Source organism: Lontra canadensis, unplaced genomic scaffold (genome assembly GCF_010015895.1).
Source record: "Lontra canadensis isolate GAN:19392208 unplaced genomic scaffold, GSC_riverotter_1.0 scaffold31, whole genome shotgun sequence".
NCBI classification, from domain to species: Eukaryota; Metazoa; Chordata; class Mammalia; order Carnivora; family Mustelidae; genus Lontra; species Lontra canadensis.
The window spans coordinates 17,779,378-17,851,044 of record NW_022631025.1 but is presented as its reverse complement, the minus strand read 5'-3'; the positions used below and the strand labels follow the sequence as shown (position 1 = coordinate 17,851,044).

General features: G+C 46.7%; 1 protein-coding gene and 1 pseudogene across 1 annotated transcript; both read right to left on the bottom strand.

The window, feature by feature from the left end:
• LOC116873078 overlaps window positions 1–384 on the bottom strand; it is a 440-nt pseudogene extending 56 nt beyond the window's left edge.
• Window positions 385–42,862: 42,478 nt separating this feature from the next.
• Window positions 42,863–70,150, bottom strand: PSAT1 (phosphoserine aminotransferase 1). Its single transcript, XM_032866688.1, has 9 exons — window positions 70,052–70,150; window positions 65,811–65,871; window positions 64,391–64,460; window positions 61,343–61,548; window positions 60,373–60,545; window positions 58,387–58,556; window positions 51,046–51,174; window positions 44,285–44,422; window positions 42,863–43,053 (listed from the first exon to the last, which is right to left on the bottom strand). The coding sequence occupies exons 1-9, from the start codon at window positions 70,109–70,111 to the stop codon at window positions 42,948–42,950; spliced, it is 1,113 nt and encodes a 370-aa protein (XP_032722579.1). The 5' UTR covers window positions 70,112–70,150; the 3' UTR covers window positions 42,863–42,947.
• Between the last annotated feature and the right edge of the window lie 1,517 nt (window positions 70,151–71,667).

Genomic DNA, 71,667 nt, shown 5'->3' with positions numbered 1-71,667 from the left:
CCAAGAGGGGAAAGCCCAGAATAGCGCTGGGGAAGAGGTGCTGCTTCAGAGAGGGATTCCTGAAATAACCCATGATGAGGCTCCCAGAGGCTCCCAATCCCAGCCCCAGAGCCCCTACCACGGCAGTCCCAGCCCCAATGAACTTGGCTGCTGTGTTGATGTCCTTGCGACAGCACTGGTTCAGAATCTGTGGCTGGGAATGAGTGAGATCAGGGGAAGTGAAGCTGCCAGGCTGCTGAGGCTCTTGTAAGGTACCTCACCCATCAGCGTGTCTGATGGTTCTAGCACCCGTGCAGACAGTGATCGGCTCAACATACTGACCAAGAAGGGGGTCAAGACGAACTTAGCACAGGGGGCCATTTTCAGGGGTTGAGGGGCTGGAGCAGGAGTGCTTGTACCCATGCAGAGAACTTCCCTGAACAATCCTGTGTCAAGCCATGGGTTTGGAAGTCTTCTGGTTATTGGATGTTGACCTTAAGGTAAAAGAAGGTCACCTCTGAAATCCCTCTGTCTCTGCCACCAGCGAACATTCTGTATGAAAACTCTGATGGGGCCACTCTGCAGAGGCTGCACCCCATGCAAAATCTGGTTATCTTTGTCAAGACTAAAGGAAAAGACACTGGCCTGGGTTTTTACCCTGGTTAGGGAGAGGGGCCAGGGAGTCAAATGTGGTTTGACTTTTTCCTGCACCAAAGGAAGGAACACAGAGGCTAGAAAGCAAGTCAACTTGCCTACCTATGGGGCAGAAGGGAAGACAAAGGCTTAGAAGCTGCCAGCAAACATCAAAAATATGAAGTCAGATTTTTTGCTGCAGGCCGAGAAGAATAAGAATTTTGAAATTCATCAATCTAGTAAAGCAAATTGATCTATTTGGCTCCTGTTTCCACTTAAATTACTTAGCGCTTATCTGTGTACGTGATAGAGTTTGTGTCAGACCTTCTTTCCTTATAACCAAGAAGCAAGGTTCTTGAGTAGTCAAGCCTACCAATCTTAAACCTCTTGGTGGTTATAATAACTAGACAAAACCATGTAAGGGCGTGTCCATCAATAGATGAATGGATAAAGATGTATGCACGCACACACGCTGGAATATCAGCCATAACAAAGAATGAAATCACGGGGCGCCTGGGTAGCTCAGTCGTTAAGCATCTGCCTTTGGCTCAGGTCATGATCCCAAGGTCCTGGGATCGAGCCCCGCATCGGGCTCCCTACTCAATGGGAAGCCTGCTTCTCCCTCTCCCACTCCCCCTGCTTGTGTTCTCTTGCTCCCTGTGACAATCTCTATCAAATACATAAGTAATCTTAAAAAAAATAAAGAATGAAATCTTGTCATTGACAACAATGTGGGTGAATCTAGAGGGTACTACACTAAGGGAAATAAGTCAGAGAAAAAGGCCATAGGATTTCATTTCTATGTGGAATCTAAAAAACTAAACAAACAAACAAATCAACAAAAGCAGAAACAAACTCATAAATACAGAGAACAAACTGATGGTTGCCTGGGGGCGGGCAGATGTGCAAAATGGGTGAAGGGAAGTGGGAGATGCAGGCTCCGAGTTATGGAATGAGTAAATCCTGGGGTGTCAAAGGTACAGCATGGAGACTATTGTCCAGGATACTGTGATAGCATCATATGGTGACCGCACTTGTGGTGTGAGCCGTACCTTGTGCAGGTTGTGAAATCACTATGTTGCACACCTGAAGCTAATGTAACCTCGTGTGTCCACTATCCTTCAGCTTTAAAAATGAAAACCTATCTCAGGGTTTTACATGATAGGTAGGTTTACGAGACCTCTGTTTCCTATCCACTCGAACAGATCCTCTCCGAGTTGTGACAAAGAGATCAGCACACTTGTCCCCAGCGACCCTAACCAGGGGACAGGCCTCTGTTCTGTGAATTCAGGAATGAGTGGGTCACAGGTCTCCACTAGACCCACACCTCTGATGGACCAAGCCTGGTTCCCCTCCCCTGGCCTGAGGACCAGGTTCCTCCACTGAAACCTCATGGCCCCCGAGGGAGGCGCAGGCATGTAAAAACAGACACCCATCCATCTCACGCCCTTCCCCGGGCCACAGGTAAGACGAGTCCTCTCCTCTTTTCACCACCCTTTCCCAAACTGCAAGTGCAAGGTACAGCCAACAGCAGAATACTGTCCAGCCATAAAAACGAAGGCAGTCCTGGCACATGCTGTAACATGCATAAACCTTGCCAACATGTCACTGGTTGAAAGAAGCCAGGCATTAAAAACTCACATACTTTGTGATTCCTTTTATAGGCAATATCTTAGAATCTGCACATCCAGAGACAGGAAGCAGATTGGTGGTTGCCTGGCAGTGGGGGATGGGGGAGTGGCCACTCATGGGCATTGTGTTACTTTTTGGGGTGATGAAATGTTCTGGAATTAGCGTGATGGTTATACTTCCAATTAGCCTTACACTAACCTATGAATAGACTAAAATCACTGAATTGTATAGAAGGTGAATTTTACGGTATGTGAACTCTAGCTCAACCTAAAATAAAAATAGTCTGCATGTTTAAAAGAAAGAAAGTAACCTTATAGGTAGAATTGATTCTAGTAGAGGGGGCGCCTGGGTGGCTCAGATGGTTAAGCGTCTGCCTTCAGCTCAGGTCATGATCCCGGAGTCTTGGAATCAAGCCCCGAATTGGGCTCCCTGCTCAGCGGGGAGTCTGCTTCTGCCTCTGCCTCCAGCTCCCCCCGCTTGTGTTCTCTCTCCCTCTTTCTCTCCATCCCTCTTGCTCTCTGTTAAATAAATAAAATCTTTTTAAAAAATTCTGGTAGAGAGGACTTTGGGCCACATGGCGTTAGTCCCTTCTCCTTGACATCCGGAAAGAAACTCTGGAGGCCACAAATGAATTGATCCTTTAATTATGCGATGGCAGGTCACCCATATGCTGGCTGCACCTGAGGCTTTCTTCCTTCAAATCACAATTTCCCACACTGGTCTTTGGCTGATGACCATTCCTCAGGAAGTCTGGAAATACTGGATGTATTTAACAAGTTAAAAACCTTCCTTCTGGGGCACCTGGGGGGCTGGGTGAGTTGAGCATCCACTCTTGATTTAGGCTCAGGTCATGATCTCAGGGTTGTGAGATCGAGCCCTGAGTCAGGAGTGGAGTTGGCTTCTCTCACTCTCCCTCTGCCCCTCCGCCACTGACTGTGGAACTTTGTCTCTCAAATAAATAAATCTTAAAACAAACAAACAAACAAACAAGCGTTCTTTCTGGAGTGCCTAGGTGGTATAGTTGCTTAAGCATTTGACTCTGTTTCAGCTCTGGTTGTGATCTCAGGTTCATGAGATCCAGCCCTGTGCCAGGTTCACTGCTCAACACTTGACACTCTCCCTCTGCAACCCCCTCCATACACTCTTTCTCGCTCTCTCAAATAAATGAAACACACACACATACATACACAAACACACACACCTTCCTTCTGCAGGATTTTTGAGGGCTAATGAGCATTGTGAACCACTAAGGAAAATCGGTATGGTACTTCTCACATTTATTTGACTACAGAACGACTTGGGTTTTCTCCCCCCTCCCTAAGGAAACATCTTCTGGAATTTAATTCTATGGAAAGTACCTTGAAAAACCATCTCCAGAGCTATCAAACTCCTCATTTCTTTGGATTCTCTGTGCCCCATACATAAGCAGGTCTCATTATAAAGGACGTTTAGTTGATGTCAGGGTTGGACTCCCAGCCTCATTTTATTGGCTATGTGACCTTAAACAGGTTCCTTTGCTGAGAGGAGTTTTCCATCAACCCGAATGGGAACAGTACCTACTTCCCAAGGATGTTAGAAGAACCCAGTGAGAATGGATGTAAAATGCCAAGCACTCTCCTTGGTACGTAGCTGGTACTTTAAAAATGTGCATCCTCTCTCTTTACGAAGTAGATCAGAAACCCTAGATAAAGAGGCAGGCATAGATCTCTGCAAGCCCCCACAACACTGGCAAGGGGCTGTGTCCACCACTGACTTTCAGTATTTGCTAAGTGCGTGAAGGCATGTTCGATGCCCTGTTGGCTCTACATGCCAGAACCACACAAATCCAGGCTAGACAGTCCATGACAATGTGGTGATCACAGGAGGGTAGAATTTTCACCAAACCGCCCCCCAAAATCTCTCTCTCTCCACCTTGCTCTTGACAGATCTATGTGTTTCGAGTCTTTGCTTAAGGACACGGACGGATGACACAATATTGTTTTTCTACTGCGGACAGACGGACGTTCCTACTGCAAACAGCTTTAAAGCAGAGAAAACCATCAGTCCAGAAGGCCAAAAACAACAACAACAAAACAAAAACACACACACAAAAAAACAAACAAACAAACAAAAACCCCCAGCACCTGGACTTTGGAACCAGACTACCTGGGTTTGAATCCAACTCAGTCGCACGTGACCATAAACAGGTACTTAGCCACCTCAGGCCTCAGTGTCTTGTCTGAGCCCTTACCCGGAGAGCGGCGGAGAGGATTAAAATTGGTAAACGAGAAGTACTTAGAGCAGGGCTTGGATCCTAGTGAGTACTCCATAAATCCTGACAGCTCTTTATTAGTAATTGACCTATTATGAATTCTTCCTTGTAAACCCTTTCCAGTCCTGTTCAGCCCTTGTCTCATTTAACCAACCTCTGATATCATGGCTGAAACCTAAGAGACTTCACAATATAGAAGGAATTACTGAAGAAACTGGATTCATTGAACAAGTGTGGAAATTTCTTTTTATTGGTATTAAGAGGGAATTTTCAGGCTGTAATACTGCCTCTTTATTCCTCAAAGGGAAGTAGTTATTGTAATGATGTACTTTGAGCCCACGGCTAGTTAGCACCTTCTCTCTTCATTGGAGAACCATGAAATCTATTATGTTCCCTGAGGAGGCCAGTATTCAGTGAGAAATTGCTACATTTGTAAAGAACATATTGACCATGATGGAAAGATTTTATCCAGATCTACACAGTGATGACAAAAATTGGATGTGACTAAAAGGTTTGGAACAGCCCAGTTCTCAGGGACAAAACCTAGAAACAAATGTCATGATACCCAAGAAAATGCCTCGATGTGTCACACCAAGCGAAGCCTTTGTTCACATTCTGGAATAGACGGCCTCCAGGGTGTTTCAGACGAGCAGTTTTCAAATGTGTTTGAACCCCTTCTCAAACAAAATATTTGACAGAACTCAAATATGTAAACGAGAACAAAATAGGGCTGAGTCCCTCTGGGTTGAAAACCATAGGATGGGAGTTCCTTCCACCACCCAGCAGTAACCCCTGAGCTCTGCAAAGAATTTTCCAGATTCCAGAAGTTCCCAGGGAGTTCTCAGGAGCCCCTTCCTCCAATAAACTCAGACACGAACTTGAAGATCAGGACAAGTAGGGGAGGAGAGTGTTTTGTAGTATAAGAGACTGGAATTACCCCCTGAAGACTGATCACTCTCTAAAGGGACTTGCTAAAATTCTCAGATCATGCCAAGTTCTAAAGTGCATCAGAGTAAGTAACGTTCATTTTTTCCTTCTAACTCCATGTGGGGCCCTTAAAGAATAGCAGATCCACTCCAGGCAAGCTTAAGAAACTAGGCTTTCTCTACGCATGTCAGTTGCAGTTGAAATTGGCAACACTGTGTGTATTCTAATGACCTTCTCATTCTAACTGGGGCTTTCCTCAAACTCCGCACAGTCAGCAGGTGGGCCTGGATTACTTTTGCAAGGGACAGGGGTGGAGTGCGGCCGGAACAGAGAAGGCGACATCTTGCATGTCCTGAGACAGGCAGCAGCATCCCTGGTCTGTGTACTCGAGGTGCTGGCAGCAAGCCCCACATAACAACCTAAAGTGCCTCCAGATATTTGAGATGTCCCTTGGGAGAAAAACTGCGCAACACTCAGTTAAATGCCCTGTTCTAGCCTCACCCCATCCAGACCACTTTCCATAGCTGCAGGAGAAATCTAACTTAGTTAGATCCAGACCCGATCTAACTAAGGGCCTGCCTGGCCATGTGATAAGTCTGATGAGCCCCTGCTGCATGCAGGAACTTCAGAACTCCCACAGCCTTCAGAGAGCACCCGCTGACCACAGGACTCTGGGACCTAAGTCTGCCTCCACTTGCATTTTGACCTCCTGTAGCCTCTATCTCCCCCAACCATCATGCAAGACCTAAAGACATGTGCCCACACTTGGCATTTGGTGCTTGTGTTCTCCTGTGTCTAGAACCCCCTTTCTCAACACACCCATCTCCCTGAGAGCCTTGCCCTCTTTTAAACCCCTGGACAAAACTCCCTCTGTGTGCCAGGTGTTTAGGAGCACCATTAGAGGACAGAACACGGTTCCTGCTGAGACTTTGTGCATATCGCAATTACTGGTTTACTCATCTGCCTGTCCCTGGAGATCGAAACTCCTTAAGGACCTCATACAAGTTCAGCAACCACCACATCTGTTAGAATTTAGTAGACTAGCATTTTGCCGCACTTACTCAAATTCAAAATTTTGAGGCCTACAGTACTAGGGTTAAATGCCACTAGAGTGGGGGGTGGGGGTGTGGGGGGTGGAGCAGGGACACATAACCCACAAAGGAATATTCCGTAGGAAAAAAAGATACTAGAACGTCTCTTATCTTGAAGGACATCAAGAGAGTAACGACTTTACCTAGGAGAAAGTGCTAGTTGATAATTAGTTGATAAGTAATCAACTAATTTCAGTTCTAGGGATCCTAAGATTGCTAGAGAAAAATAAGCCTCGTTGAATGTAATTTTGAGCTTCTCTCCAAAAGCTTTGTACCAACCAAAAGCTATGTATTAGGTTAAATCTCCGCCGGCTTCTCTAAATTTGTGTCCAGACAAATTGCAAACATCACACCAACCAGTGGTCACTGAGTCTGCTCTTAACAGGCTGATTGATTTTTATAATGTTCCAGGCAATTTCAAGTTGTCAGTAAGAACTAATTCTGTCTCGTTACCGCCCTCACTCTTGGCAGCTCTGTGACCACTTACTGGTTTTTTGTCTTCATGTTCATTTTCTTCTGCTAATCCTAAAGTCTTTTTTCCCCTCTCCAGCCCCATTCAAAGGTCTGAAGCTATAACCGTAGGAAGCCCCCAGCACAATTATAGGTGAACTCCTCTGCTCTTCTCATGGGCTCCCAAGCTGAACCCCAAAGCCCCACATCCCATGAAACCTTCTGCCAAACCCAAACCCATTAGAGCCTGGGATGCTGTATTACTTCATCAATCTGGTGACTCTGTTGCTGATGCCTTCTTTCAAGTTGATATTAAACCAACTTGTCAATTCATAATTGTGGAATTCCACACTCTTTTCTCAGGCAGCTTGGGAATAGAATTGGACTGGCACATACCTGACCTTTCTGAATGTATTTCCATACAGTCTAAAATAGAAATAATTTACAGACCACTTTATTCAGAGTCCATATGGCGGGTAAGGCCTCATTGTCATGAGATCTCAACAAGAGCATTTTACAGAAGTCGGACTGATAAAAAAGATTCCTAATAGGCCTCACATATTCAGGATGAAATTCTCACCATTAGGCAGAAACATAGGCATTTATTCCCTTTATATCATACATACTTCTTCGGCAGTGGAAGGCACTGTAAGACCCAGACTCCAAAGCACACAAGTGGCATAGCACACCCAATAATATAAATAAAATGCTCTATGCCTTCTCCCTAGTTGATGAGGTCTAGGTATTAGGAGGAAAACCATGACAGCTCCTCCAACAACGATGTATACATGGTATCTGACCCCCACGTGACGACAGAGAAGCAGCATTCTTCAGGTAGAACCATGAGGTAAATAAAATATGCCCTTGAGGAACTCAAAAATCAACCCTTAAAACAGACACTATCATAAAAGTAGTAGAGACTATAGAGGTCCACAGAGGAGAGAAGCACTGAAACCAACGCCCCACCACCACCACCACCACCACCACCACCACCACTCCCCTTGACCTGGAACTGAGCATCAGGGTGAATTCCACAGAGAAGAGGAGGAAAGCTGTGCCGGGAAAGGAGGAGGAGGGATCAGCCAGCACAAGGTAAGGCTGCAGATCTCTTTGTTAGAATGGTCTAAGCACAGCCAAAAAAGCCGGGTGGTGAGGGGGCAGGCAGTATCAGTAGGCTTCAGAAAAAGTCACGACTGCTACACATGAGGCTCTAGAGACAGACTTTGGGAAAAGTCTGGGTTATCCCATACACCTCAGAAGTTTTAAACACCTGATGTACCTGTTTTAGAACTCAAACAAGATGGCCTCAAAACTTCCCTCAGCTTGACTAAACTCCTTCCTCAGCACTGAACCTTGCTTTTCTTAGAGCACTTTCTTAAAACTTGTAAATTCTTTCTCTGCCCCCTTTAAAGTGTACATAAATCTTGTTAAAAACCTCTTGGGAGTTTACAGGCCCAGGTCAGTCTTTCTCAAGGGACTGGGTACCAGCTCTTGAAATGCAATCAAAGGGCGCCTGGGTGGCTCAGTGGGTTAAGATTCTGCCTTCGGCTCAAGTCATGATCTCAGGGTCCTGGGATCGAGCTCCGTATCGGGCTCTCTGCTCAGCAGGGAACCTGCTTCCCCCTCTCTCTCTGCCTACTTGTGATCTCTGCCAAATAAATAAATAAATAAAATCTTTAAAAAAATGCAATCAAAGTCGATACTACCTGAACCACCCGGTTTCTAGAGGAGCGTAGGAGCCCAACCACTGTGGGCTCCTTGCTGCAAGTCCCAAAACTACTTCCTCTCATAAAAATATGTGAAGTTAAACATTCCTTTGAGTAAAGTCAATTAGCAAATGGTTGGTCTTTATCTTTTTCACCACAGCCCTCAAAAGCCCTACCACCCCCTGCTTCAGGCCATCGGCATGGACCACAAATCGCGCATCTTTCCTCTAGTGCAATAATCTTGAATAAAATCGTCCTTGTCTATTTAACTTTGTCGAGGATAGTTTTCGGCTTGACAAAATATTCTTTCGTCCTTCAGCGAGCGACCCCTCCCCCCATTTCTCTTCCCCTCTTACAGCAAAACTCCTTCTTAGACTTGAAGTATATTCTGTCTCTCTTCCTCCCGATCCCACTCTGACTTTCACACCCACCGCTCCACCAAAACTACCCTGTCACCCTTGCTGAGGACCTCCTGTTAGGACTTCTTTAAATTACCATTTGTTAAGTGGAACCCAAGGGTGCCCCTTGGTGAAGTGTGGTTCAACAGACCAGAAGAGAAATTTAGATCAGGTTTATTACTCACAGATTCTGGAGGAGGTGTATGGTACACTGCGAGGGGCCACACTGGAAGTCAAGGCAGAGTGTGAACCGAGAGGCAGGACTTAGGGCATGTGCCTTTATTAGGGTCTCTGGGTGGAATGCTTTGGGGTTCCTGGGCTCTGACTGGATTGCTCAATTCAAACCACAAGAGTTGAGTTCAGGTACGCTCCCCAGGAAGGGGTCTTATCTAAGGGGAACACAAGGGGAAGGCCCTGGGAGGCAAGAAAGGCTACTGATCACAAAAGCTATTGGGGGGTTCCTATCAGGAACTTCTAGGTTCTCGTAATTCCACAGGCTGCTATCCAGGCCCTGTGTTTGCTTGAGGGGCTGGTGTCCATTTCAGGTCCTATAAGCCATTCAGCTAAACGAAATGGACACAGAGGTAAGGCTGCTATGGAGTAGCTAAATTCTGAGCACCTCCATTGCTAAATCCAAGGGTCACTTCTTAGTCTTCATCTTGCTTGAAGAAACAGCTCAGGCACTGATCTCAGTGTTGTGAGATCAAGCCCCACATCGGGCTCTATACTCAGCATGGAATCTGCTTGAGTTTCTCTCTCCTTCTCGTGCTCTCTCTTGTGCTCTCTCAAATAAGTCTTAAAAAAAGTGTGGGGGGTGGTGGTGTTGTGCCTGGGTGGCTCAGTCAGTTAAGCCGCTGCTTTCAGCTCAGGTCATGATCCCAGGGTCCTGGGATTGAGTCCCGCATTGGGCTCCTTGCTCAGTGGGAAGCCTGCTTCTCTCTGCCTCTGCCTGCCACTCTGCCTGCTTGTGCTCTCTCTCTCTCTCTGACAAATAAGTAAAATTAAAAAAAATAAGAGCATAGAGGATTCAGTGCACTTAGGCCATGTGAACTCTTGCTACCTAACAGTCACAATCACACAAACCCATATGCAATGTGGACGTCTGGTCTCAAAGACGAGGACTAAAACTGCTCTATCAGCTGAAATCCTTCCAGTCTCCAGCAACAGCCCGCCAGACTGACATAGGCCCATGTGACAGACACTTCCTCTTCTCCCAACAGGGGATCTAGGAACAGGCAGTCCAGTTTTGGTGACAGCCTTCCAATAGCTAGGCTTCAGCTAATTTCTGATTTTCTTTTTTCCTCTTTCTTAAATGTTTACCTCAGAGTTGTCAATCAGCTCCTACTGTTCCAGACATTGTGTCATCACAGCAGTGCTCCATACTGGAAAGAAGAGGTAGGAAGGGAAGTTTTCTCCCCATAAGACTTTTTATTTGGGAACTTTACAAAAAAAAAAAAAAATCTCCTAGAAACCGCCACCATTGGCCAGGGCCACGTGTAACCAGTTAGAGTTGCAAGGAAAGTTGGCAAAAAGAATGGATTACAACTGGCTTAGACCTCCAGGTCCCTTCTCTCAGGATGGGAGGAGAGATCTCTGGTTCCCTAACATCACGGGATCTCCAGCCTACCAGAAGGGAGAGAGGATAATGGCAGTTGCTTAGGCAACAAACAGTTAGCCATGGCTGCCAGTGATTATGGCTTTAAGGCCACTATACTAGTCCCAGAAGTCCCTGGTACATAAAATGGCTATGACCCACCAAACCTGACTGCCTGCCAAGGGCAGCCCACCAGTGCTGTGTTGTTGGTAAGCGCCTACAAACAGAGCACTTAGGATCCCACGAAAGAAGTGCTGGGAAGGGGGCACCTGAGTGTCTGCCTTCAGCTGGAGTTGGGATCTCAGGGTCCTGGGATAATGCATCTCCTTAGTCGGGCAATCTCCGGTCCTGCGATCAGCCGGGTTGGGCTCCCTGCTCAACAGGGAGTGTGCTTTTGCTTCTCCCTCTGCCCTTCCCCACTCCCTCCCCATGCTCTCTTGAATAAAATCTTAAAGAAAAAGAAATGCTACGAAGAATGAAATCTTGCCATTTGCAACAACGTCAATGTAGCTAGAAATCATTATGCTAAGTGAAATAAGTCAGAGAAAGACAAATACCATATGATTTTACTCATATGTGGAATTGAGAAACAAATGATCATAGGAGGGGGAAAAAAAAAAAAGGAACCAAGAAATAGAGTCTTACTGATAGAGCACAAACTGGTGGTTTACAGTGGGGTGGGGGAGGGAGGGGGAATAGATGATGGGATTAAGGAGGGGACTTGTTGTATTGAGCATGGGGTATGGTACCTAAGTGATGAATCACTAAATTGTTCACCTGAAATTAACACTTCCACTGAAGGAGCTGGAATTGTGTAAAAAAAAAAAAAAATGCTGTCTGGTTGACCCTTGCATACCACAAATTTGAACTGCTAGGGTCCACTCTATGCAGATTTTTGACAAATATAGTGCCATACTGTAAATGTCTTTTCTCTCCTGATTCTCAACATTGTTCTCTAGCTTACTTTAAGAACACAATGTATTATACACGTAATATACTAGACAGGTTAACTGTTTAGGTTCTTGGAAGACTCCTGATCAACAGTGGGTTATTTATTAGTTGTTAAGTTTTTGGAGAGTCAAAAGTTATATGCTGAGGCACCTGGAGGCGGTGGGGGCTCAGTCAGCTGAGTATCTGAATCTCGGTGTCTGCTCAGGTCAGGATTTCAGGGTCCTGGGATCAGGCTGGGCATTGGGCTCCCAACTCAGCAGAGAGTCTGCCTGTGGATTCTTTCTTCTCCCTCTCCCCGACCCCTGCTCACACATGTGCTGCTGAAGACTTTCTCTCCCTTTCCCTGCCCATCCCCCACTCCTCCTCACTCTTTCTCTCTCTCAAATAAATAATCTTAAAAAAAACAAGTTATATACAGATTTCCAAATGTGCAGGGGGTCAGGAGTTAGTACCCCTAGCCTCCCCACCCCCAACAGTTCAAGGGTCAACTGTACTTTCTGTCAGAAGTTGTGAGGCCCATGGCTGGGGGCAAGTAGCCAGCAACCCGAGTGTCCACATTATAAGTCTTTTCTCCTAACTAGACAGTCCCCAGCCTATGACAAGTGAGCCTCAACGTGCCCTACTCTGACGGCAATTCTTATTTTCTTCCCCAACAAGACTAGGCTCAACCCCAGTCACTACTTCCACTTCCTTGGTGTCTGAATGTCAGGGGCTCACCCTGAGGAAGAAAGGAGAAAGCCCCGGAGAGGCGCAGGCAGATGGAACTCCCCATTCGTCCTGACATCTGATCGAAGCACGAGGGCAATGAGCCTTATGCTGTCCTCACCACGTTCTAAGTATGACGGACTAGCACAACCCTTGCGTAAGAGCTTGAGATCAATTGATCTGGAAACTTTCTGAAAAATCGTCTCAACCTGAGAATGCCAGTCTTTCTGCACCATTTGGAGGACTTATTTCTACCAGCCGTTTTTCAAAAGTCACCACTAGCCAGAAGTTTAGAGCATTCATTTCCCACCTCGAGCACTTTTATGCAAACTTTTCCTCTTCTTAGGCTTGAGAAGCCCAAGGAAAACACTGATGGCGTGGGCTGCGTGGTAAAGGCCTGCCCCACCAGAACACAACATCCATGAAAGCAGGGATTTCCGCCTGGTTGGCTCATTCGGTGGCCCCCAGTGTGGGGGACACCTAACCCAGTGTGTCCACATCCGAAGCGTGGGTTGAACTGATGTCACAAGATGATGGTCCTTGTGCTGTAGGTTATGTCCTGCATCCCTCTCCCCTGGATGATTAAGGTATTAATGGAGCTTCCTTCAAAATCAATGGCATGCCCTGATGAGAAATAGGAATGTGGAAGGGAGGAAAGCATGTGAGCCAAAGCTATCTATTTAGTCTTAAATGGAAACTCTCAAGAGACACGTACCGAAGATGCTGGTGGGAGGCTCCAAGTCACAGCTCTCTTCAGGAGGAGCTGTATCGTGCTAGGAAGTCTCTTAACATTAATAATAGCAAATACTTACACAAATGCCAGGCTTTATTCAGGTGCTTTGTGTAAATCACCTCACTTCATCTTCAAAACAGGTTGTAAAGCAGACACTATTACTATCACGTCCCTTCAACAGACTGGAAAACTGAGGCAGTGAGTTCAATCAACTGTCCAATTTCACATATCCAGTTTGGGTCAGAATCAGAATTTGAACCAGGCAATCTGGCTTAAGTATCTGGGCTCCTGGCTTCATCACTGTGCCCACATCAGCCTCCCAGAACCTCTAGAATCCCCTTTTCCTGTCAGGGGGAGGCCCGGGTGGGGTAGAGTGAGGAAAAAGGGATCAGTAGCCTCCCAACCTCCTCAGGTACCCCACTATGTTCTTAAAAGAACTCCTCCCGGGCTAGCCAAATCCACAGAAACAGGAAGTGGAGGGGTGGCTCCTCAGGGCCTGAGGGAGTGCGGAGGAAGGGAGGATTGTCTTCGAAAGGGGTTACAGTTCCAGTTTTGCAAGAGGAGAAAGTTCTAGAGATATGTTTCATAACCACATCAACATCTGCTCACCCACCAGCCCAGCAGGGAAGGCTCCTTCTACCCTCACCTTAGTGGCAAGTGGGGCTCTACCTCTGGGCCACAGACACTCCTGCAGGTGCTCAGTTTCCCCCAGCCTCTACCCGTGCTGAGGTCGTTACAAGAGCCCAGGACTCCCAGATGGACCAGTAGAGGGACCAGCTCAGAAGAGACTCCGGCCCAGAGAAGCGTTAATGACACCCCATCCTTCCCTATCCCCCGGGCCCCTGCACAGCATGGTTCTGAGCCTAAGGATCAGGGAAGGAGTGTATGGGGGCAAGGCAGCCTCGGCCATAAGCTCAGAGCAATGAAAACCAAAGAAATCCAGCACCAAAGCAAGAGAGGGAATTGGCACATCTTTTTCATTAAAAAAACAAACAAACAAAAAACACAAAAAACAAACAAACAAAAACCACCTAACTAAAAGAACAATTATCATCTTTGTGAAGTTCTTTGCATCTTCCTTAGGTCCTCAGGTGACCTACTTCTTTCTAGCACACGTATGTCGCATCTGTACCTGAAACCTAGCTCAGCTCTCAGGTTATATTCTGATCCAGATTACATAGAGCTGACCAGAAGGAGGCACAGATCAGGAAAGTAAGGCCCCTGAAAGGAAAATCCAAGCTTCCTCCTTTAGATCTGCACCAACTCTCTGGCCCACCACGGAAAGTTATTTGGTTACTCATCCAGAGTAACCCATTTCTCTTTGTTTGGGAACATGGCGATTATACTCACAAGAGGGAATAAATAAGATAAAGGACATAACGAGCACTGGATTTCTCATTTGGTGAGCAGAATGAAAATCATTTGAACATATCCCTGTGGAAAAAAATAATCAATTTTTCATAGGCTTGTTATAGGTTTCATAAAATATATCGCACACATATTTTTAAAAGAAGATGGCTTTTTAATGATATTTAAAATATATGGCACACCAAGAATTATTTAAAGTGCATTTCTGAGGCCCGAAGTTTGGTACTCCCTGCTAAAATATAGACGATCTGGAAAAGTCTGTCTTCTTGGGATAAATGTGAAACCTGACTCATCCTTCTATAAAGCTCCTATGACGGAACTCGATTGGGGCAGTTATATAATTGGGATAAATCCTCCCAAGATATTAGACCCCCTGAACCTCTCCCAGTGAGCAGTTGCCCATTGGCTTGTGCGACACTGAACTCTCTTACCCTAGAGGACAGCAAGCCATGCACACCCAGAAAAAGTCAACACAGAACAGAGCAAGAGGAAGCAGAGATGAATCCAAACGAAGTATGAACACCGCTCATCTGAGAAGTGTTTCCTGAGTGCGCAGCAGGCCCAGGAATGCTGGGATACAGGATGGAGATGGTCTGGGGTTTCAATCCCTGATCCAAGGAGATTAACTTCATTTTCAGGAGCAAATGGCTTGATTTCCCACATTGGTAAGCACGCTTTCAACAGGCATACATGTCCAATCTAGTGGAAGACGATGCCTCGTAAGCATTTCATGTCGGTCTACAAAAGGGCAGGTAAGAATCAGAGAACCACGTTATCCCCACAACTGCAGAAACAGGCATCTTCAGAGGCATGGTAGTAAGTCACGAGGGTCTTGTCCCTAGAGCATGGGTGGCCCCATTTATCACCGTTCCAGAAAATCAAAGTGTTTTCTCCACTCTCTGCCGAAGAGGGATTGCCAGACATGTATCTGGCTCTATGTGTTCATGCACATGACGGAACGGATGGATGCATGGATATTTAAAATCTATCTGAAGCAGATCCAATATACAAAAACAAGTTTGGGGAAAAAAAAACAACTTGGCTTTTTTTTCTATCATGTAACAGGCTACTTAAACATTACACTATTTTTGTGTCTATCATCTTCAAGAAGCTATAAGACATTCAACACCAGAACTGATGATCTAGCTAAGAGGAAGGGACATGCCCGAAACGAAGGTCACATCAAATATAGGACCCCAGCTTTAAAGCTTCAAGAGTTTACAGAAGAGAAAGACACTCTAGGACCAGGCTGACGGAGAGGACAAGAAGCAGGGTGCATTGAGGACATGGCACGATGGTAGACTGGAGATTACTAAGGACGTGGAGGTAGAAGAACACAAGCAAAGCTTTAGCAGCAGAAACAAGCATCCTGTTTTGCTGAGAGCTAGGACAGCCCTTGCCCTGACCACAGCTGCAGGGAAACAGGCTCATTATAGGGGAACAGCTTGTAATAGAGGAAAGGGTTAACAGGCTGCCTGAGAAGTTGATTTGTTACATTAGGGAATCATTTTAGGATCTTAGAGGAGGAGTAACAGGGTGTTCCAACAGTAAGGAGAGAACTCACCCCAAGATTGCCTTAAAGAACACGTGCCCCTTGACACAGAGTTGGGGATCTCATTTGCACTCAGCTTTTCAATATCCCGTCTCAGTGGTTCCCAACTTACACGCCACAGAGTTATGGCAGAGGTCCCCGAAGTCCAATAAGCATTGCCTAGAAAATGACTTGCTCCCGGAACATTGCCACTATCTGGTTCTAATAAACGTAGCTACAAGGGGAGATATAAAATGCAAATTCACTCAAAAGCAACAGTAACCAGAATTGGCCCCAGGAACCAACCTGTGGCTGCACGTGGAGTCACTTTGACAACAACCCCAATGTCAATGGCACCAATCTTCCTGCTCGTGCAGTACCTCAGCCTCCATTAAAATGCCCCTCAAGGGGCGCCTGGGTGGCTCAGTGGGTTAAGCCGCTGCCTTCGGCTCAGGTCATGATCTCAGGGTCCTGGGATCGAGCCCCGCATCGGGCTCTCTGCTCAGCAGGGAGCCTGCTTCCTCCTCTCTGCCTGCCTCTCTGCCTGCTTGTGATCTCTCTCTGTCAAATAAATAAAATCTTTAAAAAAAATAAAATAAAAATAAAATAAAATAAAATGCCCCTCAAAACGTAAAATAAAACGCCTCTCACTTTTCTAGTAGTTTCCACGGGTTTTGCTCCTGTGCCTGCAAACAGGTTCATTCTCTCCAGACAGCCACTGGGTGGCGCTGCATCTGCACAGCTCCCTCTCGGGCTCCTTCCCGTGCCCCATGCCTCAGACCCCGGCTAGACCAAAGCTGCGGGATGGTTTATACATAACTGGGGAAAACGCTGCACTCCTCTTTTGAACTACCATGCCCAAAGTAGGCGTATTTGTGCCACACACTATTTTACCAAGGAATTTGGTCTTAAACAAAAGGAGTGTTTCCAGGTTTTACTTAAAGCCCCTAAACTAGAAATGAAAACTGTATTTGAACGTGAACCCGGTGGTGGTGGGTCAGGAAGAAAAAATACCAGGGACAGATCCCATTCTGTGCTCATCGTTGTCTCCTGTAATCTGCTGTCAAAATGTCCATCCCTCCTTGACCCAAATTAAACTTCTGGGAGAGTGAAAAGCACCCAAACATCTGGCACAGAAGGGGTTAAATTAACTACCCAGTCCTAGGGAAGGAGATGAGGGGCTGTTAAAAACAATGAGGTTAGCTTCTAAGTACTGCTCTGGAAGATTCAAGCTGTATTAAATGAAACAAGTCAATTGAAACCAGTAACCAAAGAGTTAAAGGGCAGGTGGGCATAGCCACAATCGTTTTACCGAAATTTGCTCATTCTGGGAGTACAGCCTGCCACCATATTTCTCTAATATTCTTGCTGACACCCTGATAACCAAGTATTAATTTAGTTGTTTTGCAGAGACTTGAGGTTTCATCAAGAAGCTGGCCAACATCGATCAGGACCCCTGACCATCTCTCTGAGCACAACAAATGAAAGAAACCCTCCCCTGCTCATTAACTTCCTTTGTCTGAGTTTGAGTCACATAGCCTCTGTCCCCATTACCCAGACCCTTTTCCACTTGCCTTTAAAGATCCCGGAAACTCCCCCTTCCCAGAGGGAGATCTGAGGCTTGCCTTTCCATCTCCTCCTTTGGTTACCTCTCCAATAAACCCTGTCCTTGTTTCCTATTCCTGTCTCAGTGACTGGCTTTTGCTGAACAGGTGGACGAACGTGGGCGTGGTTCCACCATCAGAAGACATTAGGTATAGCATGACACCATTTCAAATGGAGGGAGGGGGGTGGGCAGGGAGAGAGGTACACATGGATATTACATGTCAGGACCAAAGTCTATTATAGTACTGACAACCTTTCCCCAGCCCCATCTAAAGAGAAGTGGTTTGTTACCACCCCAACCCATCTCTAACTTATTTGGGAGACAAATACAGACAAGTGCTGGAGTTCTCAGTTGGCCCAATTGTCTTCAATTGCTTAAGACCTGGACCGTGGTAGGGAAATCTGGCTGAAGTAACATTTAACCATCTACTGCTTGGTCATGTGCCATATGACCCAACCACAGAGTCTGCTAATAAACCCTTGACCAAGATCTAGACCACCACTGAGGTTTGGGAATCAGATTGCTTTCTTTTGCATGTTTCTGTGCTACCTATGAGAGGAAGATAAGAAGCCTAGTTGAAAGGTACCTGGGTGGCTCAGTGAGTTAAAGCCTCTGCCCTTGGCTCAGGTCATGATCCCAGGGTCCTGGGATTGAGCCCCTGCTGAGCAGAGAGTCTGCTTCCCTTCCTCTCTCTCTGCCTGCCTCTCTGCCTACTTGTGATCTCTGTCAAATAAATAAATAAAATCTTAAAAAAAAAAAAAAAAAAAAGAATTCTAGTTGAAGGTTACAGGAGAAAGAAAACAGCCAGGAAAGACATCCCAGAAATTGTGCCAGTGGTTACCTCTGCAAAGTTAGATGAGGTACTAGCGTACGTTGTTACAATGAGTATATATTTTATTTATGTCTTTAACAGACGTGTCTTTTACTCATACTTGGGACAGGAACTTGGGTGAGGCAGGTAGGGTGCAGAATTTAAGGAAACACTGGCTCTCAGGGTCTTGCCAGCTCAGAGCTGGCAAATGTCCCTGTGAGGGATGGCTTACTTAAATTTAGCACCCTCGTCCCTCTGCTTGCTTCACCCCTGTCCTGGCCCTGCTCACCTCTCTTCTAGTTCACGCTCATAGTTCTGAATCTCAATTCAAGCTGGATGCCATCTGCCACACACATGACATACAGAGGAGGCTGTCATTTTCAAAAGTATTTCCACATACATATTTCACTGATTCTTCACAACAATCTTGGAGGAAAACAAGATAGGTGTGAGAATTCCCATTCTATAGATGCAAGACTAGAAAGGTTAAGGCACCTGTCCAAGGTCAGACTGCTCAAGTGGTGGTAAATTCAATGCAGTTCAGCTGACTCATTCCAACGATTTCCCATCCCCCTAGTGTTTCCATGATACCAAGCACACACACAAATTGATATTGTTCTTCCATCAGAGAAATATGAACCTCTGAAGTGAACCTAAAGCAAATACTCTTGTCTTCCATCAAATAAGGCTGTGTGTCCCTCCTTGCCCCCTTCCAAACCACAGCAGGAAGAAGCCCACTGGAGACCAAGGCACCCTCCTGCCAAGATAGCCGCCCCACCCCTCACCCCAGGCGCAGCCCCTGAGTTCTCTGTTAGAGTCGCCTTCCACGAGGGCCTTCAGGCAGATCTGTGGCTGCTGGTTGGCACCAGGCGTGAGCCATAGAAACACTCTGGAAGTCTGGGGGAGGGGTGCATCTGCACAGAATACATGAACCTAAGAGAAATCTGGGACTTAGAAAAAGCTAACAGGAATGCACGCTGCTACTGGAGGTCAGTATTTGCTGCTTTTCTCCTCAAAACGAGCAAAAGGGGTAATATAGCACCAGTAGCCGCTAACCTAGAAGCTCAGCCAGGTGGCCTGGCTACCTGTAAGTTTGTTTAGGGAGTGAGTTCAGGCGCATGCTGAACCACGCTGTCCTTCCTGCTGCATTTTGGAGTACTGAAGATCTCAACACTGCATTTGATTGATGGACTGAAGTCCATCCCTTGCCTTGCCCTCTGAGGATTTGTTTTTCTGGGTTCGCAACTGGTACTATCTTTTAAAACTGAAGTCAACAACAACAAAAACAAAATTAAGAAACTGAAAAAACACTCTGGCTTGCTAATTGTTTGTGTTTTTTTATTCATTGGTCGAGGCTCTGTCATCCCTGGCAGAATTCATCCTGTTCTTGTTGACCTACTCCTCTTAAGAAAATGGATACATTTCTCTCTGGCCTAGGGTTTAGGTAAGGTGTTTAGTCAGGTCTTTGCCTCCCTCTTCTGTTGAAAACAGAAATAACATGCCACCAATTCAAATTCCGTATTTGAGAAAACTTAGAAAGAAACTCTACCCCAGGATGTTTACATAAGCAGTGTAAAGTGTATTTAAAGAAAGTGGGGTATTAGTGTTACCCACAGAACACTCAGATTAATACTTCCCAGAAAAAATAACCTTTAAATCAGATCAAATTAGGATAAATGGCACACTACCTGAGTCGTTGAACAAAATCGATGCAGAGACTCCTTGATCACTGGACTAAAAGGTTCAAGATTGATTTTTCTCTCCCTTTTAGGAAAATACAAAACTCCCTGGTAACCCAATGTATTACTGGAGTCCAGTATCTTGCAAGAATTTACATGGCAAAGGCATAGCATTCTTTCAACAGCTCTACCGATGGCTAAATTTGCATGATTTCACCAGGCAATGATTCTTAAAAGCATTAACCTCACAAATAGGGGGTAAAAAAGATTCAAGTTTCCTGCTGAGTACGAGAAATCTCAGTAATGAATTAATTCTTTTGCAAACTCCGTTATATCCTAAAATAATCAATTACGACCTCTTGAGATATTCAGTGATATACAGGAAAGCCTGAATTTATAAAGGGCCCCCTACTTTCCAGAACGTAATGGCAGATTCGTTTAAGGGAGTTTTTCTTTCTGGGGTAGATGCCCGTACACCATGGACTACTAGAAGTTTCTGCTGGGGCCCCTGCCAGTTAATGATGAACTGTATCCACAGTGGGGTCCCCCAGGAGGGGCCTTGTGTTTGTCACTGTGCATATATACGAGTTAATGATTATCTTTGTCTCTCAGGTTAGGAAATAGAATATAAAGGAACTTACCAGGGCACGTGGGTGGCTCAGCTGGTTAAACGACTGTCTTCAGCTCTGGTCATGATCCTGGAGTCCAAGGAACTAGTCCTGCATCAGGCTCCCTGTAAGTTTCCTCCTCCCTCCTCAGCAGGGAGTCTGCTTCTCCCTTTGGCCCTCCCCTTCTAGTGCTCTCTCTCTCTCAAATAAATAAATAGAATCTTCTAATAAATAAATAAGTAAAGGAACTTACCTGACGTGGCAGGTTAGGGGAGAGGCAGAGCCACAACGCCGACGGAAACTCAACATCTAAGCTCTCGACGGCAACACCTACGGTCTTTTAAAAGCTCTGACATGGCATGAAGGCATACCTGAGACCAGTATTTCTCCAGGGATAACAATCACCTGGGAAGCTTGTTTGCTATACCTCCCCAAACTCCCTACCTTAGAGATTCTGACTCAGGAAGTCTGTGTTCAGTCCAGAAATTGTGCTTTGAACAAATGAGCCAGGTGATTCTTATCCGCAGAGAACTATGGGAGTGGCCTTAGACCAGTGGTCAGCAAGTTAGAGGGCGAGAGTGTATTTCTGGCTCTGAACCCATGGTCTCTATCACAATACTTTGGTTCTGTCACAGTAACCAAAGTAACCAGAGAAATGTCATCAATGAAGGGCATGGCTGGGGTGCAATATTTTATTTGCCCAAAGCAGATGGCTGGCTCTAGTTTGCTGTCCCCTAACATAGACCCTTCATAATACTATTAAAAAGACACATGAATGCTTGCTATCTGTCACCTTACTAAGGTTGTTTCTCAAATGGCAGCTGATCCAACGGAAATCTCCCCAACGCCATGACACATCACCTACGGCAAGGGATGAAGACAGGGTTTGGTCTTCTCTCCCTCTTCAGGGAGCTGTACTTTTAATGTTGGAGGTGGGTTAGCGACTAACTCTGTCGACACAACTCATGACAGTAGGGGAGGACATTCAGGGGTCAGGCACAGGCCCATAAGCAAAGCTTTCGCTTCTGCCTAGCGGGATGTGTGGTAGGTAGAATTCTAAGATGGCCTCCAAGTTTTCCAGCCCCTGTGGATTCACCCCTTCTTCCAATTATCCAATCATGCATGCATTCCAGGGCCACTCTGCAGGGATTTTGCAGAAGTATTTAAGGCACCAAACCAGGTGGCCTTGGGATAGGGACATCATCCTAGTGGGCCTGATCAAATCAATGAAACTCTTTAAACCTGAGTCCAGAAGTCACAGAGGAGTCAGAATCAACCTGAGAGGAAGAAACAGCTTGAGGGAAGAGTCTCCATTGCTGGTAGAGAGAGGGCCACGAGGCAGGATCAGTAGGTGACGTCTAGAAACTGAGAGTACCTGCCTGACAGCCAGCCAGGAAAGGGGTCCTCCCGCCCTACGACCTCAAGGAAATGAATTCTTCAAATGACTCATGAGCTTGGCAGAGGACACTGATCCCCAAATGAGTGTCGAGCCCTAGCCAACACCTTGACATCACCTGGGTAAGACTCCAGCAGAGCGGAGATCTAGCAGTGTCGTGCCCGGCTGGGCTTGCAACCTACAGGAACTACAAGAGAATTAAGGAAAGCACAGCAGGCTGCTGAGTTCGGGCTCATTTGTTACACAGCAGTAGAAACCTTATAGAGAGGCCCAGGGCTTTCATGTCTCCACTACTGCTGGAGATATTTAAGTCCAAACATTTCTGGATTTAAATATAGGTGGAGGTGTCTTTTTACAGCCACATTCATTCATTGTGCCCAGATCCTCCTATGACCCAGGCCTATGTCCACTGTCCGCCTTTCAGAAATATAGTTAGGGCTGCCTGGGTGGTTCAGTTGGCTAAGCATCTGCCTTTGGCTTGGGTTGTGATCCCAGGATCCTGGGTTCGAGTCCCACATTAAGCTCCTTGTTCAGTGGAGAGCCTGCTTCTCCCTTTGCCTACTGCTCCCCCTGCTTGTGTGCGCGCTCTCTCTCTCTCTCTCTCTCTCTCTCTTTATCTGATAAATAAATAAATAAATAAATAAATAAATAAATAAAATCTTTAAAAAAAAGAAAAAGGAATATAGTTAAAGATGACTCCTGCAATGATGTTTATCCAAGATCAACTTGCAGGCTTATTTCAACACACCTGTCCTATGCAAAGCATCAAATCAGATATTGGGCAGTGGATGGGTGATAGGGGATGACAAGGTAAATAAGGAGTTTACATCCTGGGTGAGGGACAGATGTTTGAAAAATTAACTGTCAGGCAGGCATTATAATTGAAATCTATTTATTTAGACTCAATTACAGGTGTTTAGAAAGCAGGACAGTTAATTCTGATCCAAAAAAATGGAATTTACATGAGAGACCACTGTCTAAGCCACAGAACAGAAGTGCACAGTATTTTAAAGAAGTAGAAGCTGGTTGTAAGTGTAAAGGAGACCGGTGGTGGGGGTGGGCTTTAGATTATGTTCTTCCTGTAAGGGACCCCAGGGACCCCCCAGATCTCTTCCTGCATCCTGGGATTTAGTAGCTCTGACCACCACATAATCTTTCAGGGCACCTGTTGTTATAGCCTTTATTTTTATTTATTTATTTATTTGTACTCTTCCATCAGAATGACTGATGCTCAGCTGAATCTAAAGGAGCATTTGATTTGTCTGGTGTCCTCTGGGGATGCCCCTGCCTAAAGGCATGAAAAGTCACTCAACATCACAGATCATTCAGCCACGAGGGTGAGAGCCACTGTCACCTCATCCCACTTTCAATAGCCAATGTCCTCTTAAGAGTCTCCCTAGTGCAAGATACAGAGGTGGGAGCGGAGAAGGAAATGAGGGCGTGTGGCTTAATACAGTGGAATTTCTATTGGCACTGGCTCCCGAGCAACCTTTTAACAGAGATGTTTAATTGATCTTTATTGAGCAGAACCTTCCCTTCTGCTTATAAAAGAAAGGATCGCTCTTCCCCCGGTTCTATCTGGAGGCCTTAATAGCCCCTGTTTTCTCTTAGAGCAGAGACACTTAATGACCGGGAGCCCAGCATAAATAGAGTTTATTGTCCAAAATACAAGCCATGTTCTCATCAGCCTTCACACTGAGATCGCCTTGCTTGGAGGTGCTGATTTTTTCAGGGGCTTTTTCCTGACTGACAAGTGCATTGTTCTTGCCACTCTGGGTCTGCTGTCAAATTAACAAATGCCTTCAGCAAAATAATCTATAGGCCCTTGCCAAAGACGCTTGAGGATGCCCTAATGTATATCGATTGGATTTCCTCCTGCAGCAGCTCTTGGATGAGCCCCAAGTGCTGAGCCATCATCATTTGCCTGCATCATGCATGAATATTGCACAGGCAGGAAGACGATCATTGCAACAGACCCGGGATTCAGACATACCTCCCCAGTCAGTACAAATAGAACCATTGCTCGGTGAGCTATGAAGAGTGATTGAGAGGAAAAGGAATATTTTCTAAGTTCCTTTTGTTCATTTTTGAAGGGATTTATTGATATTAGCATTACTCCTTGAAATAACCTTCAAACAAGCAAGTATTTCTATTTCCACTTTAGCCAGGAAATTTTGTCATAAACGTTCCTACTAGTACAGTATTTAAGGAATAAACTAGAGGCTAATACTTGATGCCATAGAAAAGCATTATTATTTGGGGATTGGTTCTAGGGTTATGGATTTTCTGGCTCTTTTTTTCTCTCCCCCCTTCTGGCTCGCCTTGCCCCTCTGTCACCAGCCCCTCCCTCCTCAACCTCCAAGTTGTCATCTTGGCACGGTAGGCACCATGGTCATAATTCCTGAACCAAATTTTGGAAACTGTTGTGTGGAATATACAAGTGTTCTGAGAGGGACAAGAAGACAGAATTTTTTAAATCATCACTCTCCAGAAAAATCTAAGATATGTGATCACTCTAATCGTGAGGCTCTAACATAACCCCGAAAGGCTACCAAAAGAAGATGTGGGAGGGAAGCACCTGCCCTTATTGACATACGAATATCTTTTTTTTAAGATGTATTTATTTATTTGAGAGAGAAAGAGAGCATGAGTAGGAGGGGGAGAGGGAGAGAGAATCACCAGTGGACTGAACAGAGTGTGGAGCCCTCTGCGGGGCTCAGTCTCAGGATCCTGAGATCACGACCTGAGCCGAAACCGAGAATCCAAGGCACCACCCCAGGTGCCCCAACTCAGGAATATCTTTAAAGCAGGCATAAAACCTGGGTCTGAGGTCTTACCTGAAACATAAGGGGGAGAAGGGAAGAGGCTTTATCCCTGAGCTGTTGGCTTTTTTCCCAGTGTTAAGATATAACTAATGCATAGTGTTAGTTTAAGTTATACAGCGTGACAACTTGATATATGTATATTTGTGAAGTGACCACCACACTAAGTCTAGTTAATACCCATCATCTCGGGGTGCCTGGGTGGCTCAGTCAGAGGAGTTTGCTGCTCTTGATCTTGGAGTGAGGAGTTCAAGCCCCACACGGGGTGTAGAGATTGCTTAAATTAATTAATTAACTTAAAAAATCCATCACCTCACATTGCTGCCATTTTCTTTTCTTGGGATGAGATCTTTTAAGATTTATTCTCTTAACAAATTTCAAAGAAACAATACAGTATTAATTACAGCTATCAGGATGTATGTTATATCATGGGACTTGTTTTATAAGTGGACCCCCCCATACACACACACCTCTGACAACCACCAGTCTGTTCTCTGTATAGAGCAGTTCTGGTTTTTGAGATTCTGCATTTAAGTGAAAACACATAGACTTTTTCTTTCTCTGGGTTATTTCACTTAGCATCATGCTCTCAAGGTCCATCCTGGCTTTTTCAGTCGGTATCACAGTCAAACATTTCAGGACCATGTTCGTGTTATTACCAGGCCCTTGTCAGGTATGGGGGGGGCTGAACCGTGTCTCCCCAAAATTCATACTAAGCCCTAAACCCCGATACCTCAGAATGGAACTGTATTCAGAGTTAGGGACTTTAAGGTGGTAATTAAGTTAAAATTAGGCCATTAGGGTGGGTCCTGCTCCAATCTGACTAGTGTCTCTCTAAGAAGAGGAGATCAGCACCCAGAGAAACCACAGACGCCCACAGATGAAAGGCCCTGTGAGGACATGGGGAGAAGGTGGTTGTCTGATAGCCAAGGTGGGAGGTTTGGAAAGTTCCTTCTTACGGCCATCAGAAGAAACCAACCCCACTGACACCTTCATCTTGGACTTCCAGCCCCCAGAACTGAGAGAAAATAAATGTGTTATTTATACTACCCCAGACTGCGGTGTTTTGTTATGGTAACCTTAGCAAACCAATACAGTGCCCCAAAAATGAACGTGGAAGAAGGTCTGGAACATCTGGCATGTGACAAGCACTGTTCTGAACACATGTGCTGTGCAGGGGGCACTATCATTCTCATCCCCATTTTACAGATGTGGAAACTGAGGCACAGAGCAGCTCGGTGAATTGCCTAAGGCGATACATCTGGTATGTGGAAACACCAGAATTTGAACCCAGTTACCAGCCTGGGAGTTCTGTTTTTCCTCAAATTTCTGCCTGTATCCCCCAACTGATCATCTATAAAACCTTCCAGAAAATCCAAATACCTTCCAAGACTGGTCTAGGAGGCAGCAAAGAAGGCAAATCTGAGGATACTATGCCCCTCTCTTGAGAGGCAAGGAATCCCCACTTGGAAAGCTTTGGAGAGACAAGGAAAATTGGTTCCTCTAGAAGCCCCATGGGATGGAAGGAGATACATGGGCCTGGTCAACTGAGGGCCAAGAGGTTTTCCCCACAATGGCTGTTGTCCCAATCCACAGCCCTGCAGGGATACGGCCCTGAGCCCTTGGCTTCCTTCAGGCCCACTGGCCCCGACAGGCACAAGATGTGGAGTCAGAAATGGCTCATTCCCTCTCCTGCAGCTCTTTCTCCAGAACAAGCAGGGACAAGATGCCAGACTGAGAGGCAGGGAGGATTGCCTTCATCCTCCAGACCAGAGTTTCTCAGCCCTGGCTCTAGTGATGGTTGGAGCTAGATCTTTATTTGTTGAGCTGGGGTGGGTGGGGGAGGGGGGACAGTTGTCATGTACACTATAGGGGGACAGTTGTCATGTACATGTTTATCAGCACCCCTGGTCCCTACCAACTAGATCCCAGTAGCACACCACCGACTCGTGACCACCAAAAATGTCTCTAGACATTGCCAAAGATCTCCTAAGGGACAAAATCACCCCCACTGAGAATTTTCTATCCTTGAAGAGAAACAGAAAAAGATACTTCCTCAAGACACTTATTTCCATCTATTAGAAAGCTTTCATAATAATATATGCAAATGTTCTACATCTATGATATTGTATAGTGCACAACCTGCCCAAATGCCCATGGCAATCTTCCTTCTCTCCCTCTCAAGTCATTCTCAGGAGAATGAGACTAATCTGCCATACACTTGATCATTCCTCTCCACTTCCTAGACTCTGAGATACCACAAGGAACCCAAGGGCTGACTATACTGTCAAAATCCTTGCTTCCTGACCTAAGCTCGGGGCTGGGTTTGGGAATGACCTTTCTCCACCCTGAGGTAAAGATGAAGAAAATAAAACCTATACTAATCCTTCTGATTTTCTAGTCCAACCGTTAACATGACAGGCATGAGGCGCTAATAATCCTTTTTCTCCCTCATTGCTGAAGCAATAGATAAAACAATTTTAGAGCTGTGTTCCCCTATCCCTAAAGCAGGAAGTATTAATTAGGAAATAAAGCAGTGACGGGATGTGCGTTAATGGGCTATTAATGCCTGCCATGGGTGCCCTGCACGGTCTGGAGCCAAAGGCCAGGCAATTTCCACCGCCCAGTACGCACACTAATAGCCAATTAAAGACTATCCTAAATTGGCTCCTTTCTCTTGGTCAGGAGTTTTTTCCATTTAAAAAAGTGGTGAAGTTTCCAAGTAAACATGCGTTTGCTTTAATGCATGTTCCTTTTCTCATCTTGCAACAAAAGATGAAGCTACCCACTGGGGATCAGGGGAAGGAAGAAGTGCAAGAAAGAACAGGAATGACGGGGGCTGACGTTCTTTTTTTTTTTTTTTTAATGTTTTATTTATTTATTTATTTATTTTAAAGATTTTATTTATTTGTTTGACAGAGAGAGAGAGCACAAGCAAGGGGAGCAGCAGACAGAGGAAGAGGGAGAAGCAGGCTCTCCACAGAGCAGGGACCGCAGTGTGGGGGGTCGATCCGAGGACCCTGCAATCATGACCTGAGTCAAAGGCAGATGCTGAACCATCTTAGCCACCCAGGCGCCCCTTTTTTATTTATTTGAGAGAGAGAGAGACCAAGCAGGGGGAGCAGCAGAGGGAGAGAGAAAAGCAGGCTCTCTCCTCTGTGCAGGGAGCCCAACGAGGGGCTCGATCCCAGAGCACTGGGACCATGACCGGAGCCAAAGGCAGATGCTTAGCTTGACTGAGCCACCCAGGCGCCCTGGGGAGTGACATTCTGACCCTGAAAGCAATCCTTTGGGCCTGGTGGCTGGAGGCAAGGGGCACCTCTCTGTGGGTTTATTTACTCCCCCTAGAAGAAGGCTCACATGCTGTAGGAGATTTTGTTCTAGAGGATACTTTGTTCTGTTGACACCTTATCTTCTACCAATACTTGTCTCCTGGTAGAAATCAGATCTAAGGTAACACAGACTGGAGGGTTACTAAGTACCTGGGCTATTTATCTCATTCAATCCCCATAACGGCCCCTGAGAGATTACGGTGATGGAGAAACAGACACAGAAGTTTAAATAATTTACCCGAGAGCAAACAGCCAGAGGGCAAGAGAGCCAGTTTTTAAACCCAGACTACCTGCCTCCAATTCCAGGTGTGGGGAACCAGAGCCACAGCCTACAGGTTACCTCTGCTCCCCTTGACCTGGAGGTACAGGCTTGTGAGGGAGGTGGGTTATAGAATTCCCGTTACAGAAGTTTTCTCCTTCAGCAGCAGACGTCTGGCCCTCCCAGGAGGCAGCTGCAAATGCAAGAGCTACAGCCTGGGTATTTCAAGAGCGGCCTCCGACCACCACCTGGGAGCTCACTGGAAACAGATGCAGACCCACAGGAGAATGATCAGGTCCCCCGTTCTAATAAGATCTACAGGAGAGTCATACACATCTTAAAGTTTGAGAAGCATGAAGCTGGAGCCCAGGTATCCCATCCCAGGGCCAAGTTCTTCTCTGCAACTAGTGAAAAGGAAGCGAAGATTCATTCTACGCCTTCCACGCCTACTCTGCCTCAGTCACCGGGATATAACACAAGCTCATCACATCCTCCCCAGGACTGCAAATGATCCTGAGGGTCAGAATGGTTAAGCACCCATGGTGAAGAGGGCACACTGGAGCCCAGAGCCCCCATCAGAAGAGCCCCTCTGCACAGTGCCTCAGCCCAGCAGCCCAAGCTGTGGGTCAAGGAAGTCCTCAGCAGAGCACAGAGCAAAGGTGAGACATGACTTCTTTTTGTGGAGTCTCTGACTTTTGAGATTTAGAGAAGAAAAAGTCTTTTTCTGGGGTGGTTAGAACAGTATTACCAGGGAGTAAAGAGAGGGTGTCTCCAGGCCCCTTCCGGACTTAGAATTTAATGCCTATTTATTGAGAACCTCTCGGTGCATTTGCTCAGCACTACATCAAAATGGAGTTGTTCTCGGTGCCCTAAAAGCTTATGATCTAAAAAGGCCACAGAAATGGGGGAGACATAAAAAATGGCAGAACAATACAACAGCCTTAATCAGACCGTCTTTGCTTTTCTTTGCTTATAAGTCACCGGCTTTAAATTTAATATAGTGTCATGTCTTTATTTTTCTTGAAGTTTTCTTAAAAGACCATATAAAGATTTTCTTCCATGGTAAGACTTTTATATTGTATTTTTCTTAAAATGGAGTATGGTACATTTACCCTTCATCAGATGATTGCTTATAAGTCACCTTGCTTTATTAAGAACACTGCTAGAGGCTTCTATGCCCCTAGTAATAAAAATGTATTTTCAGACCCATTCAAACCAATGAAAATCTGAGTTTTCAGAGCACAAGATAATGAAAATTCTCTAGATCGGTGTCTTTTACTACTTTTAATCTGTTAACAGACCCTGAGTGTCTCAGATGAAAGGTACTCTAGCGTGAATTGCTATCGTTAATAGCATTCCATACAGGTAACTCTTGATTATTCCAATTTCTCACAAATTTGGACACTTTTACTACCTCTATAACATCTCTAGGGGGTGTGAAAGAAAAGAGGCCTGTACAATTTATTTCTCAAAATATACACAGAAATATAATTGCACATGCATAGAGGAAACCTTATAAATATGTATGAGGAGCCATAGACTGTCAATCCTAGAACTCCTCATTTGGAATGACAGCACTGGTCCCAAAATGGCTCCTCACCAAAAGTGACTGGGAATTTCTAGGGACCACCAAACCAGAGATGGAGAACTACAGGAATCTGAGACGTTTGAAAAATGAAGGTTCCCAAAGACCTCTTTGTTGTCTTACAAAATGGCAAGAAAGTTGTCGTCCACATAATCTCCTTGTATCCTCACCCTTGGCGAGGTGACTTTCACAGCCTCTCCCATGGAGAGGCAGACTCAGTTTCCCCATCCTGGAATCTGGGTTCACTGTTTAACAGGCCTCAGCCAATGGAATGGAGCAAGGATGACGGTGTCTCACTTCGGAGCCAGGCCTCAAGACACAGGGTCTACCCTTCCCTCCAGGAGCCCTGTCACCACCATGAGGAGAAGCCCTCGCTCTCTGGCGGCTGGAGGTGGGGGGTGCAGGGGGATGACCAGCCTGCGGCCCCCGCCCCGCAGACAGCTGGCCCTGAGCTGACCCCACTGTGATAAACTGGGTTTTGAGGAAGAAGAAACAGCATATAGTAGGCTGTATAACGTGCTCCCCATACTTTCCAAAGCATTTTGCTGCAGTGGTGAATCCCTGCACGGCCATCTTGAAAACACCCCTCCAGTCAGTGACAACAGAGAGTAAAGAAGGCACTCCGAAACTGAGAGGAAAATGTATTAGCATACCCAAATTCACTGAAGATGTTTATAAATGAGCGGACAAATCATCTGAGGGAAAACAGACTCGAATGAGAAAACGGTCCAAAGAACAAGGAGGGTAAAGAAACACATCGGTGTGACACCAACTAGGCCTCAAGGGCGTAATGGAAAGTGTATGTTTGGTTCTTCTATTGTTTGGATCACCGAAGCATTATCGGATTGTACAGTCTTAGAAGAAAAACAAGCATTAAGATTATCTATGGGTTTGCAAACTGGCGGCCGGGAAAGAGGGCAGAGAGAGGCAGGTCCGGCAGAGGAGCAGGCGGCAATGTTAAGCCAGGGAACTTACCAGGCTTGTCTTGGGTGGATGCGAAGACAGAGCGTCTCTTCACCCTCCAGAACCTTCGGAGTTCATACAGAAGCCCTAAATGGTTTCAGACAATCCCGAGGACCCACTGCTCTGCCAGGGTTGTGTCCTTGAAAGCAGCTCCCGCTGTGAGAACAGCAGGCAAGAGGGAGTGGGGAGCCCCCACTTGCCCAGATCCTGCTTGCGGGTCAACTGGGGGTTAGGACCTCTCGATGACCTCTGCCAATGTTATCAGTAAGAACGAGGAAAGATACCAGAAAAGAGAGCCCACAGCAGAAACCACTCTCCACGTTATGGTGAACGCCAGGGCAACACAAGGGGGTAGATAGATAACACAAGTCTAATTAGGGCTTGGAAATAGGAAGCATCCGGGGATGAGCCCTAGGCTGGTACCGACCTTCCTCCCCTCAGCGACAAGGATGGCAGGAAGCTGGATGGGGTCAAAAGGGAAAACAAGGAAAGGCAAGTTCGGATGTGCAGTGATCTGTGGATCGGAGGGCGCATATCTCAGAACCGGAGCCCTTGGACCTGCAATCTCTCCCCGTCCTCTGGATCCCCACTCGGCGCTCAGCCTCCCGGTGGCCTCCTCACCTCTGCCCACCAGTGTGGATGGCAGTTCCCTCCCGCAGTGAACCAACCTGGGGACCCAAGAGCTGCCAGGGAGGAGTGAGGCCACCAGCAGTCAGGAGAGGAAACAGGTTGTCGACAAGGACCAGGTGGGGAGGAAGAAGCAGCGTTCGGTGAACTCCCCTTCTGATGGGGGGGTGGGCAACAAAGGGAAGGGGATCCTGGCGACACTGTTAATTTACATAATATATTTTATATGAATTCCATTAAAACCATTCTGAATACCAAAGGGGGAAAACAGGATCCTTTAAACCGTGTCGGTGATTATACCTCCCACTGCTCTCCATGAGCTCCCAGCCAGAGAGAGAGGGAAATGGGAGGTGAGTCTGCCTTCGGTCCTCTCAGGAAGCCTCAGGGCTCGGAGGCTTGTCCTTGCAAAGTGTCTCTCCTTTCGTATTTTTCTTTTAAATGTTGTATTTATTTATTTGTTTGTTTGAAGGTGAGAGAGCACAAGCTAGGGGAAGGGGCAAAGGGAGAGGGAGAAGCCGACTCCCGAAAGAGCAGGAAGCCCACAATGGGGTTTGATCCCATGACTCTGGGATCAGGACCTGTGCTGACAGCAGACACTCAACCAACTGGGCCATCCTGGCGCTGCTGTCCTTTTGCGTTTTTCAAGCAGATATCCACCGGAGCTGGTTTCTGCCCCCACGACTCTCGTGAAAGCACTCTCCTTGACGCCCCAGGGCTTTCTCTGCTGATGAGTTCAAAGAAGTGCTTCTCAAGCCTCATTCATTCATTCATTCATTCACTCATTCATTCATTTAAGGAAGACTCCATGCCCAAGCCCAACGTGGGGCTGGAAATCACAACCCTGAAGAATCCCACACTTAACCATCAGAGCCACCCAGACTCCCCCTCATCTATGTGACTTCTAAGCAAAGTCACCAACTCACACAGTTTCTCACATGACAGTATCTTCTGTCTTCAGTTTCTGTGCTGGCCAGTCCTCCCAAAGTTGTTCTCTCTTGCCGGTCTCTTTCTGAGACTTTGTCTGGACCGTCTCTGCTCTCCTTCCCCTCTGCTATCTCTCAGAGGATCTCACCCACTCCCCCGTCTCCACCCAACCCCACTCACTGTGGCTTTCCACCTATGCACGTGACTGCCTGTTGAACACCCTCATTCCAATGTCTCATACAGGCACCACAAACTCAACACGTCCATATTACTCAAGGCCCACTCAGGAAAATACCCCAAGACAGGCAGTTCCATACAGCAAATTTCATATGGTGACAGAAATCTAAAAGGCGGGACAGGATGGTGAGACCGCACAGAGAGTCACAGCAGCTGAAGCCATAGCTGCCCCATGGCTGGAGGGACTGAGAAAGGGATGACGTTGCCATGGCCAGAGCCAGGCTGCCAGGCGCGAGCTGGGAAAGCCTGCCTGGTTGGGACGGGAACTCAGAGGCCCAGCCACAGGTGCCTGAAGCGAAAAGAGAGGGAGGCAGGAGACAAACCTGGCTTCGACCTTCTTCCCACTCTCCAAACTCTTGCCCGTGCTTTCCACTGGCTGAGCCTACCCGGACAAGAGTTGGCAAGGAAATCAGAGCAACAGGGGTTGCAGGGGCTCTCAGCAGAGCCATGGAAAGGCGGGTAGCAAACGGGCAAATGACAGCACAGTACCCGTGTCTCCCTGTGTCCCTGACCCCGTTGAGTGGAAGCATCTTTCACTCATCACTTGTACCACACTTGACCTTTCCCTTCCCCTCACCTCCCACATCTGGTCATTCACCCTGTAAGGAGCTCATCCATCCCCTTCTCCTCCCCACAGCCACCGCCATCACTCACTGTCGCCACCGCCATCACTTACTGTGTCCTGTCTCCCGACTCCCCCTCTCTGATCAGCCACTGCACCCGCCAGGACTCTTCTCAAGTGCACATCTTCTGCTGCTTCATGTCCTACAGCGGCTACCCACTGTGCTTAGGATCAAGTCCAGATTCCAAGGTAGGACTTGGCTGCCTCTTCGTCTTCCTCTGGTGACAAAACTCCTCCACCCACATCCTGAACTTCATGTTTGCCCTTGAGTTCCCTGGGGGAAGCTTGACTTCTGGTCTTTACGTGTGCAGAATAGCACGTTCTTCATGGAACACTCCCCCGCCCCACCCACCACCCGGATCCTCTCCCTCCTTATCCCTGTCTCGTGGGTTTCCATGGGAATTCTCCTAGGAAGGCTTGCCCTGTCTCCCTGTGTGTGTGTTTCCTTGCACCTGACCCTTCCGCAGGTGGTGGGGTTACCAGATTTAACAAACCAACCATGCAAGTTTAACTGGACAGCTTGTTTTATCCGGCAGCCTGGCCTGGTTTACTTGTCCCAGAGTATGACAATTGCGTGTTCTTATTTTCCTTTCCCTACCAGGCTCCAATACTTTCGGGATAATGATCTTGTCAACGCTGTTCCCCATTTCATTAAGTGAATAGATTAGTGTGAGTGCCTTGGGTGGATGGATGAATGACTTGCCTGGCTGGCTCTGTTCTGAGAGTCCATCGCCCAGCTATAAAGCTTGTCTGTGCTTCTGCAGAGCTGAAAATGGCAGAAGAGGCTGGAAAGATGGTACCAAGGATAAAACATCTTACACTTTTTGCCTTGGGATGGTTTTCTAATAGAAAGTTCAGATTTTGCTCTTTGCAGACCCAGTACCCAAGGGTCAGGTAGGTAAAAATTATGACCAAAAAAGTGGGCAAGGTCGGGGGCACCTGGGTGGCTCAGTCAGTAAAGTATCTGCCTTCAGCTCAGGTCATGATCTCAAGATCCTGGAACTGAGCCCCACGTCATCAGGTTCCCTGAGCAGTGGGGAGTCTGCTTCTCTCTCTGCCCCTCCCTCCACTCATACTGGCTCTCTCTCTCATGAATAAAATCTTAAAAAAAAAAAAAGTAGGCGAGGTGGAAAAAGGCAAGTTAGAGTCTTTCTTGCCATCTAAAGAGCAGCACCTACTGGTTCCTGACACATGTCACCACACCGGAATGCAATCCAAATGTTCTACCCCTTTAAGAAAAGATAAGAATCAAGATATTAAGGCTTCGTCTCATGATTTTTTAATATGGCCATTAATTTAATAATAAGTAGTAGATGGTTCAACCAAAACACAACTGAACTGATCACTCAGTACGGGCTTCCAAAACTGCACAACAGAATCAAAGTGTATCTCCAGCCGGAGATCCCCTCACTCAGCAAAGCTCTGGCAGATGTTAATCCCAACTTCCAGAAGCCTCTAGTAGAGAATCAATGCCTAAGACACTTCAGAGAATATAAGAAAGCATTTGCGAAATCTTACCAATATCAATCAATATGAACATAGATTATTTTCCCGTGGCTATCAATATAGTCGTCGATATGCTCAGTCAACATTTACTGGATATCACCTACAGAAGGTTTGGTGGTCCTTGGGCTGTGGGAGGAGGCTGAGAAGAACAAGATACACTCAGGGCTGAAATCCAGCGGGTACACACCTCTGTTGCCCTACCAGCTGTTTACCTATTTATCTATGTCCAGCCTACTTGGTTAATTGTCCCCATCCGAACTCCAGCCCTGCTGGCCCTCAGATCCCTGCAGGAATGAGAGGGCCCCAGGCACCACAATGGCCAATGCTGGGTGCTCATCTCACCCCCTGTGGTTGTGGCCACATGTGGCCAGATGGCCCTTTCCTGCAGTTGCCCTCCTGTGGCCATTTGTACAAACTGTGGCATCACAGACCAATTCTTCAAACAGAAAATAAAATGATAAATGTCCCCCCAAATGCCCAAATTGCTCTTGTCTCTCCCTAATCTCTTTTCCTGATTAACTCCTGTTCTACCATTCAGATATCAACTAAAACATCACTTCCCACTTCCCAGTCCAGACTGCATCCCCCAGGCAGTCTCACAGGTCTGTTCCTTTACTTCCTATCTTGGATCCAATTTGTTTACTGTCTGCCTCCCCTTAGTAGGCTGTGAGCTCTATAAGGGCAACAGAAAGCAGAATTTATTTGGCAAACCGTGTAGGCTTCCATAGGGTGTGGGGGGGTTGGCTGCCCACCCAGCCCCAAGGACGAGCTCTGATGTATTGTAGCCACTGAGCATATCCCCTCTTCCAAGCCCTAATATTTGGTTCAGGAGAAAGAACCTGACTAGGGCAGCCCAACCAGAGTGAGCCTGGACTCTCTCATTGGGGAGGCACAAGTACAGACCTCTTGTCATCCCCTGGTCAACCAAAGTACTCAGAGCCAGTGTCTGGTCGACAGCTGCCTCCACGGTTATTGTGAAGCCAGGGATGAAGGGCAAAATGTCCTAGAAAGGTGAACCCAAAGGCCACATGTCTTGGGCCTCTGGAGCAAACCAGACCTGGGCTGGAACTACCTTTGAATTGTTCAGTTCGATCAGCCAATGGATTCCTTCCTCTGCTTTTGCTGGTGTGGTTTTGCTTTAGTCAGTTTAGATCAAGTTTTCTATCTACTGTGACCAACAAAATCCTAAGTGATAGGATTTTGCTTTGGTTACTTTGCTTGCCCCTGTGGCTATAAGAACCTTGCTCATGGAAGACACGGAATTTTAAAAATCTGCTAAATGGGGATACCTGAGTGGCTCAGTTCATTAAGTGTCTGCCTTCAGCTTGGGTCATGATCTCAGGAGTGGGGCTCCCCGGTCAGTGGAGAGTCTGTTCATCCTTCTCTTTCAGCCCATTCCCTTGCACTCGTGTGCACACTCTCTGTCTCAAATAAATAAAATATCCGCTGAACAATGTGCTAGTGGGATATCAGAAATGGCTTAATGGGGGAAATGACTGGGTGAAAGCCAGGTGGAGCATTAATTTGAGTGTATTTCTTTGGAAACTGTAAGATTACCCAAGATTTAAATGCATCAAAAATTTAAAAATGTTTCCCCCAGTGTATATTTTATAGCAGAATGCTTGCTACCTGAGGTTATTAACCTGCTCACCTGTCATTTCCTAACAACTTCTGACGATTTCTGCTTCAACCCCTGGACTTTCACCCTAAAGAAAATATGGTTTTAAAGTGGGGGAAGGGAGCAGGAAGGAATATGAGCCAGCAGGAAAACTTTTACTCTGCTGGGTAAGATCATTATTTTTCCCCCCAGAATGCCCTATAATCTCTTATGTTTCTTACATTTCAACTTCAGGTTTTATTTCTCAGACATTTAAGATGCTTTCAGCTCTTTACCTGGCTAGGTGGAAGCCAAGATTTTATTTTTCTCTTGGGGGCTATTCTGCTAGGCTAGAAACATCAAAAGCAACCTTAGCTTTAGGTTTTTATAGGACATCTTTCAAAGTATAATCAGGCTGTGTGGTTCACAATCCGGCTATTAGGTTAAGGGTCTGTGTTGCCAAGGGGATGTTCTTCTAAAAATATTGAGAATTAAAGAAACCTGACTGGACAGGGAGGGAAAATTCTACAAGTTGGTCCCTATATCCTGATCAGAAGATTCTTTTCCTTCTTTCCTGTTTCACCAAAAAGCACACTGGCCCATAATATTCACATTCTCAAAACACATTTGTTACTCTCAGGGCTCCTGGGATCTATAACCCCAACTGTTGACTTTTGACGTCCCAATGTATTTTTTTTTTTTTAACACACCTTTGCTTATATGTTAGGGTTTCTTTTCCCTCTGGGAGAGAGAGGAACAGGTTGTAGAAATATTGGTGGAAAATTGGCCATAAATCACTTTACCTTCTCACGATGAAGAACAGAATAGTCAGAACCTTGAAATCTCTCCATAAAATACTTACTAGCTACAAAGGGACAAATAATAACTTGACAGTGGAGAATCCTCACGGACACCACCTTAAGACACCAGTAAGACAGATGGACATCAGATGCTTCCTCTCCGGGTACACAGAGAAGGACATCACTTCTGTGGTACCCTTGCCAAAACAGGAAACAGGACCAACTCAAACCCACTCCATGATTTTCTACTACAAGCAGCCTGCGTTCTGCCATGGTCAATGACGTGAAAGACAAAAAGGTTGAAGAACTTTTCTATTTAACTTAAGGAGACATGAGAGCCAGGTGCATGGGTGGCTCAGTCAATTAAATGTCTGCCTTCAGCTCAGGTCATGATCCCAGAGTCCCAGTATCAAGTCCTACATCGGGCTCCCTGCTCATCAGGGAGTATGCTTCTCCCGCTGAGCCTCCCCCTGCCCGTGCTCTCTCTCTCTCTCAAATAAATAAAATTAAAAAAAAAAAAAAAAAGCAGACATAAGAACTAAGTACCACACATGCTTGTAGACTGGTTCTTGGACTAAAATAAATAGCTATCAAGGATGTTACTATAATAATTGGCAAAATTTGAATACGGACTGCAGATGAGTCAACGGTATCAACATTACATTTCTGATTTAGATCATTGCTGTGGTTACACAGGAAAATGCCCTTATTCTCTGGAAATTGTCAATATTTGGAGGTAAAGGAGCACAGTGTCTCCAGCTTATCCTTAAATGGTTCTGGAAAAAAAAAAGTATAGATAGAGAGAGTGATTACCATAGCACGTGAAGCTAAATGTTAATAATTGATGAATGTAAGTCAAGCAAATACAAGAGCTCTTTGTACTAATCTTGCAACTTTGAAATCAGATCTATCTACATCTATACATCGACAACTAGATAGATAAATAAAATAAACCACACAGATTCAAAATACATTCATCACCAGAGCATCAACCTAGAATCCAGCCTATTCCTCGGGTGTTCTCAAGCAATCTGTACAGAACCAAGGCTAGGATACCCATGGTGACCAGGTCAGCAGGCTCACTAATGAGAATGTCTACATTTCTACTAGCTTAAATTATGTTTCATTTGAATAAAATGTGTCAGACTTCCTTAAACTTAGTACTGATAACTTACACGCTTAAACACTCAAAATACAAATTCCATACTTTCCCCCACAGTGAGGCCCAAGGTTGTCAATCTTCTCACGCCCTAACAAGTAAGCAAGGCTACTTGGTATAACCAAATGTAGAACTTCTGTGTACATAAACTTTTTCCATTATGCCCAGTTCCCTACTTTCCGAGAAAATCCAATTTACATCCCCAGGATGCCAGATACCAAAAATACCATGCTCTTGTTTTTGTCACATCAAATGAACCATTTTATTCTTTACCCTTCTTAAAAAGAAATTCAATAAATCTTTGCTCGCTGTTGGCTTTTCTATCTCTTCCCCAGCACCTCCTTCTGTGATTAAGCTTTTCCATCCACTCTGGAATAATCCAGGGGTAATTAGAACTTCTTACCTTCTTTAGCCCAACAGGAGCCAATTTATCACAAACTGTCATGAATTCCGAATCTAAATTACCAAGAGTCCAATTACCGATGGAGGCAAGGAATCTTCTTTCCAATTACAGTGATTGATTTCTTCCCAAACCCAGCAGCATTTCACTTTTTAATTATGTTCATTCTGATCAAATGTGAGAAAATTCTTCCTCATTTTATTTTCCTTCCAAAGAACACGTTACAACAAACATTAATCACGAAGCGATACAAGGCCAGACTTGCTAATGCCTTCAGTGGAAATGAACATCTAATCTATCAGCGGGTTTTGTCCATTTTGTGGGTCTTAGTGGTTCTTTCAGCTCGGAACTGGGGGAAAAGGAATAATTATTTGTTACATCACCTAGTTCACCAAAGGGCTTGTCAAACCTTCCAGCATCGGCTAAATGGTGATGATGGCTCATTGGACCGATAAACACAGACCAGTGGGGAATGAAGACTTGGGGACAGAACACGATTTGTTTCTTGTACAAAGAACAGAACCACCGTGTTGGGAGACCAAGTAGCGTGTGGAGGTAAACATAAGGAATATGGGGGCACTGGGTGGCTCAGTGGGTTAAGCCACTGCCTTTGGCTCAGGTCATGATCTCAGGGTCCTGGGATCAAGTCCCACATCGGGCTCTCTGCTTGGTAGAGAGACTGCTTCCCCCTCTCTCTGCCTGCCTCTCTGCCTACTTGTGATCTCTGTCAAATAAATAAATAAAATCTTAAAAAAAAAAAAAAAAGGAAGGAATATGGAAACAATTTTGTTTTTTCTCACTCAAGCAGCATTAGAATGACCATGTACTAGGAACAATTTTGAAGGAGAAAAATAAAACCTCAAATTCAGTTTGCAGGGGGTTGGTGGGGGAGTAGAATTTGGGAGTATCTGGAGGAACGTGAGGCCATTGAGCCTTACAGACTCCCCGAGGCCTGAAAGACACTGATTTTGTCTGCTCTGCTTATCGTCAAGGGAAGGCTGGCTGGTTCTGGCTCTCGAAGCCTGCTGACCCGGGAGCCTGTACCCTTATCTTCCCTCACACTCCTCTCCCTGTGCTCAGCAGACTGGCATCAGTTCATTCACCTAAGACACACGAAGGCCAAGGTTTTCACTTGACAAGCATCTTCCAGCAATCTGTATCCCCACAAGTGACTCCCCTTTGTACTTGTACAGATGCCGTCCTCTGACCATTTTCACAGATTTATAACGATGAGTCAGGGAGCTCTCCAAGACTTTAAATATCCCTGTTCAACCACGGAGTCCTAGTTGACCATTGTAGTGGAAAGTGAAATTGTATCGTACACTAAGGTTTTAAAAATTAAAAAAAAAAAATCCATATCTGTTAAGATTGTGCGTCTGCCTCTATTCCAGGTTCAGTTCGTGAAACTCAGGAAGACCAATACGACCGGCGTAAGCCTCCTCATTCCTCGAACAGACGACTATTGAGTACCCGTGAAGGGCAAGGATGCTGGATGCCAGAAGTGGAGAAACAAGGCTCCTTCTGTGATGCTCTGAGGGGAGGGGCAGAGAAGCAGACACCTTGGTAGGGAATGCAGGCCTATGAGGGGCAAAAGGGTCACCCCGTAAGAACACCATTCCAGAGGCACCTGGGTGGCTCAGTGGGTTAAAGCCTCTGTCTTCAGCTCGGGTCATGGTCCCAGGGTCCTGGGATCGAGCCCCACATCAGGCTCTCTGCTCCGCGGGGAGCCTGCTTCCTCCTCTCTCTGCCTGCTTCTTCCCCTACTTGTGATCTCTGTCAAATAAATAAGATCTTAAAAAAAAAAAAAAAAAAAGAAAGAAAAAAAAAAGAACACCGTTCCGATGGAGGCACAAATGAGGTGGGAACTCCAGGCCCACTAGCTGTACAAGGGAGGGGGCCTGGGGGAGACCAGGCTGCAGAAATAATCCGCCAAGGGCCAACATCAGAGCAGACCCTGGAGACGGGAATGGAAGTAAGTGGAAGTTTGAGACTTGGGGTTGGTACAAAGCACAGGGGCTTGCAACCACCAGGAAAGGATGAGAAAAGTGAGGTTGACTCTGAGCACTGTTTCATGTAAACACTGAGGAGGATTCCATGGACTGGCTGGCTTTGCTATATAAACATTTATTGTAGTTATTATTCATATCCTGCCTTGACTCCTTGTTTGAAGCTCTTAAACATCTCTGGGACAAGTGGGGGAGTTACTTCAATCCTTCTTTTTACAGATGAGAATGAAGACAAGGGAAGTGTAGCACTGACCAGGGGAATGCAAATAACCTAATTAATTGATGCTGAGCTAGAATAAGAGATCAGCACAGTCCTTGTTACATAATCCAACAAAATAGAAAGATAGCTCAGAAGTGTCCTATGGGCATGTTTCTGGCCTATGTGGGACAGAGTTCATAGACCTTTATACCATGAGCTGTCCTGGAAGGTGGCTTCTTGATAATGTCCATTCCAAGAGCCAATGGAAAGCCACCATGGTATACCGAGTCATTAAAAAAAAAATGGATGCACAGGACTCAAGACTTACACCTTTGGTGGAACTAAATTACCCTTATCAGATGCTAATTTCAGACTCAAGTTTTTCCATCACAAAGTTTTTAACAAAACAATCTGTTTAAAAGCAGGTAAAGTGGGGTGCCTGGCTAGCTCAGTCAGTAGAGCACATGATTCTTTTTTTTTTTTTTTAAGATTTTATTTACTTATTCGACAGAGATCACAAGTAGGCAGAAAGGCAGTCAGAGAGAGGAGGAAGCAGGCTCCCTGCTGAGCAGAGAGCCCGATGAGGGGCTCGATCCCAGGACCCTGAGATCATGACCTGAGCTGAAGGCAGAGGCTTTAACCCACTGAGCCACCCAGGCGCCCCAGAGCACATGATTCTTGATCTCTCTAGGTTGTAAGTTCAAGCCCCACACTGGGTGTAGAGGTTTCTTAACATACACACATACATTAATAAATAGCAGGTAAAGAAATTTATTGACAAACGTTTAGATGTTTTAGGACTTTCATGTCCTCCACACAGTCAAGAGGAAATACTGACAATGGACAAACAACAGGGAAAAAAACTCTTCAGCAAAGGTTCTCCAGAACTCACAGCATCACTGGTCAAACACTATAAAAAACTGTCAAGTGAACCAACGAGAAGGGAGCTTAACAGAGAATTTTAATTTAACAGCCTAACTGAAAAATAAAGAACATAGCAACCAACCAACCTTCTCTTCTATCCACTAAAAGGAACATAAAAGGAAATCAGAGAACTTCTAAATCCTGTGGAGCAGGTTTTTTGGAGGGAAGAGGGAAGGAAGGGACACACCGTTGAAGCGTTAACCTATAATACGTGAGGTTAAGGATTCTAACAAATTCTCTTAAGTCTCTACGTGCATCCCTAAGAACCGTATTATTAGAAATAGACTGCATAGAGATATAAACTATTTGGTATTAAAAACAGACTTCGCTATGTGAACATATAGTATGTCACTTTTATCTCTTTAATGAGAGTAACAGGATAAAGAAAGATCCCCCAGCTTGCCCTTGAGCCTGGAACCCCTAAACATCACCACACAGGCAGTGTGGACCTGAATTACCAGGTGCAGAACGCAGGAGACTCCACCATGTCATTTTGTAAAGGATCAAGATTCAGCACCTGTTGAACCCTGGTACCCACCCAGCCTCCGTGCCATGTCTGTGTCTCCAGAAATCAGTAACTTCAATTTGCATAATTAAGTCCACAGGCAGGTTTGAATACTGAGATCTAGCTAGAAAAAGTAGCAGCAAAGACAAAGTTAGCCAGAATTCGCTAGAAAAGCTAAAGGGAGATTTTTTTTTTTTTTTAAATGCTTCCAGTTCACATCAGAATTAAGGTGGGGACCGTTAAGACCCACCAGCTTTGCAGAGCTGTGGATGTTTTGCTGTCGTTCTTTAAAAAAAAAAAACGGATCTGTAATAAGCACATTCACTCGAATGTGTGAAATACCATGTTTGCTAAGTTTCTGTCCTCATTCCCAAGTTACTTTAGATTTTATACACTGTTCAAGGGCAGAGTATATATTGGTCAAGATGGGTTCATAGCTGATGCATCTCCAGAAAGTTCTTCATGAAGGCCACCAGCTTTTGAACATCCTCAATAGTGACAGCATTATACAGAGAGGCCCGGATGCCTCCCACAGACCTAGAGAGACCAAAGATGCAGCCAGTGAGAACAAAAGCATCTAATTGAGCATCGAGACGACGGTCTTTCCAGTCACCCACTCCTGAGAGAGACACAGCACCTGAGGCCATCATGTCCAACCTGTCACCTGAAAGCCCCCAGGTGGCCACCAGTTTCAAACGTTCTCATCACAAGAAAATTCTCCCTAATGTAGTAACAGACCATCACGCCCACACGTAACCTGGATTAACTCAGTCAGGTATCTGATGGGCCTGCCTGGGAGGAAGGCGGGAGCAGGCAACCACGGGGGGCCGGTGTCTCGCCTCCCCTGTGGTAAGGACACACACTTTTCATACAGCATGCAGGATTAACTATTTGATGTTCAGCCAGAGCAACAGTGATCTGTTCTCTCCAGTCAAGGGATGGAAGCCTCAGGGCCGTAAAAGCCATTACAGAGATTTGTCAAAGGGAATTATGACAAAAGCCTGCAGAGGTGGCCCCACCGCACACTCAGCCAGGGAATCATGCTAAGGGTTCCACAGGCAAAAGGAGAAGGGCACCTGCCTGGCTCAGCTGGTAGAGCATGCGACTCCCGGTCTCGGGGTTGTAAGTTCGCCCCATGTTGGGTGTGGAGATCACTTAAAAATAAAATCCAAGGGGCACCTGGGTGGCTCCATTGTTAGAGAATCCAGCTCTTGATTTCAGCTCAAGTTATGATCTCAGGGTCATGAGATCAAGCCCCATGTTGGGCTCTGTGCTCGGCATGGAGCCGGCTTAAGAGTCTCTTTCTCCCTCTCCTTCTTCCCTTACCCCCATTCTCACTCGCATATTCTCTCTCTCAAATAAATAATAAGATCTTTAAAAAAAAAAGGATTATTCTGTGATAACTGGTCTTTCCAACAGTTACAACAGCTGCTACTCCAAGTTGGGAGACTCCTAGATGGGTAGACAGGTTTTGTTCTACATTTGAAAAACTATGGGGCACCTGGGTGGCTCAGTCACTTAAGCATCCAACCCCTGATTCCTGCTCAGAACCTGATCTCAGGGTCAGAGATCGAGCCCCACCTCGGGCTCCGTGCTGGGAGTGGAGCCTGCTTAAGATTCTCTCTCTCTCCCTCCCTCCACCCACCCCCACTCCCACTTATGTGGGTGCTCTATTTCTCAAAAAAAAAAAAAAAAAAAAGGAAAAGAAAAAGGAAAAAAAACCACTAAACCAATTCTCTGGTGAGTTTTTGGATTGATGTGTACTCACCTATGTCCTTTCAAGGAGATCATATTGAGTTCAAGAGCTTTATCGAGAAATCTTTTTTCTAAAGCATCGTCTCCTTTGGCATTGCCAATGCGGAATGGAATATTCATCTTGCTTCTATACTTGGGCTCCACTGGACATCTGAAAAACATGATTGTTCCAGCTACTTTTCTGAAATGTGCAACAGCCACTAACAAATCAACAGAAACACTGCTTTAAACATTTTGTCAATACAAACAGAAGTTTAAAAAAAAAAAATCTGCCCCAGGACATCGATAATTTTTAAGGAGACCTCTCTTGCATCTGGAACAGTGAGTTAGCATTCTCTTGTATGACTTGTACTTAACTTCCATGAGCCTCAGTTCCCTCACCTGAATAATGGAAATAATACCTTCATTTCAGACCAGCTGTGAAAGCTCAGAGGCACAACATATAGGAAACTTTCAATACATGGCAACCACACAGCGATGTGAGTGACCTTCTCTCTACAAGGCTAGAGAAAAAAATACATATATATGCTGGTCCTAACAGTGGCTGAGGGACTCAGCCATTAACAGCTTTAAAAGCCCTTGTCATACTGCACTGCCCCAAGCTGAGCGACCCTGAGCAACTTACTAAACCTCTCTGTTGTGTCTCACTTTCCTCATGAATACTGGGAAGGTTAATGGAACCTACCTACTAAGGTTGATGTAAGGTTTAAGTGAGCCAGTATTTATAGGGGGAGTTTGCGGCTTCTAAGTGGCCACAAATTCGCTACAGCCCTCCAGGCAAGAAGTGGGGTCTAGTTCTTCACACCTTTTTTTTTTTAAGATTGATTGATTGATTGATTGCTTGATTAGAGAGAGTAAGCATGAGCAGGGAGAGGGGCAAAGAGAGAAAGAGAAGCAGACTCCCTGCTGATCCCAGGACCCTGAGATCATGACCTGAGCCAAAGGCAGCCCCTTAACTGACTAAGAAACCCAGGCACTCCTCTCCACACCTTTTGAATCCAGCTGGCCTTGTGACTTGCTTTAACCAAGAAACTGCACCATCGGGGTTGCTATGCAACCTCCAAGCCCAAGCCTCAAGGGAAATACAGCCTCTGTATCTGCCCTCTTAAAACATGGCTGCCATGTGGGCAAGCCTGAGCTAGCCTGCTGGAAACAGGAGACCAGCAACAGCCAGCACCAATTCCCAGACATGTGAGTGAGGTCACTGTAGACTGCTGGCTGCAGGTGAATTACCGTGGACTCTGAATACACATTCCAGGTGAGAACGGCCGAAGAACCACCCAGCAAAGCCCAGCCCAGCCTGCTGACCCAAAGTCAAGAGCAAAAAGATTATTACTAAGTTGTTGCTTTAACGACAACTGGCTCGTGTGTTCTGTGATGCAAAAACAGATAACTGATACAGTTTAAAACAGAGTCTGGGGGATGTCTGGGTGGCTAAGTCAGTTAAGCGTCTGCTTTCAGTTCAGGTCATGATCTTGGGGTCCTGGGATCGAGCCCCACTTCGGGCTCCCTGCCCAGTGGGGGAGTCTGCTTCTTCCTCTCCCTCTGTTGCTCCCCCTGCTTGTGCTCCCTCTGTCAAATGAATAATTGATATGTTAAAAATTTTTTTTTAAATAAAAATAAAAATAAAACAGTGTCTAGAACATAGTAAAACAAGCTAAGTATCAGTTAAATTCAACAAATTCATCTTTTTGGTCCCAGCATTTTGCAGAAGGCTTCTCCAAACTCTCAAAAATGAAAGATGTGTGAGTTTTTATCTAGGAGAGGTTAGTATTTTGACTTCAGTTTCCGATCTGAAAAACTGGCAGCCAAAATTATGGTCCATTGACAATCAAAGGAGACAAAGGGAGGAGCGGGCATCCACTCCAGAATAAAAGTAGGAAGAGAACATGTAATCACCCCTTCTCCATTTTTAAGCTCACCCTGTTTTATTTTTACACTTGTACGGGATGTGATTCATTAAAATTAAACAGCAAATAAAAGCAGTGTGAGGAAGTCTCCCCTAAGGGCACATACATAATTCCTGCTAAAGTTAATAGGAGTCAAGTACGCACCTACAGGCAAAAGAGACACCAAGCAGGGAAACCAAATATCTGGAATGGGCTTTGAGCCTGAATTCTGCGCACCCCCCTTTCCATGAGGTGTCTAGGTGGATCTAGTGAGATGGCTGTGTAGGGAATTAACATGCCACATGAGAGGTCAAGAAGCACACGGCCGAGCAAGGAATTCTGCCCAAGAGAAAGCGGAAATGTTTCAGAGTGACATGGCAAGGTTAGGATGGGTGAGCCGGAAGGAAGGCCATTCTGGCAAAACTGCATCTACAAAGCCCTGGGGACCCCCAGCAAGAACTCCGGGAACTGCAGTGTTGGGCTTCCTGGCCAGGGGCTGGGCCCGGACGGTGGGGGGCCCTGCAGATACACCAAGGGGAACTAGACTGGGTCCTTGAGCCATGAGGAGCAATCAGGTTGAACATGAAATGTGAATTTTAGAAAAGGAACACCAGCACACAGAGGAGAGAATGGAGTGTGGGAAAACCAAAACGTGGAGAGACCTGCTAGAAAGCTCTTATAAAGAAGTGTCCTGGTCAGGGAGCACCTGGGTGGCTCAGTGGGTTAAGCCTCTGCCTTCGACTTAGGCCATGATCTCAGGGTCCTGGGATGGAGTCCCACATCCAGCTCCTTGTTCAGCGAGGAACCTGCTTGCTTCTCCCTCTGCCTGTCGCTCCCCCTGCTTGTACTGTTTCTCTGTCTCCGGCAAATAAAGAAATAAAATCTTAAAAAAAAAAAAAGGACCCTGGGACCAGCCCCCCATGACACCCCTCATGTGCATATCCTGGCTTGCCTTTAGTGTCTGCTTCACAGGGCTGTGCTGACAAAGGGTTAGTATCTGTAAAGCACTAGGGCTCTGCCTGCTTCCCTTTATGTTAGGGTTATCGCTAGACCTGTCACACATTCTTCTCTTTCCCAGGGTCTGGTCCCCACATGAAGGTAGCGAGAAAAGTGATCTCGGGTCTGGATATGGACACTATCACTTGGACATCTTTTGAATATCAAAAGTCAGCATTCTGAGTGCTTTCCATTGTAACCCAAAATAATATTAGGAACTAACTCTTAAGGAATGTTCCTTAGATGCCAAGTACTGCTTCTAGTGCTTTATGCAAATTAACCCACACGGGAGCCGATGTTCTTAAGCCCTGTTATATCTTCTTTAGTCACATGGATTTTCACTTAAGTCCTCAAGGCAGTCATAAGAAGTATGTACCATCATTTCACCCATTGTACAGATAAGGAATCCGAGTCTGGAGCAGTTAGGTCGTTGGCTCAAGGTCACATGCTAATAAATGGCAAAGAGGGGGTTCTCTACCCAGAATGCTACACTGTCCACGTGGGCACAAGTCAGGGTCGACCGGCACCACACGGGTGGTTAGGCCGTGTGACGAAGAGAGGGACTTCGACGGCTGTTTCATCAAGTCTCGGCATCCCTACCTGGCTCACAGCCCCCAGGAAACTGCCCAGAACTGGGTTCAGTCTTGTATTTCTAGGTTACTTGGTATTCCTCTTTAAAAGTGTTCACCTCCAGAGCGCCTGGGTGGCTTAGTCGTTAAGGTCTGCCTTCGGCTCAGGTCATGACCCCAGGGTCCTGGGATCCAGGCGGACATCGGTCTCCTTGCTCATCGGGGAGCCTGCTTCTCCCTCTCCCTCTGCCTGCTGCTCCCCCTGCTTGTGCTCTCCCTCTCTCTCTCAAATAAATAAAATCTAAAAAAAAAAAAAACTGTTCACCTCCCTTTTGGCGCCGTATTTCTATAGTTTAAAAGAAAAGTGGAGCATTTCCTGAAAATCCAAGTGATCCCAGAAACAGCTATCAAGCACTCCACAGGGAACGTGGAGGAGGGAGCAAGCGAAGGCCTGCGGACTCCAGTAACAGTGTCCCGCGTGAACTCAGGCACCAGGCTGACATTTTCTGGGCGGGCAGCCCAGGGCGGATGGAAGTTCCCAGAAAGAGGTTTACTCTGAAGAAGATAAAAATTCTGGGTCAAGGCTGTACATAAGTAAATGAGAAATTTGGGGGGGTGGGAGGGAAGGTGACCTGATTGCCCAGGAGACAACCCACCCACCGCGCTGGCTACAGCAGGCTACCTTCCGAGAAATGCTGGATTGGGTGCTTGGAGTTTAAGAAGCTTGGGGGAAAAGGAATTCCAGGGATTCCCAGGCTTCCTCCTACGTTCTGCTTTGTTTCTAATTCCTGGATTTTTCCAGAGGCATCGTTATTCTTTCTGTCTCCCCATTTTGTTCCTACACATCTCCTGAGAAATAAATGGAATCAAAAGCTACTAGAAAATTTGGCCTCCACAATAACCAAGTGCTTTTACTCACATTCAGGTTCTTAGTACTTTTGGGGAGTTAGGAGAGATGCCTGTTCTTCTGGGCATCCCAGGGTCTAGAACAGTTAGCCCAGAGTAGGTGCTCATGAACATGGGCTGGATGGTCGGACGGTGGACTGATGAACGCACGGATGGGTGGGTAAGCGCGTGGGTAGATGGGTGGGTGGATGGATGGGTGAACAGGGGTGTGGGTTGTTGCCGGAGAGGTGGGCGATATCATTGGCGGCTGGAGAGATCACAGATAGAAATGTGGATGGTGCGTAGACAGGGAGAAAGGTGAAGAGAGGACTGAGCAGGTGGACGAAACATGTCTTCAGACCTTTCCCCACCTTCCTTCTAGGTCAGCATAATCATCACCTCCAGAAAACCCACTCTTTGCTCCCCAAGCACAATATCCTTTCTTCCCTCGGTACCTTTGCAGGGATCATTCCCTGCCTTCCAAAAAATCCCTAACCGTAGTTTTGCCCTCCTCTGACTAACTCTACTAAAACTCATTAAAAAAAACAAAAAAAAAAAACAAAACAAAAAACCAACAACAAGCCTACACCACCTACAGGCAAAGTCGTCATATCCTCTTATTGCTCCAAGCTTCTAACTACTACTTAGCCCTTGGCTGGGAACTTCTTGGACCATCCGCCAAGCCCCCAGTCTGCACTTGGCTCTGTGGCACAGACCCGAAGCAGGCAGAAAGCACAGTGTGCACCCCTTCCCCCAGCCGGGAGAGGAGCCTAAAGGCTAAGGCATCCAGCCAAACTCAACTCCCCCAGGGCCTATGGCTGGAGGGTCACTGCACACCAAAAATTCAGGGAAACAGGCAACAAGCATTTAAGGGCAGAGGTAGCAGAAACATGCTGCTTTATTTTAATAACCCCCCCAACCCCCACCCTTGGGTGGTCACGGGGACATATTAGAAGTCAGGGTTAAAGCACCATTTTATCAATCCCGTGTGGCACATGAATTCTCAAAGAAGAGTGTACACTCTCCTGTTACTATTGGTCAGTTACTATCATTGAACCCAAAAGAGTAGTGGTCCCTGAGAAGGAGGTCCCAGGCTTGGAAAATGAGTATGTGTTTATGTATATGTGTGCAAATGTGTACATTGTACGCGTGCGCGCACACACACACACACACACACACAGCATAAAGCCTCATACATCTGACACTTTGAAGGCAGGGAAACACTAATGAAAGGAGCCATCTATCAAGCTCCCCGTGTGCCGGGCACTGTACTGGGTGCATCACACCCAGCATTTTGGTGAGAGGTCTCTGTTAGGGGACTGGACAATCCCCAGAACTTGTGGATGTGACCTATTTGGAAAAAGGGTCTTTGCAGATGTCATTAAGTTACAGGCCTCTAGTTGTGATTAATCATCCTGGATTATCTGGGGAGGCCCTAAATCCAACAACCAGAAGTGAAGACACCCAACAAAGGCGAAGCCAGAGACCAGGCTGACAACACCAACAAGCCAAGAGCTACTGGAGCCACCGGAAGCTGGAAGAGACCAAGAACGATTCCTCCCTAGAGCCTCTGGAGGAAGCAGGGCCTTGCCGACGTCCTGCCCTTCAGGCCTCCAGAGGAGTGCAAACAGATTTCTGTTGTTTTAAGCCACCAAGTTCCTGCATCTTTTTTCCAGCAGTCCTGGGAGGCTAATGCAAGACCCATACACTCTCGTCCAGCGGTCAACACATATTCATGAATTATCTGGTCACAAAAATGTTTAACTAGAGTCTCCTCATACCATAGCCAATTCCATTCACAGATGGCAGACCTGGGATGGTAACATCCGTCCTAGAAGGGAAGCAGTGGACTTTCCTAAAAAAGGTAAGTGACCTAGGGGCGCCTAGGCGGCTCAGTTGCTTGAGTGTCCAACTCTTGATTTCAGCTCGAGTCGTGATCCCAGGGTTGTGGGATCAAGCCCCGGGTAGGGCTCTGAGCTCAAAGTGGAGTCTGCTTTAGATTCTCTCTCTCTCAAACAAATAAAACTTAAAAAAAAAAGGGAAGTGACCCGGCTGAGGGGCCCAGGAATGGGTATTTATACAAGGTTCTCCAGCGGAGTCCCTAAGTAATGCTGAGAGCTTTTAGCAAGTATACACGTGTTTTTTCCCAGGAGCCCTACAGAGGAAGCAGACAGTGGGAAAAGGGGTCTGTCTGCGCTGGGAGGAAGGTGAGATCTTTGGTGTGAGAAACATCACCACCCCTGGGGTTCCCCAGGTGGGGATGCACAAGGAAAGAGCTCACCTGCCCTGTAATCCTGGGGCCCCGGACTTCCCAGATCACCGCACTTCTAAGAGCTCAAGAAAGGGGACGATGTCCACTCCTCAAAGGCACACGACATACACACATTTTAAAATGCACAAAAGGCAAACTGTGAGATGAAAGCGCATCAACTTACACATAGAATCCTTGAGAATTATCAATAATATCATAAATCATCTGCGATTTGATGGCACTGAGCTTCTCCATGGCTGCTGCACCGCCATTGTTCTTAATCCACTCCAGGACCAAGGCCATGACGTAGATGCTGAAATAAAGATTAAAAATCCATCTAGTTCTGCTTTGCAAAAGGGCAAAGACATTCAGAAAAAAGGTTTAATTATAGACTCCTCTCGAGCTCATACCAATCCCTACCTGTCCAGCCCCAGCCCTAATGCAAACTCTCCTCTCTCATTGCACCAGGCGTCGTCAGGACCCTGGCTCCCCACCCCCACCCAGTTAACTCCTTCACTTCCTACACTCACAGAGCCCTCTGCCCGTCTGTCCCATAGTTTGTACCATTCACTCCCTTACTTTCTATTTCTCTGTGTCCATGACTGTGGAAGACCTGAAGCAGCGTTCACCTTTTCTACCCCCGAGCCCTCCCATGCGGCCCTCTACTTGGCGGGAGGCAGTGTGGCAAGATGCTAGGAGCCCAGGCTCAGAGTCAGTCCTGACTCTAGTCCCACGGCTGCTGCCACTAACTAAGAAGACCACTCAGGATTATTCACCTTGGGAATCCAAACCTTGGCTTTCCCACCTGGAAAGAGGGAGGCCTACCACCCTATGGGGGACACCTGGGATTTTAGCTGCCCTGATCCTCCTAACCCCACCCCCACCCAACAGGCAGAGCCAGCTGGGTCCCTTGTCCCCTGGTCTCACAGCAGGGCTGGGGACCTAACTGGGACAATCAGAGCCCTCCCTGGGACTCTCTGACTTGGGAGTGAGGACAGAGAGGCAGACCTGTGTGTTGGTGACAGTGTGAGTCTCTGAAGGAGACTCATCTGAGAAAATGAAGTCAATATTCCAGCAGAAAGAAGCAATGATCAGAAACAGAGAGCAGCTGGGGTGGGGGGGAAATCTGGGTCCCTGGTTCCAGGCTGGGTCCTCAGCTGCTCGTGGAACTTGGGAGGGTTCCTTTCTGAGCCAGAATGTCAACTCTGCCAGCTGTAAGACCTCGCAGCCTGAGAGGACTAGAGAAGAGAGGCTAGGAGATGGGTTGGGGAAAGTGCTTAGTGCAGGGTCCAGCACCTGGTAGCTAGGTCACACAAGTGTAGATAGTGGCATCTTCATTACAAAGCCCCCAAAACTAAGCCAAACACACACAGTGTTGAAGTGCGGTGGGTAGTTTCCCAGCAGTCTTCTGAAAGCTCGTCTCTTAAAAAGGTACCAAGGGCTCTGTGTGCACCTCCCTGAAAGTCTGTAGGGGCAGGAACACAGGTGTCCAAGGGAAGAGACTCCATCCTCTTGAGCTGGGGATATGAAGACCAGCTCTCAGCTAGGCACTCTCAGGGGTGGGACAAAGCCAGTCCCCCCATGGGAATCTGTGCAAACTGAGTTGCCAGGAGTCAATGCCCAGCGACAATCCAGGATGCTAACCCCTGGACAAGAGCTACCTTGTTTATTAACACCATGGGTCTCTTTCCACCATGACAGGTTGAAGCAGGAGATCACTGGATCTCGAAAACACTCTAACAGCCTGGTGCCAGGGGAAGCCCGAGGCTCTGGCCAGTTCATTCACTGTCTCAACCTGGTAGGTAGATGATCCAGGTGTTTCCACACCCAGAAGTTAGCAGAAGTCAATGCCAGGCTGCTCGGTAGGCAATGGGCATCCAAAACCATGTAAAAGGCTTTCCGGAGGGCGCCTGGGTGGCTCAGTGGGTTAAGCCGCTGCCTTCGACTCAGGTCATGATCTCAGGGTCCTGGGATCGAGTCCCACATCGGTCTCTCTGCTCTGCAGGGAGCCTGCTTCCTCCTCTCCCTCTCTCTGCCTGCCTCTCTGCCTACTTGTGATCTCTGACAAATAATAAATAAAATCTTTAAAAAAAAAAAAAAAAAAAAAAGGCTTTCCGGAGGCTTCCATGCTTGAGGAATGAGAAACAGTAGCTAGTGGCAGAAAAGGAAGGAAGGAAGCAGAGAACAGTCCCTGAGTAATTTAGGGCCACAGCTGTAGCTCTCTGGATCGAGACTGAGAATCAGAGAGACAAAGAGAAAGAAGAAAGAGGCCAGAGTATTTCCTAACACCCGTTATGGGGCCAGACGCCCTGCTAGCTGTTCTCCTTTTTACTCATCACAATAATCCTGAGGTCAGAGCTACCACCAGCCCATTTTACAGATGAGGAAACTGAGCTTTGGCGAGCTTAATTTGGCCAAGATCACCCATCAAGTGGCTGATAAAGCCAAAATTACAACCAGGTTGCTCTGACTCCAAAGCCCAAGCTCCTTCCACAGTAACCAAGGCATCTGGTTCAGGAGGGGCTCCGGGACCCCCCACCACTACCTCCCCTACTCGAGGAGCAGCCCGGCTGGCACCAAACCCCCAGACACAACTGCCAAGTGCAGGGGCTACAACAGCTTCACGGCACACGCGTGTGCATGTGTGTTCCAGACAGGATGCTGCCCGCCCACCCCTCTGTTCAGGAAGATGCTCTGGAATTCCCATCTAACCCCAAACTGCTCACTCCCCCACAAACCCTGCCCCGTGATCCAAGCAGAGCCACGGGTGCCTGTTCACTACTCTTCAGAGGCCACATTTTGCTTCTACCCATAGCCCTGTGACCCTGGAGTTCCCTTACTGCTTTCTCGCTACTCAAGTCCAAGGCTGCAGCAAGGCCCAGGGCATGCCCCCAAACCCAGCCAGTCCTCAGCCCCAACACACCTCCCTCTCTGTGGCTGTTGGGCTCAGACTCACGCCCACGCGCCCTGCTGATCTTAATGAGATCTGAGCAGCCGATGAGCAGAAAGCACCCCCCCCCCCTACCCCTGCCCCTGCCCCCGCCCCACTTCACATGCTGGCTGCCCGGAGCCTGTGCCCCGAGCCTCCTGTGAGGCCTCAGCCTGAGGCTGACCCCTCAGAAGGAAGCAGGTTCTCCCTGAGGCTTCTCATTCATGAGTAACTCAGATTACTACCCCCACACAATCCAAACTCTTCAAAACATAGGGGACCTCGACGCTTATGCAGTTCTGCAACTTTATCTCAGTTCTCCCCACACATCGGTGGAACAGGCCTGATTTCTGCCTTTACTTCTAAAACGCCACCGGCTTCACACAGCAGCAAGTTCACCATCTAAAGCCGCCTAGTGATAAGTAACTCAATAAATCACAGGAGATCCACAGAATACCATACAGCACCTCAAAGGGGAAGAAAGAAAAAAGGCAGACATTTAAGCTGTATGAGCGTAAGAGTATACTGCACGTGGTGTATTGCTGGGGAGAAAAAAAAGAAATCCACAGAACAGCCCATATGGTAAATTTCCACTTGCAGAATATATGGCTCTGGGTACTTGCATAGGCCCAGGACACACAGCAGTTAACAGCGGCTACCCCAGCAGTTTCTGCTCGCTCCAGAAACCTTTGCTAAGAACACATGTACATTTTTTTAAGTAATACAATGTACTCTGTGTGCTGAGGCTTACAGAAGCAGACCAGAGGGGTGCCCGGGGGCTCAGTCGGTTAAGCATCAGACTCATGGTCATGATCTTGGGGTTATGAAATTGAGCCCCCAGTGGGACTCCATGCTCAGCGGGGAGTCTGCTTCCCCTCTCCATCTGCCCCTCCCATGCTCACACACACTCCCACAAGTGTGCACGCTCTCTCTCTCTCAAATAAATAAATGTTAAAAAAAAAAAAAAAAAGAAAGAAAAGAAAAGAAAAAGAAAGAAAGAGAAGCATACCAGGAGGTCCTTGGGAAAAACTCTCCCTAGATGTTTGTTCTGAAGAATCTAACTTCAGAGACATATCTGTCTCTGGGCTTCATGGTGAGTGACGCTAAGGCCCTGGGGCAGCCCCACGATCCTACTCTGCTGAGAAACGTGGGCTTGATAGATGATGGGGTTATTTTGTTTCTTCTGGGTTACTTTACTTACCTCCTACTAGAGCAAAAACAAATTAATACTCACGGGTTCAGTTAGTTGTGATAAATAACTGTTTTTGTGGGGACAGAAGGGAAGCTTAGGCATCTTATGGCCTGTTCATTCGTGGGCTCCACTGTGATCTACTAAAGGGTGAAAACAGAATGACCACGTGATCCTTTCTTCCACCCCAATTCACTGCTCAGGGCTACGGCCCACTACGTGAAGGCCCGTTTACCCAGCCCAGTTCACACAAAATGCCCAGAGCCTGTGGTCATTCAGCTCTGGTTTTAAAAGAAAATACATAAGTAAATAAAGGCTTCTTTTCAAATATGGGGCCTTTTCAAGGACTTCTGTGTGACACAAAGTTCGGAAGCCTTCGGGCTGCCGTATCAGCTCACCGTCAAGAACTCAGGGAGAGGATGTTGCACGAATCTTCCCCTCTCTACCTTGGAGCTTATTCTCACTGTACAAGCTGTAATTTTCTAATTTTGAGCGTTTAAGTACCACGAATGAATCTGAAGTTTTTCGAATCATAGATTTAGGGTAATTGCTCAATTGTACACACTTTTATTTTTCTTTCAGGGTGAAAGAAAGCAAAGCGACACCCAGTGGGGGGTCTTGGTCAGCATACATTTAACCCAGACTCTTTCATCTGCTCCATTTTGACCATTCTAATCAACATTAACAATCCTGCCCTGGGGTGGTCTCAGTTAACACTATTCTGATCTGCCTAGGGGAAAAAGTTTGACCCCCCCCTTTTTTTTTTTTAATTTTCACTTTTTTTTTTTTAAATGTTTTTAGTTTATTTTCATCGTAACAGTATTCATTGTTTTTGTACCACACCCAGTGCTCCATGCAATCTGTGCCCTCTCCAATACCCACCACCTGGTTCCCCCAACTTCCCAGCCCCCCCACCCCTTCAAAACCCTCAGATTGTTTGACCCTTTTCTGCCCTTGTTTCTGGCTCAGCAACCCCCTTAGGGCAGGAAAGCTCTGGGGAGGCAGTGTCCACCCTCCCCTACTGCCCACCACACCACCCTCCCCCAGGCGACTAGGTGACCACCTGACCTGACTGGTCCAGGCCTGGGGCTGATGCCTGCGAGGGGCTGGGAAGGCAGTGCCCCTACATGAGAGCCACTGAAAGGAGCCCTTTCTCTCTGCGTGTCTAGGTCTGACTCCAGACCTTACTATCTCTTATCATTGTCATATTTATTAGACAGACTGACCTGCTTTCTCGCTGACTTTTCACCCTAATATTAACAAACAGCATTTTAACATATTCATTGCCTTTTTCAGAATTTGCTTCCCAGCAACTCGTAGTGACCAGAGAAGGTAGCAGAGGGTGTGCCCTCCCCCAGCTCCTCTGGGCGTTCCTCCAATCTGAACTTGCCAGCTTTTAAGCCACATTTCAGGGACAACATTCTCCTTGCCTCCTCCTGGAGCCCATGGTAGCCCCTGCCTTGCCCTGAAGGACTTGCCTAACTGCAAGCCAGGCCCTGGCCCCAGGGTGGGGACAAACACCCCCGTCACTGTGCAACCTGGCATCTAAGACGCTTCCCCAGGGTCCCTGCACCCGTGTCTTCACTGCTCAGCACAACCAGTTCCCGTGTCCAACTTGACCAGTGATCCCTGGTTGTTTCACTGGCTGGAACCCCCAGAGACAGGACAGATGGAGTCGAGATTCAGCACCACTGCCCCCCCCTTTTTTTTTAAGATTTTACTTATTTGACAGACAGAGATCACAAGTAGGCAGAGAGGCAGGCAGAGAGAGGAGGAAGCAGGCTCCCCACTGAGCAGAGAGCCCCATGCGGGGCTTGATCTCAGGACCCTGGGACCATGACCTAAGCCGAAGCCAGAGGCTTTAACCCACTGAGCCACCCAGGCGTCCCTGCCCCACCCTTAATAGGCATTTCAGAAACCCTTTCAACCACGGTGAAACAGAGCGGGGTTTACAGCTGACCGAGAGGGTAAGCACCAGAACACCCCATTCCCTGAGGAAAGCAGGAGACACAAATGAGCTGCTGTGCGTCCCCGTCCGCTGTGCAGAAATCCAGCAGAAAGTTCCATCGGAAATCTAACTTTGAAAAACAACACCTTTCTTTGCTATAGCCAAGTAGGTGGGAGATTTTTCTACAGGCAGCCCCGTGGGGGAGAGCTCTGACAAAATCCCAGCCTGGATAGAACCACTGCCTGACCCAGCCCGAGCCCACCCTTCCCACCCGCCACAGAAAAATCCATGAGTGGGAGAGCTAGACTCTAACGGTGACCTAGTCTCCTAACACGGGATCCTTCAGACACAAATAAATGCACACTGATAACTGCGCTTGTGGCGAGCATGAAGGTACAGGGTATACAGGTCCCGGATCTGGAGCCAGGCTACCTGGGTTCAAATCCCAGCTCTGCCGTGTCCTCCAAGTATGGCCTCTGCTTCTTTGCTTGCAAAATGGATGCTACTTCCTAGGGTGCTTGGGAGGATGAAAAGGGTCACACACATAAAGTGTTGGCATTCTACACCATTATCTGCCCTGTGGCTCTCCCCTCCCCTGCCAAGCCTCTGGGAACTAACACCGAGGCAAACAGCAATAATAATAATAATACAGCAGCTAGTTTGCATAATCACCAGTGCCAACCATGAAGTGCTTTTCGTATATGTTCTCTCCTCACAGCAACCCAGTTGGCAGGGTACTGTTATTACTCCTGGAGGAACTGGCTGCACAGAGAGGTTAAGTGACTTGCCCAAGGTCACACAGCCAGTGAGCACTACAGTCCCCCAGGCAACTGTTAAATCCTAGGTATCACAAGATTTTCACAAAATCTCTGAGGCCAGCTGTTCAAAGATCATGCGGGCATGGGGGGCAAGCCTTGCTCTTCCTGAATGTGTTTCAACACCCTTTTCTCACTTGGTTAATGGGAAGCCAAGCTTACAGGGCACCTGCAGACTGGGTGAAAAACCAGAATGGTGTTTTTTCCAAGCCAGTATGTTTGCTGCCACGGCGGCCAGCTTCGGCAGGCCTAGCCGGGCAAGAAAAGAAAGCCGGGGAGGCCTGGCATTTCAAAGTCCTTTTCCAAAGCTTCGCCGGTTGTTTGAGATACAAGCCTGCCACTTCATCTGCAGAGAGCGTCTGGGTTAATGGTGAACCACTAACGCTATGGAGATCAAACAAAACACCACCCCCAAAAAGAAAGGGCAGGAAAAACTGATCTGACAGTGCACAGAAGGTTAACAGAGAGAGAGAGGCGGGCTGGGCAGAGAAGCCTGATAGGATGTCTGAACTACGAGGTCACTGTTTCATGAAAACACTCTCTACCTTAAAAAGCTATCTGTCTCCGCTTTGATGGGAAACAGTGAGACCCCTTCCATCAGTCCCCTGCCCCCTGCTGCCCCCCAAACCCCCACCAGAGTTCACCTGAAGCAAGGGGGCGTGTTGTACAAGGAGCCGTTTCCAGCCTGTACTTTGTATTCCAAGATCGAGGGGCACTCTCGGAGCGCGAACCCCAGCAGGTCTTCGCGGATGATCACTACAGTGACCCCAGCAGAGCCCACGTTCTTCTGCGCACCGGCAAAAATCACTCCGAACTGAACAAGAGAAGACACGCTATTGTAGATACACACGGCCATTTTTCACACATGTAGCCCCATTTCCTGGTCTCTTTCCAAAGCACGAGGAGCCAATTTTATTCCAGTTCTGCTCAAAGTGCATTCCGTTCTCTACTGGCATCTCCACCTGGGACAGCACATCCGTCCTCCCCAGGTCTGGGGCCTGCAGGTTAAGTATGTGCCTGGTCCTTTTCACCAGCAAGGGGCTAGTCTGAGCATCTCTATAAAGATCTTATACATATTCATCTTCGCTCTGTATACCTTCTTTCTACACCCAAACCAGTATTTAAAATGAGGCTGCTGGGGCACCTGGGTGGCTCCATCAGTGAAGCGTCTGCCTTCGACTCAGGTCATGATCCTTGCGTCCTGGGATCGAGTCCACATGGGGATCCCTGCGCATCGGGGAGCCTGCTTCTCCCTCTGCCTCTGGCCCTCCCCCTGCTAGTGTGTGCATACTTGCTCTCTCTCACTCAAATAAACAAATAAAATCTTTTTAAAAATTTAAAATAAAATAAAATGAGGCTGCTAACTATTCCTGGTAACCAAAAGAAACCATTCTTAACATATTCATGTTTTCGTAAAAGGACAGTCAGAAGATGCTGAGAAATAATAGACAAACTACCTGAGAAGAAATTTTAGCAAACAGAAATTAAGCTAAATGAACCTTTAGCTTAAAGGAACTTCAGAAAACATTGTCCTATAAGACACACAGCCCTGTCCCACCTCCCCCCATGAAACCCTTCTAAACAACGAATGGCATCCCAAGTCCGAGGGAAGAGGGTCTGGCCGGGAAGGGAGTATGTCACAGTTAGCATTGTTGAGAATCGCCAGTGCACAGATCTGGTAATAAAAAGCAAGCTACAAAGAGAACGTGGGAGAACCACCCCATGGAATATTATTCAGCCTTAAAAAGGAATGACGTTCTGACACCAGCCACTGCATGGCTGATCCCTGAGCTATTACTCTAAGTGAAATGAACTTGACACGGAAGGACAAATATTGCATGAGTCCCGTTTTATGAGGGAGCTGGAGAAGTCCAATGTGGAGAGTGGAGGCTCCCGGGGCCTGGGGCAGACCTGAGGACTTACTGTTTTAGGGGCAAGAGTCCCAGTTTGGGAAGATAAACAGTTCTGGAGACCGATGGAGGTGATGTTTGCACGACAGTGTTCATGTACCTAATTCCCCTGAACTGTACGTGCAAAAATGGTTAAAATGGTAAATTTTATGTTATATGTATTGTACTACAATATTTTTTTTTAAAAGGCAGGCTACAATTTAATGTGTTTGTTTCTAAATGCTTTACAGTTATTACACGCCCTCACGGCACGCACCTGAGCTCACTGCTCCCTTGCCCGCCTTGACGTGCTGCCTGGAAAGTCCACGTGTCCTGTGGATGCTCTTGGAGTTGAGGTGGGCTCAAGGTAAGGTAGAGCCCATTCCCAGATCCCCCGAGCTTGGATCATCTGCAGCTTCCCCAGAAGTCAGCGAGCTACTCCCAATGTATTGACCAAAACATTTCCCAAGAGGCACCCTCAAAGGCAGATGAAATTCCCAAGGACTCCATGTGACTCTGTGAGGCCATCATTAACACAAGGTGGAACCCATCAAGACTCACTCATCCCGACAAACCACTATAAACAAGCAACTTTCAGCCAGGGTATTGTGAGTTGTCTTGACTTCAGGGTCTCTGTTGGCCCAAGACATTCTGGGCCTTTCCTTGTTCTCCTATTTCTTAAAATGCTCTCATGAAATCCAAGACACAAGGGTTCCCCAAACAGGCCCCTTTACACTCTACCTTGGAAACATCCACCGGCTTGGAGAGGAAGTTTGAGGACATGTCGCAAACCAGCACTGCCCCCTTGACGTCAGGGATGAAGTCAAACTCCACTCCATGCACGGTCTCGTTGGCGCAGTAATACACATAGGAGGCGTCCGGGCTGAGGTTCCAGGTGCTTGGATCTGGGATTTCTATCACAGAAGAAGAGGTGGAGAGTCTGTGCTTTCATTCCTCTTTGCTCATGTAGATGGGAATGGCCAGGAAGGACAGCCCTCCCCTAGCTGTGAAAGGCTGATTCCAAAGTCCTCCCAAGGGAAACCACCCTATCCATCTTATAATTCCCATCAACAACCTAAAAGGATGATCCATCCCATGCTCTTGACGGTTGTTGGGGGCAACTAATCTTCAGGAATGGTATGGTGGAAATTTTTCCTATTACCCAGTATCCATCCACCCTATGTCCACTGATTTCCTTCTTGGGGCTCCAGCTGCCCCAACTCAGTCCATGTAGTTCCGGTGCAGTCAGTTTCACCCGCAGCCACGTGACCGAATGGGAATGGGACACAGGACATGTGAGGCTGTGATTGGGAATGCTTGAGCAAAGGCGTTGAAACTTGGGAGAATATAAGGTCAGGAGCATCCTCTAAAAGGGAAGGGACTGTGGAGCCATCACAGAGGAGACCGGGAGAGACATCAGGACCTGCAGACATTACTGGAGCCCTTGATCAAGCCATACCTAAAGCCAAATCAGCCATAGGCTTTTCAGCTGAGTAAATCAAAGAATATTCATTCTGTAGCAGCCAGTTAGTAATCTTAACAAGGGAGACTATCCACTCTAAATGGTATCAAATCAGCTACCAACCAGAAGGAATTAAAAACTGCAGGTTGCCCTGGGCAGGGATAACCAGATATCTGAAAAGGGACCACCCACTCAGCAGCATTTGTCCACATTCTATTATCACTGTAGAGCTCAGATCCCAACACTTACTCGTGTAACTCCCAAGTTTGGGGTGGACGATATTCACAGTCCCGAACTTCTTGGCTTCTTCTGCGGCCTTAGCTGACCAAGAGCCTGTTACCACATAGTCAGCACACCTTCCTGCTTTCCGGCCAATCAGGTTTAAGGGGACAGCACTGAACTGGCCAGACCCACCTCCTTGCACAAAAATCACCTTGTAGTTATCTGGAATGGCTCTGGGCAGAAGCGTGGGGGACAGTAAACAGAGACACACAAGGTCAAAGAAAGAATGATCGAGGTTCTACCAGCACTTTACTTTGGGTGGATATACTACAAGAAATGTGGTAAAGTCCCAGCCCTGCTTCGCCTAGCCCAAAGCCCTTCCTTGGGCTCCCTGTGGAAGCCTATGGGTACTTTTTGGAGAGAAGTTAGTCACACCCTGCTGTTCCTTTAGGGAATCACCTTGCTATCACTCTCAGTCCACAAGGTTCTAGGGTGGCCAACCCTGACTCCAGAGGATGAGCCCACAAGCCAAGATGGCCAGCGGAGTTCAGTTCTGAGACCTTCGCTCAAACTTCTGGAAAAGATAAATGGTCTCTATTGAGGGAACGAATAAACTAGCTAATCCTGCAACCACTGGTGGCCATCTGGTGAGGCCAACACATCGAAAAGCAAAGCCAGGAGATGGAGGAAAAGACCTTCCTGGACATCACCTGGGCTCCTCCTTCATCGCTCCTTCACTGTCTAGTTACACGAGGTAATACATTTTCTCTTCTGCTGAGAGTTGGGCTTCTGCAACCAGAAGTCCTAAAAACAGACATGTGCTGGTCCATTACAGGAACCGAGTGGACCCTAGCAAAGGATCTGAGATAATGTGTTAGGTTTAAGCACGTCATCACATATTGATAAACATCGAGATTACCAGTGAACATTTTTTTACTCCAGCATACAAAATTAAGATGTTTTCTGGAATAGCTGCAGGCAGTAGAAGGCCAGCCCCAGAGGGACTAGGCCATGGAAACTGGACCCCAGCCTTTGAGGAAGCTCAGAGCTTAGGAACAAAGGCAGATGGCTGGGGACAGAGATCCAGCACAGAGGCCTGAGTACCAAAGGGCAGGGCAATGTGAGAGGGTTTGAATGGGTGGTGTGCAAGTAAGTATCTGGTCCTGAACCCCATCTGCCCGCGATCATGCAGGCTAGCAGGCAGCTGGCACTGGGAGGCTCTAAACACGAGGTTCTCAGCAGCTGGGAGGACTGGCAGCCCAAGGCACCGTTCCAGGTTTATGTTATTCAGACACCAGATAGATAAGCAGGCCAACACCTGGATGGAAGGACACGAGACACAGGCCCAGGTACAGGGACACAAGGCGGCACTTGGTTAGGAAAATAAAGGATCGGCCCAGAAACTGAACTGGGAGTCCGGTCCCAAGAGGCTTGCAGCCATACGGGTCAAATGCCACATCTTCTGGGCCGGGGCTCCGAATACCTGTTGCATGAAGGATGGCCTTGTGCTGTGAACATGACATGGAAGCCAACAGGCACAACCCATGTGAGGCGCCAAGCAAATGATGACCGGTTCTGGCCACCCACAATGCAATGGATTCTAGTGCTCCTCACAAAAATGGAACCAGCAGGGGAGCCTGGGTGGCTCAGTGGGTTAAGCCTCTGCCTTCAGCTCAGGTCATGATCTCAGGGTCCTGGGATCGAGCCCCCCATCAGGCTCTCTGCTCGGCAGGGAGCCTGCTTCCCTCTCTCCCTCTGCCTGCCCCTCTGCCCACTTTTGTTCTCTTTGTCAAAAAAAAAAAAAAAAAAAAAAAAAAAAAAAAAAAAAAGGCACCAGCCAGCCCCACCTGAAGACTTTTATCAAGGCAGTTCAAAAGGAAAGTAATAGTCAGTACAATTCCAATCGTGTTAATGAAATCATGCAAACTTGCACCCTTAAAATGTTAACAATAATTACTTCTGACAGATGGGGTTATGGAAAATTTCAGTTTAGTTTGTGACATTCAGTTTTTCCTAAACTTTCTACCATGAATATGTTTTGTTGTTGTTGTTGTTTTTAAGACTTTATTTATTTTACAGAGATCACAAGTAGGCAGAGAGGCAGGCAAAGAGAGAGGAGGAAGCAGGCTCCCCGCCAAGCAGAAAGCCCGATGCAGGGCTCGATCCCAGGACCCTAAGATCATGACCTGAGCCAAAGGCAGAGACTTTAACCCACTGAGCCACCCAGGCACCCCTGTTTTGTTTTTTTTTTAAAGATTACCGTATTTGTAACATTTATGTGACTATACTTAGTATGTAAATCTATCCCTTAAACAGCAATCTATTTAAGAGTAAGGTTTCCTCTGGGTAAGGAGAGTAGTACAGATAAGCTAAGAGGGATCATTTGAGAAGTTCCTGGAGTGAAGAGCTCTTAAAATTACCCAAAGAGTCTGTTAAAGTTGAAGTTTCTACAGAGATTCTGATTCAGCTGGGCACGGTCGGCCCTGTACTTGAATATTTTAATACCTGCCCACAGGCAGGTGACTGAACAGGTACTATGAGGCCCTTGCTTTAAGAACCAGTACACTGACCAAGATGACCATTTCTCTGTTATTTAAATCCCTTTTAAGCCTGAAAAATCTTTCTTAGATATAATGATTTCAAATCATTGGAAACACCATTTAAAATAAAAACACACAGGGGTGCCTGGGTGGCTCAGTCAGTTAAGCGTCTGACTCTTGATTTCCACTCAGGTCATGATCTCAGGGTTGTGGGATCGAGCCCCACATCGGGCTCTCTGCTTGGCGGGGAGCCTGCACTGGGCATGGAGTCTGCTTAGGATTCTCCCTCCCCCTCTCTCCCTCTAAAAATAAATAAATAAATAAATAAACAAATAAAAATAAAAACACAAAATCAGGATGGCAAACAAGTAAAAAGCATTATATACTAATTTAGTGAATTGGGGAAAACTCTTCAAAAGATTATTTTTAACTATGAAATGTTCTTAACACACAGCCAAGTAAAACTGTTAACAGATACTCACATACATAGATTATCAACCAAGAGTAACAGTTCTGTTTAAAATTTTAAACTTACAACAATTCCCGCACAAGATTCTCTGCGTTGTTAATAATCTTGGCAAAATCCGACGACCTGTGGCTCATTTCTGTGGAAGAAAAGATAAATAACAAGAAAAAAAAGTTCCTGTTTAAAACCAATCACACAGAAGGAACATTAGAAGTAACTACACAGGGCGCCTCAGTGGCGCAGTGGGTTAAAGCCTCTGTCTTCGGCTTAGATCATGATCCCAGGGTCCTGGGATCGAGCCCCTGGGATCGGGCTCTTTGCTCAGCATGGAGCCTGCTTCCTCCTCTCTCTCTCTGCCTGCCTCTCTGCCTACTTGTGATCTCTGTCTGTCAAATAAATAAATAAAATCTCAAAAAAAAAAAAAAAGAAGTAGCTACACACTTTGCAAATAAGACGATAAAGGGAAAACTCAGTTATTTTGCACTCAAATTGTGGGCCAAGGCTCACTTCGTTTAGGGGGAAAATCCAAACTAATTTTCAAATTGCAAACATTGGAGCCTTCTGGTCACAGTAGAATGATTTTCAAGCGGCATACTCATTGAATGAGCCATTTACTAATTCATCCTTCCATTCCTGTGATTTCTCAACATCCTTCTCACAAATATGAATCCATGTGCAAGGACTGCCCCATAGAAACAATCGCACAAAATTCCGCTCTGTGGCTCTCACTGCGCAGAAACCCCAGCGTGCGTCCCAAACCCACAGGAACAAAATTTAATAGCAGTGATCCTACAGTTAACCCTATAATCTCTCCATATTGTGCAGCCTTGGGAGTTACCAAAAAAAAAAAGGAAATTAAAATTTAAAATGTTTAAAATTCAAAGGGCCCCTTCCTCAATGATACAGGAGAAACAATGCAATTATTAAGGTGCAAGATCTGAGCAAAGGCTTATAGCCTTTTAAACTTTTACTAAGTTCATTTTCAAGTTCAGTAAAAGAGGGCTGGAGCCCTGGGATGCATATGTTCGGCATCCTCTGATCTCAGATGCTATAAATAGCAAAAGTAATCATGAAGTGGTAAACGGACATACAAGAACCTCTCACCAGCATGTATGCTGATTTCAAAATTGCTCCTAGGAGAACATGGGTGGCTCAGTCAGTTGAGCGTCTGCCTTCGGCTCAGGTTGTGATCCTGGGGTCCTGGAATCGAGCCCCGCGTCAGGCTCCCTGCTCAGCTTAGTGGGGAGCCTGCTTCTCTCTCTCCCTCTTCTGCTGCCCCCACCCTCATGCTCTCTCTCACTCAAATAAATAAATAAAACCTTTAGAAAAAAAATTTAAAAGGTTTCTGTCAAACAAGCCACCAAAGTTACTAATATTTAATATATTTACAAAGGTCTAAAGGAGACAGAGGTGAAAATTCAAGGCAGATGCATTTTCATCAGTTCTCTTTGGAACCTGGATATTTAGAGAGTCAAAAAGTGAATCTTACCAAGAACACTAATCCCAGTTCCTTTGTAGTCTAACAGTTCTTTTTGGATCTCTAACAATACCTAGAAGAGAAATAAGAGAAAATAAAATGATTTGAATATTCAGCCCAGAGCTCTGCCTCTGGACATCAGACCAGGGAGGGAGTCTACCCACAGAGCCTGTGAGGTCTGGGAACTTCTGTACCACCCACGGCCAATCCCCTTCCTTCCAACCAGTCCACAGAGCCCTGCTGATGCAACTTACACACAAGTTAAGTGTGAAATTATGTCATGTGATTGATATTAAAATACAATTTTCCCAAAATGAATTTATTTAGAGAAAAAAAAAGTTCACCTAGATTCAAAAAAAAACAAAAAAAATTCAAATAGAGAATTTTTCTGATGACAACCCTTAACTATCAAGGTAAGACTTTTGGGAAAAACCAGATTCCCCAGACAAGTCTGCTCCACAGTTATGCTTACCACTCTCTGAAAGCAAAAATTCAACAAAATGCATTGAGTCCTGGGTTCAGGGAACAACAAAAAGATCAATTGGGCTGAAATTAAACAGATAAATCAATTTCCCATCTTGCCAGTCTAAGGTGCTCAATTGGGACAGATTGGGTGTACAGAAATTAGGAAGCTTGGCCTTGAATAAGATCAATCCAGGATTGATCCCTCTTGCCAACAGAGCCAAGCGGGTGATACTCCTGTCCCCAATTTGCAGAAGAGAGAGATCAGCAGAGGCTCTGAAGGGTAGGCACCTAGCCAGTCTCTTGACCCCTTTACTGAGATGACTGCAGCCCCTTAATCACGTTCTACCTTACAGGGATACATGGGCAGGTGGGACCCAGTGTACTGGCAATCCCAAATAGTCAGGAAACAGGGGCACGGTTCACCACCCCTTGCAAAACACAGCTGACCTGGGAGGAGCCCCATGGCTGTTTTCTCCCCCAAAGTGCGTAGAACGCAAGTAACTATACAATGAAAAAAAAAAAAAAAAAAAAAAAACACCAATTCTGTATTTATTTATTTATTTTTAAAGAAGACAGATAGAAAGTCTTATCAGAGATGAATGCTAAAGTGTTTTTGGGAAATGACATGATTTCTGGGATTGGCTTTAAAATAATCCAGGGGCGCCTGGGTGGCTCAGTTGACTAAGCATCTGCCCTAGGCTCAGCTCATGATCTCAGGGTCTGACCCTCTGCTCAGCAGGGAATCTGCTTCTTCCTCTCCCACAAAAAAAAAAAAAAAAAAAAAAAATCCAGGGGCAGGTAGGGAGAAAGAGGGTGTAGATAGGTGCTGCAGGTTAAAATCCTCAGAGATGTGTGCATGGATTCCCCTGCCTTCCTTTGTGTCTGTGAGAACTGCCATAACATGCAAAGAGAGGGGGGAAAGCTCTAAAAGTGTACACGAAACAGGTGAGACAAGCTCTCTGTAGAAGCATCCTGCCATCAAATTTCCTTGAAAGACAGAGACTAAATCAGATGTCACACAACAATCTAAACTGGATGGCAACTTGTCTGAAATACAACATTTAACAATAAAGAATTAGGCAAAAGATTCCCTGGCAAGGGGGGTAGTTTAAGAATTTGTCATTGTTGGGGCACCTGGCTAGCTCAGTCTGTGGAGCATGTGACTCTTGATCTTGGGGTAGTGAGTTCAAGCCCCATGTTGGGTGTAGAAATTAATTAAAAATAATAATAGGGCACCTGGGTGGCTCAGTTATTTAAGCGACTGCCTTTGGTGCAGGTCATGATCCTGGCATCCCAGGATAGAGTCCTGCATGGGTCTCCCTGCTCAGCAGGGGGAGTCTGCTTCTCCCTTTGACCCTCACCCCTCTCATGCTCTCACTCTCTCTCAAATAAATACACAAAATCTTTAAAAACAATAATAATAGGGGCACCTGGGTGGCTCAGTGGGTTGAGCCGCTGCCTTTGGCTCGGGTCATGATCTCAGGGTCCTGGGGTCGAGTCCCGCATCGGGCTCTCTGCTCAGCGGGGAGCCTGCTTCCCTCTCTCTCTCTCTCTCTGCCTTCCTCTCTGTCTACTTGTGATCTCTCTCTCTCAAATCAATAAATAAAATCTTTAAAAAACAAAACAAAACAAAACAAAAAACAATACTAATATTAAAAGCTAGCATTTAAAAAAAAGTATTTGTCACTGGTTTTGCAAACTATGGGATGATGATTATTATTGATGATTATTATTATTAGCACTGACCGATTAAACACACTTAATGAATCCTTTCTTTGGTAAACACAAACAGATAGTAAAGGCATCTTTGAACCCATTTAAGACGGGATTTCTCTTACAGGCAGTATCCCTTGAAATGAGTTTATGATCCAAATCATTACAAAGAGTTTTAAAGACTTCTACCCAAAAAGCATGCCCCTCTACTCCAGTGGAGTTTATTTTTTCAAACTGAAGAATGCAATCACTCTTATGGGTCACAACACATTTTTAAAAACAGAACAGACTAGCACGGAACACAGTACAAAAAGTACATATGTCATAGTTATTTAGGCTAAATATTTCATAAGGCTTTAATTATCATTATATACATACACTTCGTCATTTTGTAAAATATATTTCTCATTGTGGTCACGGTCAACAATAAAGTTTGAAAAGCTTCTGTAATCCTTACAATCAAATCAAATCAAAACTCATAAAAAGTAACATCTGCCACATCCTCCCACCCCTTCACCCCTCAGAGAAGGCATCTGAGGAGAAAAATCCTCCCAAGAAAATAAGAAATAACTGTATTATTGATGACAACTTCCATTATAAGAAAGGCATAAGAAATTGCACAGGGAGGGACACCTGGCTGGCTCAGCTGAGATTCTTGATCCCTGGGTCCTGAGTTCGAGCCCCACAGGGGAGAGAGTACTTTTAAAGGAAAAAAATAAAAAATAAAAAATAAAAAGAAATTGCACAGGGGAACAAATACTCAGAAGGCTCCAAACCACGGAGACAAGACAAAGGTGAGGAGGGTACAAGAAACACTTGCACAGCTCTAAGCAGGTTAGGAATTTCGCCTAAAGCAGGCTGCAGGAAGTGGGAAAAACCAAGCCTTGCTCTTTCCACTACTATGAGCTCTGCCCCTAGGAAAGCACGAAGTCCTTTCCCTTCTAAAATTGTTAAGATTCTCTGTTCTTACAACACAGAAGAGGCTCTATCCCACGGAGATTTCTACTCTGTTCAACAATAGATAATTGTGAAGCACTTGGCTAAGCCCCACGTTGCTACAACATAGTATCAGAGTCAATGTGGTTAGAAAAATAAAAATATAACAGCAGAGATAGCAGCTTGTCAATCAAGGCACACGACGAACTGTCTTCTACACAGTTGGTGGGGGGAGAGCGGGGGTGGACTGAAGATGATATGGGAAGGAGAATGGGCGTTTGCGGGGAGGAGCTGAAACCTGGCTAAGGGCCTAGGAAGGCAGGGAGTGAGTTCCACTTGCACTTGAAAAGTCTGGTCGTGGCCCCGGGGAAAATTCAATCATTCCATTTCCTCCGAAACAAAGTGAAGCAAACTGGGCTGGCAGCCCACTGCCTACCAGAATTTGAATACTCGAATGCCTTTAGGAGTCAAGCCAGTTAAAATTAAAAAAAAAAAAAAAAAAAAAAAAAAGACTGAAACCGACTGAAAAAGGCGGGGGAAGGGAAGGTTCTCTTGGGAAACAAGGAAGGAAAGCCAGGACTGAAGGCTTTCAAATTTACATTTCTGAAAAGCAATGCTCCCAAGTGCTGGCTAAACCAAACACTCCTTACAAGGGGTCAGGCGCGGGACTCCAGTCTGCAATCCCCTCCAGTTTAACGCGCGATCCCCATTCAGCATTCACTCAGTGTCCATTCACGGATCCACTCAATACTGCCTGGCTCGCAGCAGTGCCCTGCAAGGCGAACCCAGCGATGAGAGCTTTTTGCTTTGCGCCGCGCCCGGGCCCAGGACTGGAGAAGGCACAGCCCCGGAGTCTGCAGGTGCGCTGCGCAGGCGAGCCACGTCGTGCAAGTCGCTCACCGGCAGTCGGCGCCAGGGGCAGCTGCACAATCATGTCGCCCAGTTTCCTTCTCCCAAGTGCATTCTTCCAGAAGCCCACTTGCGAGGGGTCCCGAACTGGGCGTGCACGCTGGCGCAGAGGGTTCGGAGGGCTCCGGGCGGGGAGAGGGGATCCTAAGACCCCGTGCAGAGATGCACAGCCACCCGAGCACGGGCTCCCGCTCGGACCACAGTCCCGGCGCGCGCCCGTGGGGACTTACCGAGCGCGGTAGCTTGGCAGGCCCGGGCCCGAAGTTGACCACCTGCTTCGGGGCGCTCATGGTGCAGCAGCGTACGCGACGAGGTCAACCGAGAGAAGCTTGCGCGGCGCGAGTCTGCTGCGAGCGCAGACCATCTGTCTTCTTCCAGCGCCCAGCCGGCGCCACCATTGGCCCGCGCAGTAGCAGGCCCTGCGCTAATTGGTTCGCGCTACGGGGCTCGCATCCCCATTGGTCGTGCTCAACAGCCAAGGCCCAGGAGCAGTTGCTCCTCCTCTCGTGTACTGTTTCAACTCTTCACTGATGAATGCAAGGCGCGCGGGAGATTGCACCAGCCATCGGACTCCGCAGAGTGCCCGCCCTGGCATCGTGGGCGGCGGGAAAAGGCTGCCCCTGCCAACGTGAGTTAGTGCTTCTGCATCCTGGATCAAGTCCGTTTCCGCCCTCCAATCTTGACCCCAGCCCCTCTCTCTCGGTCGCACCGGAAGATGTGGAGGAAATCGCTCCCCAATCCAACCACCTCTCCTTCACCAACCCCTGGGTTCTGATGCATATTTCAGAGCCAGCAGTTATTAATTCACCAAGCTTTTCTGAGCTCCTCCGCGGACCCCAGATACTCCAGTGGAGAGGCAGGGCTCCCAAGAAAGAAACTGGCGTGTGAAGGATGGGCCGGGAGTGGGTGGGTGGGGAATGAGGTTCTCCGCACGGGCCCGGCGGCCAGAAGCTCCAGCAGGATGAAATGTTGGAGGCAGCCAAGGACTCTGGGAAGGGCACTAGCCTGGGACACTTGGATTGCACCCCCCACCCCACCCCCCCGCCCCGGGAGTCCTTGTAGGTTGCTGATTCTCCGTTTACTCCTGTGAAAAGAGCGAGCTAGAACTGACTTTAGCTCTCGGTTTGCGCCACCGCCGACAAGCTGTGAGTTTAGAAACGTGAGGAGGTATTAACTGCAATACGATATCCCTAGGAACTCAACGCAAGCCTGGGGAGAGGCCCTGAGCCAGGCCGGGCGCAGGGCCAGAGTTGCTCAAACTTTTACACGGATACATCCCTCTCAAAAGAACCCCCATGGGGTTCTGAAACAAGGAGGCCCCCTTCCCTGTAGGAAAGACATTTCTTTGAAGTCTGGAATTTCATCATTTTTTAAACTACAAAGTTTGCCTTCTACTCCATCATGTAACCTAGTTTCTTTGAACATAAAAATATTGTACCAAATCTTTGAGCAAAATTGGTGCTCCAGGAATATAAGCAGTGCCCCTCCTGGGACTTTCTTAACACCCTCCACAGCGTCAATTACCCCAGTGTGAAAAAGCTTGTAAGCTAGCAGGGTTTGGGGCTTTTGCTTGTTTTATTGTGGTATGTGGGTCAGATAGGGCAGGGGGCAGAGGTCCTGCTTTGGATTTGTGAGTTGGAGGACAAAGTTTCTAGAAACAGCTGAAGTGAACAAGGTCACAGCTTTCCATAGCACCTTCTGTTAAAAAACTGCAAAATTGAGCAGAGGATATGAATCTCAGTCCATAAACTAAGATTGCAAGAATCGTCACTTATCCATGATTTTATATCATGACTTACCTGTAGAGCCTTAGCAGCTAGTCCCCTGGGGAAGTGGGGGAGCTGGC

Excerpts from the sequence above, each read along its gene's own strand:
- PSAT1 (XM_032866688.1), bottom strand. The coding sequence starts at position 70,111 with ATGAGCGCCCCGAAGCAGGTGGTCAACTTCGGGCCCGGGCCTGCCAAG. Across the intron at positions 65,872-70,051 it reads CTGCCAAGCTACCGCGCTCG|GTATTGTTAGAGATCCAAAA; the intron begins GTAAGTCCCCAC and ends TTTCTCTTCTAG. Across the intron at positions 51,175-58,386 it reads AACACGCCCCCTTGCTTCAG|CATCTACGTCATGGCCTTGG; the intron begins GTGAACTCTGGT and ends TCTTTATTTCAG.